The following is a 70,876-nucleotide window of genomic DNA, read 5'->3' on the forward strand; positions in this document are numbered from 1 at the left end:
CTATCCTGAAGGATGACCCAACACTCTCACAAATCTTGGGAGACAGGCCAGTCCTCTCTTACAGACAGCCGCCCAACCTGAAGGAAATACTCACCAGCAACCACATACCACACAACAGAACCACTAACCCAGGAACCTATCCTTGCAACAAAGCCCGTTGCCAACTGTGCCCACATATCTATTTAGGGGACACCATCACAGGGCCTAATAACATCAGCCACACTATCAGAGGCTCGTTCACCTGCACATCCACCAATGTGATATATGCCATCATGTGCCAGCAATGCCCCTCTGCCATGTACATTGGTCAAACTGGACAGTCTCTACGTAAAAGAATAAATGGACACAAATCAGATGTCAAGAATTATAACATTCATAAACCAGTCGGAGAACACTTCAATCTCTCTGGTCATGCGATTACAGACATGAAAGTTGCGATATTACAACAAAAAAACTTCAAATCCAGACTCCAGCAAGAGACTGCTGAATTGGAATTCATTTGCAAATTGGATACAATTAACTTAGGCTTGAATAGAGACTGGGAGTGGCTAAGTCATTATGCAAGGTAACCTATTTCCCCTTGTTTTTTCCTACCCCCCCCCCAGACGTTCTTGTTAAACCCTGGATTTGTGCTGGAAATGGCCCACCTCGATTATCATACACATTGTAAGGAGAGTGGTCACTTTAGATAAGCTATTACCAACAGGAGAGTGGGTTTGTCTGTGTGGGCGGGGGGGTTGGGGGAGAGAGAGAACCTGGATTTGTGCTGGAAATGGCCCAACTTGATTATCATACACATTCTAAGGAGAGTGATCACTTTAGATAAGCTATTACCAGCAGGAGCATGGGGTGGGGGTAGGTATTTTTTCATGCTTTGTGTGTATAAAAAGATCTTCTACACTTTCCACAGTATGCATCCGATGAAGTGAGCTGTAGCTCATGAAAGCTTATGCTCAAATAAATTGGTTAGTCTCTAAGGTGCCACAAGTACTCCTTTTCTGTTTGTTCTGTGATACTTCTTTCAGCATGAAAGCCAGCCTGTTCTTCAGCAGTGATATTCTCTGCTTGTGGTTTCAATCTGTTCAATATGACTTTCAACATCACTTTGCTGGGATGGCTAATTAAGCTTATGGTCCAGTAATTTTGACACAATTGCAGGTTGCCTTTCTTTGGCAGAGTGATGATTAGTGATTGTGTCCACATGGAGGGCCACTCACCGGTCTGCCAGATCTTGTTGCAGATCTTGGTGAGTACATCTATTGCTATTTCTACTCTGAACGTCATCAATTCGGCTGGGAAGTTGTCAATACCTATAGCCTTTCTGTTCTTGAGTGATTTCACAGCTGTCTCCACTTCTTCATGTAGTATTGGAAAGTCATCCTTCTCTGTTGAATCTGTGCTGTCTAAAACACTAGGATCTCCATTTGTCTGGTGGTTGTATAGATCAGCGCAGTATTTTGTCCACCTATTGATGATGTCCTTTCTTCTGTAAGACGGTTCCCTTCTTTGTCTTGAATTGTGTTAACTTTGGTCCATCTTTCCTTCATCAGATCTTTTACAACCTGGAAGGATCATTTGCTATTTCTATTATTGATACACTCTTCAATTGTAGAGCATTGTTTTTCAGTCCATATCTCCTTGTCCACCTTCATTCCTTTCTTGATCTTTCTGCCAGTCGCTCTGTATTTATCAGCTTCCTCAGTGCTGTTCTTTTCTCTCTTAAGTTCTCTTCTAATGTCACACATTTGTAGTATTGCATTTGTGAACCATGGTTTTGTCATCTTACGATGTTTCCCAAGGATTTCCATTGCTGCCTCATTCACTACAGCATTGCAATTATTGGTCATTGGTTCTAAATCTTCCTCTAGAGCAAGCAGCAGGGCAAATTTTCGGCCTATCATTGCTTGGAATGACTCTGCAATGTATCGGTCTCTGAATCTTTCTAAGTCAAACTTGGTTCTGGTGAACTTTGGCCTGATTATTTTCCTTAGCCGCAGCCAAAAATTTAGCATCACAAGGTTGTGATCACTTCCAATATCAGCACTGGGGAAGCTCCTTGTTTTAGCTCTGTTAATCCCAGAATGAAATCAGTTTTGCACCATGATGTAGTTGATCTGGCTGTGATGTAGACCAGTGGTTCCCAAACTTATTCCGCTGCTTGTGCAGGGAAAGTCCCTGGCGGGCCGGGCCGGTTTGTTTATGTGCTGCGTCCGCAGGTTCGGCTGATCGCGGCTCCCACTGGCCGTGGTTCACTGCTCCAGGCCAATGGGAGCTGTTGGAAGCGGCGGCCAGTACGTCCCTCGGCCCACGCCGCTTCCAGCAGCTCCCATTGGCCTGGAGCAGCGAACCGCGGCCACTGGGAGCCATGATCCACTGAACCTGCGGACGCAGCAGGTAAACAAAACGGCCTGGTCCACCAGGGGCTTTTTCTGCACAAGCGGAGGAACAAGTTTGGGAACCGCTGATGCAGACCATTACATGCGTGCCATGTTGATCGTCTGGATGCTTTATGTGCTCCTAATGTGTCTGCAAGAACCAGATTGTTATAGCTGGCAAACTCCAAAAGTCTCAATCCTCTCTCATTGGTTACCACATTACAGAAAGGGCCACAATAATCTCGCCAATCTGCCTGTGCATCAGTACCCACTTTAGCATTCCAATCTCATTCCAGTCATTGTATATACTGAGATGAAACAGCTGCCTTTCTCATCCTGATCTGTATCAGCATACTGTGTTTATTTTAAAAAATGAAATAAAAAGCCACAAATAATCCAGAGTAGATAGTATTACATAAAAAATAAACTACATTAAAAGAATGTTATTTAGATTGCAAAGTCAAGCACCTGTAAATTAGGAAATATCAGATTTATGGTTTCTTATGCAACCTTAATTCTGCCCTTTTTTGTGTCCAAGCTGTGCCCTGAATGAGGCAAGAGTCCTGTGGAAAGAATAATATGTGATCATGTAATTAGAGACTGTATCATAATACATACACACAAAGGGACATAATTAAGGTTGCACAGCCAACCATAAACCTCACATTTCCTAACTTTTGAGTGCTTAACTTTGCCACCTAAATGTTTAATTTTTTAACATAATTTTCTAGGATTCTTAATAAAGGAAAAGGGTGTAAAAATGTTGCTCTTTGCACGTGTAACAGTGCGCTCAAGTGTAACTGTGTGTATTAGCAGCAGGAGTGGGACCCTGAGCCTGCAGCCCAGCTTGTTACCACTTCAGCTACAGAACTAATACCATTAAGTGGTAGTAGAAAAAGGTGTTTCCCGGATAGGGAATGGACCACTAGGGATTGGTTGGGGTAGGGAGACCTGATCCCAGCCGCAGCCAGCCTCCTCGCTCTCTCCCTGTTCCCTGGGAATTGGGGATCTGCAGCTGGATGTGGTGCCCCAAGGGGTGAAGGGGATTTATGGTGGAGAGCTCAGCCTGACTGTCTCCCTTGCACCCAGCAGGAGATGTAGAGGTTGTGGAGAGGGGTGTTCTGCCCAATGTGATGCCCCCAAAGTAAGGCATGGGCCACTGGAACTATATGCTGGGTCCAGGATTGTTGGGGAGCTCAGCCTGGCTGTCTTCTCCCATCCCACCCCTACAGCTGCTTGGCAGCTCCCCGGCGTTCCCAATACAGTGTGTTACTGCTGATGCTTTGGGGTAGCATCAGCTCAGCTTTAGAACGTTCACGTTCAGCTATTATTTTGGCAGGCTGAGGAATGAAAGAGAGAGGGTGGTTTTAACGGTTTATATCCCTGAAAAAGCTGGACGGAATGTCAGGGGGCAAAGAAAAGACACTTATGTAATCTGAGGATATTCCCTCTGCTGAATAGCAAAGACCTGTTGCAAATAAAGGATAATGTGAGAGCTTCTCAAAGAAAAGGTTTGAAGACTCTTTTATAATGGAAAGCATTAGGCATTCTAAATATTGGGGTGGCCACCAGCTGCCTCATCTCAAATGTTTGTTTTGCACCCAACCATAACTGTAAAATGCAGCCTCGCATTCATTTCAGTCTGAATACAACAGAAGGGCCTGACTTCTGCCTAGTGCAGAAAAAGACTCGAGTAATAAGGGCCTGATCCTGAGAGATGCTAAGGACCATGAGTTCCCACTGAAGTCAGTGGAACTCAGGATGCTCTGTGCTTTGATGGGTGTACTCAATCCCTTGAAGGAGGATGTTTGCAAATATTATAAAGAAAATGTATTGAAAACCTTGAGGAAGGGAGAGCCACTTAGAAAAATGTACAACTGAAAGGTACCAGACTGTGAAAAGAGAGTTTTCTCTCTCTCTCTCTCTCTCTCTCTCTCTCTCTTTCTCTCTCTCATGCACATGCCACCTAGTGAGGGATAATAGAAAAGCACACCTGGCTTTTTGCCAGTTTTCAGTGCCACTTCCTTCCAGTGCTTCAGACTCCATGAATACACTTTCCTTTTGACAAAATACCTACTTTCAATTAAATCTTTAGACTCTTCTGTTGTTCTTTTGTCTTTTTATTCTGGAAGAGGAAAAATTTCACTTATTCTCAGCTACTCTTTTGCTGCTTTCTCATCCTTTCTAGTTCCAGCCTAGCCATGGTTTACATCAGCAGAGTTAATAGATCCTTTTCCTGTCAATCAAAATTAATTAGTAGCCCTTTCCTTATAAAATATGTTCCATGGACCCTGAAAAATACGCTTCTAAGACATACACAAAGGTTCTTTCAGGAAGGTGTTGAGGGATTCTCTTATGTTAGGATGCACCATTTTTAGGGATCTAGAACACAGCTATAAAGATAACCAGTTGGCATACACTTTTTCAGCCCAAAATAATGTTAACACCCTTTCAAATTAACTTAGGCTAAGGAGGCAAAAATAGAGCTTAAAGAAATTCATTGGGTTTTCTTTTAACTTTAGATTTACAGAATCTGTAAAATAAAATCAACCTAACTTTCCATGTCTCCTATTTTATTTTCTGGGTTTATTTTGTTTGTTTCCATTTTTACCTTTTGTTGTTGGCTCTCTTTAATTTCATTTAAAACTAAAACTGAGCTTATCAGAGTTAGTAAATTTCAGGAGAAATCTCCACACACAATTTTGATTGGCCCCCCCTTTTTTTCAACTACTTCTACTAAGGATTGATTATTTTAAACAGTACAAATTGAGTTTAGTTTTAAAAATATCAGTGAATCTGGCTAGTGTTGTGTGCAGAATCAGAGGGGCTAAAAGTGCTCACTGGGTGAACTCTCCAATAGATAGTCACAGCAAAGCCAAGAGTCATTTATGCAAGTTGTCCCAAAGAAGTGCCAATACAATATTATGCCCCGACCCCTGGTCAGGCCCTGATGCTCTTTCTTTTCCTGAGAAAGATTGTCTATAATTAGGAGTCAGAGTGGTGGAGCCATGGTGCTAGGGATTTCACCACCGAGTCCTTGCCCCTGGAACTCCCACTTAGAATTAATCTGTGCTGGCCTGTTCCACAGGCTGGGAGGGGACGATGGTATGGAAAGCCTCTGTTCCTCCATCCCAATTTGTCCCCTCCATGTCCACTGAGCCCATATCCAGAGGGATTTCCATATGTTTGCAGGGAAGAGACAAATTGCTGCAGAGCTGGCATTCGTCTTCTCCTCTCATAGAATCATAGAATAACAGAGTTGGAAGGGACCTCTGGAGGTCATCTAGTCCATCCCCCTGCCCAGAGCAGGACCAATCCCAACTAAATCATCCCAGCCAGGGCTTTGTCAAGCCTGACCTTAAAAACTTCTAAGGAAGGGGTTCCACCACCTCCCTGGGTAACGCATTCCAGTGTTTCACCACCCACCTAGTGAAAAAGTTTTTCCTAATATCCAACCTAAATCTCCCCCACTGCAACTTGAGACCATTACTCCTTGTCCTGTCATCTGCTATCACTGAGAATAGTCTAGATCCATCCTCTTTGGATCCACCTTTCAGGTAGTTAAAAGCAGCTATCAAATCCCCCCTCATTCTTCTCTTCCGTAGACTAAACAATCCCAGTTCCCTCAGCCTCTCCTCATAAGTCATGTGTTCCAGACCCCTAATTATTTTTGTTGCCCTTCGCTGGACTCTCTCCAATTTCTCCACATCCTTCTTGTAGTGTGGGGCCCAAAACTGGACACAGTACTCCAGATGAGGCCTCACCAATGTCGAATAGACGGGAATGATCACGTCCCTCGATCTGCTGGCAATGCCCCTACTTATACACCCCAAAATGTCATTAGCCTTCTTGGCAACAAGGGCACACTGTTGACTCATATCCAGCTTCTCGTCCACTGTCACCCCTACGTCCTTCTCTGCAGAACTGCTGCCTAGCCATTCGGTCCCTAGTCTGTAGCGGTGCATGGGATTCTTCCGTCCTAAGTGCAGGACTCTGCACTTGTCCTTGTTGAACCTCATCAGATTTCTTTTGGCCCAATCCTCCAAATTGTCTAGGTCCCTCTGTATCCTATCCCTACCCTCCAGCGTATCTACCACTCCTCCCAGTTTAGTGTCATCCGCAAACTTGCTGAGGGTGCAATCCACACATCCTCCAGATCATTAATGAAGATATTGAACAAAACCGGCCCCAGGACCAACCCTTGGGGCACTCCGCTAGATACCGGCTGCCAACTAGACATGGAGCCATTGATCACTACCTGTTGAGCCCGACAAATCTAGCCAACTTTCTACCCACCTTGTAGTGCATCCATCCAGCCCATACTTCTTTAACTTGCTGACAAGAATACTGTGGGAGACCGTGTCAAAAGCTTTGCTAAAGTCGAGGAATAAAACGTCCACTGCTTTCCCTTCATCCACAGAACCAGTTATCTCATCAAAGAAGGCAATTAGATTAGTCAGGTATGACTTTCCCTTGGTGAATCCATGCTGACTGTTCCTGATCACTTTCCTCTCCTCTAAGTGCTTCAGAATTGATTCCTTGAGGACATGCTCCATGATTTTTCCGGGGACTGAGGTGAGGCTGACAGGCCTGTAGTTCCCAGGATCCTCCTTCTTCCCTTTTTTAAAGATTGGCACTACATTAGCCTTTTTCCAGTCTTCCGGGACTTCCCCCGATCGCCATGAGTTTTCAAAGATAATGGCCAATGGCTCTGCAATCACATCCGCCAATTCCTTTAGCACTCGGATGCAACGCATCTGGCCCCATGGACTTGTGCACGTCCAGTTTTTCTAAATAGCCCCGAACCACTTCTTCCTTCACAGAGGGCTGGCCACCTCCTCCCCATGCTGTGCTGCCCAGTGCAGTAGTCTGGGAGCTGACCTTGTTTGTGAAGACAGAGGCAAAAAAAGCATTGAGTACATTAGCTTTTTCCACATCCTCTGTCACTAGGTTGCCTCCCTCATTCAGTAAGGGGCCCACACTTTCCTTGGCTTTCTTCTTATTGCCAACATACCTGAAGAAACCCTTCTTGTTACTCTTAACATCCCTCACTAGCTGCAACTCCAGGTGTGATTTAGCCTTCCTGATTTCATTCCTACATGCCCGAGCAATATTTATATACTCATCCCTGGTCATTTGTCTAATCTTCCACTTCTTGTAAGCCTCTTTTTTGTGTTTAAAATCAGCAAGGATTTCACTGTTAAGCCAAGCTGGTCGCCTGCCATATTTACTATTCTTTCTACACATCGGGATGGTTTGTCACTGTAACCTCAATAAGGATTCTTTAAAATACAGCCAGCTCTCCTGGACTCCTTTCCCCCTCATGTTATTCTCCCAGGGGATCTTGCCCATCAGTTCCCTGAGGGAGTCAAAGTCTGCTTTTCTGAAGTCCAGGGTCCGTATTCTGCTGCTTTCCTTTCTTCCTTGTGTCAGGATCCTGAACTCGACCATCTCATGGTCACTGCCTCCCAGGTTCCCATCCACTTTTGCTTCCCCTCCTTGAATCTTGGACCAGATCTGCAGATTTGTGCTACTCTCTGCTCACATGTAGGTGAAATTTTGGCCTTGAACACCAAGGCAATTCACCACTTTTATGAATAGTCTATTGAGTGATCTTTTATACAAGTAGAAGAGGCAGGACCTCATTTTTTAGCGTCTTATCCTAGATGCCAATTGCAACAAGCCTCATGACATACACTTTATCCACCATGAAAGGTCAAATCTCTTCTGATGGGATTTAATTTTATGGTCTCTGGAAAAGTAGGTATTCCAAACATGGTACTTAGACCACAAAGTACCCCTCCCCAGGCTTTGCTGCAAATATATTTATAGTGAATACCAATTTTCCCTCAGGAAATAGGTCATACCTAGAGGGGGGATACTGTAAAATGGGGGTGACTTTATATGAGACTGACATGAGAGTGAAGAGCTCACCTATCATAGCAAAGATATGCACATTCCAAATGCTCTGTACACAGAATTTGGTTTCGAGAGTTTTACATCTTTCAAAGTGTCCCTTGATTTTAAATCCACTCTTTGTAGCTGTAGTAAATCCCAGTGTTTAATTCCCATCTGTACTGATTCAGCCTTCCTTGATAATTAACATGAGAAAAGAATGTGAGGGGAAGAAAGTAAAAGAGAAATGAAATGCCAAAGAATGGGTGGCAGAGGACATAGCAGGGCTATATGACAGTCAGTGAAATGAGCAAAGGGAGTTATATACATAGTTATTTTTAATTTTATTACTAGCAAAGACGGTGCTGCCTTAAAGTTGGTTTTCCTGCTGTTTTCAGACGAGGTCACAGCTAGGTCATTCCAAAGCAGATGACTTTTTCTGTTTTGTTTCCTCACAAAAGAAGTGATTGTTCCTTTCAAACTGTTTGGGTCATTCAGTTACCCTCTCACTGCTGCATTCCACTTCATTTTCTATGCTCTGTCAGAATGCAGCACGGTACCTGTGAAGTGCTGATGTCCAGACAAGCCTCCTAAATTGCTCAGCAACTGACGTGATTTTTGTCCAGTACACTGCGTATGTTCAGCAGTACCTAAATTAGGGACATTTTTAAAAGTCTAATACTCTACCTACTTTATATCATTATTGGTACTAGCAAAGCACCTTGGAATCCTAGAGGACCCTATTGTGCTAGGTACTGAACAAACACAGGGTAAAAATGGTCCCTGCTCCAAGGATCTTACAATGTAATTATAAGACAGGAAACAAAGATGGATGCAAACAGACAAAGGAGGTCAAGGAAACAATGAGACAACCCCATAGACCAAAAGAGCTCTGCCCTGTGGTTAGATCTGAACTTACTAATAGAGCTGTATGAAATGTGTGCAGCAAAATTAAAAACATTCATAAGATGCTACTCCTTGAGTTGGAGGGGTATTTTTATTTTTATTTTTGAAAGAGTAGGTACTGAGGCCAGGAGGGCCAGCAGAAAGCATTTGGGCTCTGTTTCTTCGAAGCAGAGGTTTTAGTCAGATTGCTCTCTGGGAAGTATAAGAATACATTTTTTGAAAAGGGTCCAGGCTCTGATCCAAGTAATACCAGTGTAGATGGGAGTGAAGCCCATGCAGTTAATTTGATTTACACTGCTATTATGGACATCTGAATAAAGCTCCTTGTCTCAGTGTAGTTTTCCCAATGTTTCCCTTCCAGTGCACCAAATTTCTAATTTATTAAACCTTAGCCTGGAGAACCAAGAAATGGGGGTTAAGGCAGAGGTGTAGGCTGTCCACAGAGGCGATATTGATAACGTAAAATTTTGAGAGCAGGATTTCTTCCATGTGTCAATTCTTGAGAAGTAGATGAGTATACTGCATCCCCCAGGAGCAGTAACAAGAGAGAGGATCAGAAAGGTACTGAGAAGGAGTTAATGACCATGAGGTGGTTATAATGGGGAGGTGGATACAACATTGAAGGACACAGTTTAGGAATGTAACCAATATAACGGAGGGGAACACATTTCATCCGAGTGTGATGTGTCAGGGCAAAGGCCCCAGCTACCGGGAAGACGAGCATTTGCTGTAGCAGCACCATGTGTGCAAGACTGCTACTGCCACAGCTTTGACTCCTGTTATCTCCGTATCATCCCTGTGTGGCGCCCAAAGAGCAGCAGCAAGGGAGGAATGCATGTGATAGTGTGCGTGCAGTGCCCAGGGTAGAATGAGAGAATGAGAAGAAGGGCTGGTTGCTTCTCCATAGTTACAGCTGCAACCAACTTGCATGAGGAACAGTCGCTGTGAGGAGGTGTGTGGAGGCCTGGCCTCTCCAAAGTTTGCCAGTGCCTCCCTTGTCAGCCCTCTGAGCTAGTAGGTGTTCAGCAGAAATGGTGTTGTGAGCTTCCCAGAAGCATTGCCCTGACTGCTCAGCCATTCCACGCTGGCAGCCTCTAGAACAGAGGTGCGCAAACTACGGCCCGTGGGACCGTCCTGCCTGACCCCTGAGCTCCTGGCCCGGGAGGCTCACCCCCCCATGGTCCGTCTCCCCCACCGCGCAGCCTCAGCTCACTGTGCCGCCGGTGCCATGCTCTGGGCGGGGGGGCTGCGAGTTCCTGGGGCAGCGCAGCTGCAGAGCCCGGCCTGACCCGGTGCTCTGTGCTGCGCGGCTGCCTGTCCTGGTGCAGCCGCGCCGCCAGCCACTGGTGCTCCAGGCAGCACGGTAAGGGGGCAGGGAGCAGGGGGGGTTGGATAGAGGGCAGGGGAGTTCAGGGTGGTGGTTAGGGGCCGGGAGTGTGGATAGGGGTCGGGGCGGTCAGAGGGTGGGGAAAAGGGGGATTGAATGGGGGCAGGGGTCCCGGGGCAGGGCAGTCAGGAAGGAGGGGGGGTTGGATGGGACAGTGAGGGGCAGTCAGGGGTAGGTGTTCCAGGGGCAGTCAGGGGACAGGGAGCAGGAGGGGTGGATAGGGTAGGGGTCCCAGGGGGGCAGTCAGGAATGAGAGGATTGGTTGGATGGGGCGGCAGGGGGTAGTTAGGGGTGGGAGGTCCAGGGGTGGTCAGGGAGAAGGTGTGGTTGGATGGGGCAGTTAGGGGCGGGTGGTCCGGGGCGGGTGTCAAGGGACAGAGAGCCAGGGGGGAGGGTGGATGGGGCAGGGGTCTAGGGGCGGGCCATCAGGGGTGAGAAAAAGGGGGGGTCGGATAGGGGGTGGGGGCCGTGCCATGCCTGGCTGTTTAGGGAGGCAAAGCCTCCCCTAACCAGTCCTCCATACAATTTTGGAAACCCGATGCGGCCCTCAGGCCAAAAAGTTTGCCTGCCCCTGCTCTAGAATCTCCTATCCCTCCCTACTGCCCAGAGTTCAGGCTAATCCCCTGCCCTGAGCCACCAGCTCTGCTCTCACCCCTTTCATGTCACTTATTGGAGGACAACTCTCCCTAAACCCAAATGACTTTTTCTCTCCCTACTGCCCACCCAGATTTGATTCCCTCTCTTCTCCTTTCTCAATGGCCACCCCCAGAATCATCCACGTCTCTGCTGCCTCTTCCAGTCATCCCTTCTGTTTATCCTGCTACTGCTGATGTTTCCTGAGGAACAACACTATTGACCTCTGTGCTTACCTAGCCTAAATTGAATCATACCCACCTCACAGCCATCTTGTTTTACGCCAAGTTGACAAAAGTGCTGGCACTTCCTTTACTGGCATTCTCTTTTGCTGACTTGTGAAGGTGCCCGGAAAAGAAAATTCACCTCACAACTGTGGTCAGAACACACAGGTGGGCTATTTGTCAAACCAGTGACATTATGGGCCTTGTTCTGAGCTCAAGTCAGTTGCAAATAGAAGTATCTATCTATGGGTGAGCTTATGACACTTCTTCTCTCAGTGAGTAGACCTTACTCCACAAATGGTCCCATTGACTTCAACAGGACCATATATGAAGTTATCTACTATTCAATGTAAATTAAAGATTCTGGAGTCTAACCCAATGTGAGTAATGGGTTGCTGAATTAAGCTCAATTCTTTAATTTAAATAGTTACTCCTGATCTATACTGTTCTAATTACTCTTGATCAGTAGCCACCCTTTATCTAGCAGCCACCTCTTTCTTATGCAATAATACCATGCAAACTACAGAGGGAAAATAATTAAATTTAAGAGAACCTGCCTTTGTATTAGAAGTCACCCTCAATTTAAATCTTCAGGGTCAAGTAATTGGATTAAATAGAAGCTGCAGCTTCTAAACATTTGATATATTCTATAGGGATGTCTGTTCCCAACAGACCAAGTATGATAGATATTTTTTTAAAGAAAGCTTAAATATGTACATTTTTAAACCTATTAAACCAATAGCTAGGATGGGTAAGAAATTGTCTATCTCATAATAGTTTGCAGAGTAGATTGCAAAGATGTTTATACATAACATGTAACTATAGCCATAGAGAATAAATCACCTCTTAAAGTGAAATGCTTTCAATTTTCATAGCATAATAACCCTATCACTCTTGAGTGACAAAGAGAAACAAAACTGTAAGTCAGTGACAAGACCACTGTCATGACTGAAAAGAAGATGTGTAACTCACCCTAAAAATGATGCATTTTTAATAACTTATTTGTTGACTATGTTTTATAAATGATTGATGAACATTTGATTTTCTTTACAGATGTTCTTGAATTTCTAGATGCTCTGTGCCTGGTAGAAATCCTACGGAGTGTCAAGTGCTGCTGACTCTTTCTTTAAATAGAGGCATTGCTTTGCAATACTGTTTGAAATCAGGCCATAGATGAGATTTCCATGTTTAATATATTGCCTCTCTGAGACCATTTGTTAACGACAAGAGTTTACACTTTTAAAAAAGAGTGTGTATAAATAATGCAGAGAGCATAGCCTCCCTAACCTTGGAGGTCTTGTACGTGCTAAACTAGGCATTATCATTCATATTCTGAGTGAAGATGTAATGCTTTTATATTCCAGGTACGTGTTTATAAATATAAATATGAGTTATTGCACGTTTTATAATTGGATTCAACACAATAAGGCTGAAAGCACTGAAAGACAGATGCATGCTGTGCTATCTGTGTTATTCTTTCTATCTTTCTTTATATTTGTGTAATTCAGTGGTTCAGCAAACATGAGAAAACAATTTTAAACTGGCCTGCTGATATTCTGCAGTCTAGTCATGGGTTCTGCATATATCTGATACTTTATAGGTCTGCACAATACTGCCGTATCTGTTACCAATGAGCACAGAGGACTTGATTCCTGGCACAGGACTGATTTTAATACAGTACTGAGCATCTATAGCTGGAAAGTAGAGTGACCCTTACACCCAAGTCATTATGCTCCAGGGATTTGTGGCCTTTGTGCAAATTATCCTTTTGTTCATTCCAAATCAGCACCTGGTGCTTCCTCCAATAACCGACATCTATCCAACACAGGGCAGCTGCAACATAGGTAACACTTAATAGGCAGATTGGAATTTATAAACTACCAAGTGATATCCCACAAGGTGGCACAGGTATAGGGAAAGTGATAAAGAACCTGCAATTTGGCAGGTTAAGTAATGCATGCCATAAATTAAATAGTAAATGTCTTAAGCAACCTACAGAAACAGCCCTTGCCTGACCATAGTCTGAATCCACAGCACACCCAGGGACGGCTTAGCAGCAGGGGAATTTGCCTTCTTCTTGCTACTGTGTTTTTGAAGCCCAGGAAGATCTTCAGCTCGGACTTCTCTTTGCCATACTGTGGCACAGAATGTCAGCAGTCCCTTCAGACGTGAGTGAGGACTGGTTGTGCCAGTGCACGCATAGTGTGACTTCTCTGTCCAGCTCTGTCTTTCCCATCCAGAAGCTTGTCCTAAGATGGATGCCAAAGAACCACCTCATTGAGCCTGCTTCACATTACTAGGAGCTCCCAAGGGACCTGCACTCTCTGATACACACAGATGCCACTTAAGAGGTTAAGAAAGAGATGTGGGTGGTATGAAGATATATATACTGTTTGTTTAAAACCATAGAAGGAAGCCAGGATGCGGAACAGAAGCTCTACAATGAAGCAGAGAGAGCAAGCGTGCAGTTTTAGGAATAATACTGTTTTTCTTATTCCAACAAAGTTACTTCTTCAGTGTTACAAAAAGGGACTCATTCTGTGAGTCTTTACCATTGTTCCATGACATTGTGTCAGAAGTTGACACATTTTGAACTAGCATCAATAAGGGGAAAAGAAAATGCTAATGTTCATCCTTCCATAAGACTTTCAGTTTTATAAAGCCATGGAGTGACTTGAGTGGAAGAAGTGCTTCACCATATTTCAAAGAAAGCTTACCCCAGAGTGGCGAGGTGCATATCCGCTCATTTAATTTACTGAGTGGTGAGTGAGGCTGAAAATACTTATAAATTGTTTACCTTTGCTGAGGAAGGGGATTAAAAAATACCTTGACATTGTCTTAAAAAGTCTAATGAGCGTTTCATTCCAAACAGGAATGGAAAATACATGAGTGGGAGTGCTTTTACCAAAGGGTCCAGATGGCCGGAGATAGTGTGAAGGCCCTCTTTGAACAAACAAAACCGTGTGACTTTGCATTCAGTCAAGAAGTCCACATATGAGATTGTTTGGTAGGTGAGATTTTAAACAAGGAACTCTGAGAAGCTGAAGTTGACAGCTGAGCTAGCTCTGGAACAGCTATCACAATTACTGTAAATGCACATAGCAGAAGCATGATGCAAGAAGCAGCAAAGAAAAATTTACGAAGAGGAAAAAGAGAAGTGCCATCAAGAAAGCCTCTTAAGAACACTGAGTTCCCTTGGCAGAAATGTGACAAGAGAGAACAGTGCAGATGAAGTCCACCCAGCCAGCGGGAGCATACGCAGAGAATGTAAGTGTAACCCCCGTTTCTTTTTATTATTTCATGGTGGTCAGCCAAAAACACTTACTGCTGTAATTACAGCTGCTGTTTCTACTTGCTCTCAGACAAAGTGGCAGTAAAGAGCCTTGAATGGCTGCAAAGAAGTAGTTGCTATTTCAGCACGCTACAGGGAGTGTGGGAAATTGTTAACCATGCTCAGTAGTTGTTTTGAAGCTGGTGCAGAAGCTTCATTAAGGGCAGGCTTTCCTGCATGTGCACACGTACCCCGAGAGAGAAGCTGGAAGCTCCTGGCCAATCAGTAGTGAGTTATGTCAGGGGTACAAGACCTACAGCCTTGGTGAGCACTGGTCAGATCCAGCCTAGCCCTGCAGGGACAAGCTAGAGTTGCCAGGGATAACCCAGACAGAATCCATGGGTTGGATCTCAATGCAGTTGCCTGTAATTTTAAAGAAGTCAGTGGGATTGAGACTGGGACCACACCATAAAGGAGGATCCCAGACTGGATGCCAAATGTCTTCAGCAGCTGCACTACATCTTTAAACCAAACACCGTGTGTGAGCCTAACAGCTACAGTCATTGTCCATTTGTTTTCTTTCTTATTTGAAGTGTTGTTTGTGCCCAATATTGGGGATGATGAAACAACTGGTTATATAGTACAATCAAATGTTTTATTTAATTGTCAGTGTAATACCCTGGGTGAGCTTACGTTAAAGCAGAAGATCTCCCATTGTCAGAAATCCCTGTATTTATTTAGTGTCTGGGCCCTGTGTTATGTTCTTCATTTTAAAAGAAAATAAATTTCTAGTTAGGGTACCCTGTAACTGCTGTGCTGCAAAAGAGGTGTATTTTTTAGTGTTATTCATAAAAAGGAATTTGAAATTATCAGCTGTGTGCACGCACGTAACTGTCTTGTGATTAAGGCTACGATTTAGTTAGGGGTATTTTTAGTAAAAGTCATGGACAGGTCAGGGGCTGGGACTTTTTTTTTTTTTTATTGCCCCTGACCTGTCCATGACTTTTACTAAAAATACCCCTAACTGTATCCTAGGCACTGAGGGTGGGGGGATGCTCCAGCAGATGCTGCTGCTGCTGGTGGGGCTCAGGGGCCCCGCTGCTCCTCCTCAGGGCAGGGGGAGATGGCACCCTGGGCCCCCACCATGGCTCCAGGGGGTGGGGGGGACACGGAGCCCTGGGGCACCGCTACCACCACTGCTGCTGCTCTGGGCGGGGGGCGGTGCCCTGGAGCCCCGCTGCGGCTGCTGCTCTGGGCAGGGGGGCATCACCCTGGGGCCCTGTCCTGCCACCACTGCTCCTGTCCCACTGCTGCCCCCCCACTGCTGCTCCTGCTGCTGGGCCGGGCGGGCAGGGCCACGCCCTGGAGCCCCGCCACTGCTGCTGCTGTTCCGGGCGGGGAGGGTGACCCAGGGCCCAGTCGCTGCTGCTGGAGGGTGGGGGGACCCAGGGCACCGCTGCTGCTCCCAGACTGCTGCTCCGGGGCAGCCTGGGACCAGCTGCCTTGGGGCCACCTGAGCAGCAGCCAGTGCCCAGCTGCTCAGGCAGCCCCTGGGGTCAGCCACACAGGCCGCTGCAGAAGTCCCGGAGGTCCCGGAAAGTCATGGAATCTGTGACCTCCGTGAAGGACTCACAGCCTTACTCATGATAAAGACTGGTACTGGATTCCTAAGGAGAGAATGAAAGTGAATCCTGTTATAATTTCCACTTTTGGTATTTGCAGGCTTCCTTTAGAAAATCCAGCTGTAGTCTCTTGCAAAAATAGAAATTCATGTTCTATGCAAAGACTTTGTCAGCTAGAGGAGTCCGGTAGCACAGAATTGATAAGTAAATTGACCTACCTGCCCTCTACATAGGTTACAGAAGAATGAAGGCTATTGAGAGTGTGTCAGCTGAAGTAAAAATGACGGCCCATGCAAGGGTGGGTGGTGCCTATTTCTTCTCCTGTCTTGTGACAGTAATCCCAGACAGACTTGGCCTGTTAATCTCAAGGTTTAGAGAACTGTGGTTGACTTAAAGTTGATTCAGGGTAGAGGCAATTGTGATTTGTAAATACACTTTTAAGGAAAGGAGCCCTAGCTTTTAGTTGGAGCAGCCCAGGTAGGACAGATAAATTGCAATCCTGTACTATGACAAAAGCAAGGTGTATGCGGCAGATCTAGCGCCTTGCCTGACATAACTTGAGGGTTGTAGAGTGGGGTGTCTATTAGCCACTTTTTGCAGCTTTCTGATCCTCGGGGTACCAGTTCAGTCCTGAAGAGCAACTCAGGGCATGTCTACACTCCTTATGGTGGCGTGTCAAGTACATTCACTGCACTCACCCCCTAGCATGGGTATAAATAGCAGTGTAGATGGAGAGGCACTACTTAGGCAAGTAAAGCCATGCCAGAACCTTAGAGTATGTCCCCTACATGGCTCTCTATGTGCCCAAGCAGTGCCTACCACCTATTTTTAGCAGTGTAGTGTCCTGCTCTTTACTGCAGTGTATAGCTACATGTAACCTACATGCCGCTATTAGTGTGGGCAAGACCCTAGCGTAGTCTCAAGATTGTTCTGAGTTGTTGTAGCCCTCAAGGGGCTGTTCAGTATCTGGGGAATCACTGGACAGCAGCAATACCCCTTTCTCCCAGCCATGCCCTCCTATGATGAGCAGATCATCAGCTGGCCACTCAAGTCGTTTTCATCTGTTTTGCTCTGCTAGAGCAATACAAAGCCTGTAGAACAGGCCCTTGCTGGCATACATCACAGTGAAATGAATGTGGGGGTGTCAATCACATTTTAGTGCCAGTCTACAGCAGTCTTAGCCTTAAACGATAATACAATTAAACAGAGACTGTCTGTCGTGCTATGGATACACCCAAAGCCAGTATTTGAATAGCAGCACTGTTGCTGATCAGAGTGGAGAGGCAGAGCTCTGCAAAAAGGTTGCATTCCACCTGCCTGCCTCCGCTGGCTCTTTACAATACTGTCAATTTATCAGTTTAATCAGCATCACATTTACTAAATGTAAAATATCTGTACATATCCAAAGGCACATGATCTGCTGGTTTGCCTGTACTTAGTCAAAAGACAGTAGTCATTCAGTACTTGATGCTCTTTGTATTTGAATCTTCTATGGAATAAAAGGTTTCAGAGTAACAGCCGTGTTAGTCTGTATTCGTAAAAAGAAAAAAGAAAAGGAGTACTTGTGGCACCTTAGAGACTAACCAGTTTATTTGAGCATGAGCTTTCGTGAGCTACAGCTCACTTCATCGGATGCATAGCATATTGTGGCACCTTAGAGACTAACCAGTTTATTTGAGCATGATCACTTTAGATAAGCTGTTACGAGCAGGACAGTGGGGTGGGAGGAAGTTTTGTTTCATGGTCTCTGTGTGTATATAATGTCTTCTGCAGTTTCCACAATATGCTATGCATCCGATGAAGTGAGCTGTAGCTCACGAAAGCTCATGCTCAAATAAACTGGTTAGTCTCTAAGGTGCCACAAGTACTCCTTTTCTTTTTTCTTTTTATGGAATAAAAGTTTATGTACCCCCCAAACTGATGCTGATCCATAACAAAGCTAGCACACAACTTGCCAATTTTGTGCTGCTAATTGCTATCTGTCTGTAACAACCTTTTGTCAATGTTGTCAATGTATAAATATATAGTTACACACATACATACAGTTGGAGTAAGAATAAAAAGGGAGAACAGGATACACTGTCAGTTTCATGTTTTATAAAGGGCTTTTGCAGCTTTCCCCCTCTCTGTGCTCAGACTACAGAAAACATAGTAAGAATAAAAGCAGCTCTCCAGCTTGTGATGCACAGCTGTGGAGCAGCCCTGGGCTTTCAGGGATGACATTTATGGCTGACATCAGGTCTGAGTATTTGCATTGGATTTTAGTGTCAGCATTGGAGGTGGGGCTTAGCAAGGACTCTGTTTTGTGTTTCTGATCTAGCTAAGAGGCAGCTCTGCCTGGAAAGATACTAATTTCCCCCCTTTCTGCTATCCTGCTTGGATCTGACTCCTCCCTCCTGCAGCTCTGAACAGCGCAGGCTGAATCAAAGAGCCTCTCATTCTCTACTATGTTTCTCCCTGAACCAGTTGGGCTTGAGCATACCTGACATTCTGCCTTCATTTCAACTGAACTCTTGAGTAAGGCACATTGTCTGCTATCTGTCAAAAGTGAATGGTATTTTATTTCCGCAAGAACCCAATTTAATCATCCTCTTGCACTTGGAAGGATTATAAAGAACCAGCTCAACCCCCAAAGTCTGTTTTAAGGAGGAATTGCTTTTTTGTCAGCATCGTGCGCTCTTTGGTACATGTGTTAATGTTTCCTTTGATTTGATGGAGCCTGCTTTTTGGGTGTGAGTTATCCTGGATGTAGAGGACACACACACCTGAATGTATCCTGATCAATTGTCAAAAAGGAGAGTCTATGAAAACAAAGAAGAAACTTGTGATGTGGAGCAGTTCTGATTCATCTGACGAAAACTTGCGGAGTCGGTGAGAAGGCAAAATAAAATCCCTAACAACCATGTCGGTAACACCTAGTCATTTCCCACTGAATGGGACAAGCCTCTTTACTGAAAATCATGGCATTATGGATATAACCAATGGACAAAGAACTTTGAATATCTTTCTTTTTTGCTTGATGTTTATAATTACGCTCACTACCCTGCTGGGCAGCATTTATTCACTAGTGTCCTTACTGAAAATTCAAAACAAAACCACACTTTCAATGATTGTGACTTCCTTGTCTGTGGATGATTTGATAAGTGTGGTGCCAGTGACTATCTTTATGCTCATGCAGTGGTCAAGCGAGGCGCTCCCCCAGCCTCTGTGTACCACATCAGCGCTGCTTTATTTATTTCAGGGCATTTCTAGCAATCTGAAAGGTACTCTTATAGTTTCTTACAACTTCTACACGATCAACAAAACTGTGATGTGGAGTCAGTGGACCTCCAAACAGCCAGTGAGCATGATATGGGCCATTCTCACTATCTGGACTGTCAGCTTGCTGGTGTGCATTTTGCCTCTCTGTGGTTGGGGCACCTATGTCCCCACCTCTTGGGGTTGCCTCACAGATTGCACCAGTTCCTATGTCCTGTTTTTATTCATTGTCTATTCGCTGTGCTTCTGCCTTCTCACCGTGCTTTCTGTCCCTCTAACTTACCAACTGTTGTGCTCAGATGAGCAACAGCGTCTTTATGTCAATTACCAGGAAATCACCCGAGGCTATTTCACCCCTGGGACGCCCCCAGTCTGTAGCACCGCCCCATCCCTTTCTCTGGAGGACCCCGTGGATAAAACCCTGAAGCATTTCCGAAATGCCTGCCCCAGCTCGGAGATAGTATTCAGGCAAAGCCCAGCTGAGCGCTGTGGGCTGGACTCCCATTGCACAAACAGTGTGCAGAGCAGGAGCTACACTGTGGAGTTTGCTCAGAAACGATTCTCGCTGATTCTTGCGTTGACAAAAGTCATTCTCTGGCTTCCAACAATGGTAAAAAGTCAGACTTCTTTGCATATTTGTAATGATTTATTTACACAGGGAGAGAGTTTGTGTGATATTAATTGAAACAGTCATCCAGCAATTATGAACAGCATAAATCACATCCATAGAAGTCATTTCAACTAGAGCTGTGTTTGTCTGGCTTTCATCAGGATTGATACATTCATACAAAATCAGTGCATTTCAAAAATGAAAAGCCAGAGTCATCATTGTTTTTCCAGTTTTACATCAGTGTAACGCCACTGAACCCTGCACAGAGCTAGGCTAATGGTAGGGGTGAATCAGGTTTTGTGTTTCAAGCAGTCTGGCAGGCATTAGGTTGACTCTCTGAGATCTGTGAGTTTTACTAAGGCAGATTGTTTTTCCTCCATCCTCACAGTTCTGAGTCACGCCCTTTGCCAGTCATCTCTGGGTAAGAAACTGAAGCTTGTCTGAGAAGTGATGAAGAATGTTTGTATCTTTGTAATTATTGAAGCATTACAACATTTTGATGCAATGTATGGAAAGGATAAATATAACAAAGGATACTTACAAGTGAGTCCTTTGCTGGGCATGTGAACATGTTGGGAATTGTTCAGTGTCATCCTTGTCCTATGGATGTGTATGGAGTCAGCCTCTCAGCTCCTTTCCATAAAGAATGAGAATTATCATGCACGTGAAGCCCAATCCTGCCTGGCACCGAGTGCCCTCAAACCCCATTGACTTTGGGAGTGGAGGATGCTCAGCGCCTCACTGGATTGGCTCAGTCATCCCTAAGAATTGCTTGGAATCTGAGCTGCTTCTTTGGCAGACCTCAGGCATCAATATTTATCATTTCATTTGCAGCATAAGGCATTCTGAGAAATAGAGAGAGAGGGAGAGGGACTGTATGAGGACATTTGTCTTCTAGCATCTGTCAAAGTCACAAAGCCTAGCAGGAAATCAATGAAAATCTGTGACCTCTATTTTTGTCACATTAACAATGTGATGTTTTTGTTATTCCTGGAAATACAGTATGTGACTGAAGTGATTTAATTTCTTAATGTTCTGCCTTTCAGATACAGATGGCTGTCCAGCACATAGTTGGTTTTCAAAGCCTTTCCTTTGAGACATTCAGTTTTCTGCTGACTTTACTAGCTGCCACGGTCACCCCTGTGTTTGTTTTGTCAGAACGCTGGATCCACCTGCCCTGTGGCTGCATCATTAACTGCAGGAGGAATGCATATGCCATTTCTTCAGAAGAAAGGAAAAGTAAGTGTGGGAGGTTGAAGGATGGGATATTGGTTTAAGTGATGTTCCATATGGCAACAGACTGTTAGAGTAAATTTTATAGTAGATTGCATAGAAAGTTGTCTGCAACAGTAACAATACTCTGCACTCCTGTAGCATATTTCATCTGAGGATCTGAAAGGTTTTCATGGACATTAATCAAATATGCCTAACAACATACCTATAAGATGGCTAGAGAGCATTATTATGCCATTTTACAGGCAGGGAAATTCAGGCACAGAGAAGTTAAGTGACTTGCCCAAAACCACACAGCGAGTCATTGTCAAACCTTCTAATGGAAACTATGAGTTCAAACTCTGACTCCTCCCCTAGCCTCCTCCCCACCCCTAGAAAAACCCATCTGCCAAAATATGACATGCATTAAGAAAATACATTGACTGTGTTAAACACATTTTAAAAACAGGCAAAAACACCTCTGAATTCTGGGTGACTTCATGCCCCGGAATTACAGGAATTTTGTCAATGAGAGAAAAGGCCCTTCGGATCCTACTGCTCACACATCCATCATGCAGCCACTGAGAGGCCTTCGATGTTGACAGGACCTCAAAGCCACAGCAATGTGTTGCAATTACTTTCACATGTAATAATTATAATAGTTTTCTGTATTAGCCATTCAGCAGTGAGAGCTACTTGCAGATGTAGCGCCTGACTATCTTCTCGCTATAAGGGCCTGATCCATAGAAAATTGAAATCGGTAGAAAAATTCTCATTGACATCAACTGGTTTTGGATTAAACTCTTGTTTCCTGTTTATACCGGTGTAACTCCATTGACTTGAGTGGGTTTACTCCTGATTCTCATGGGAGTAAATGAGAGGAGAACAAGGTTCATGATCTTCAGAAAAGCACCTTTTGGTTCAAGTCATTTGTTCTCTCTGAATTGGATTCTTCTTTCAAATCCAGACCATGAACTTTTAACCACTATCCCAAGGAGAGTGACTGCAGTTTGTCAAGAAAACTATTAGTTCCAGATACAGCTTTGCTCTGAATCTAATCTAATACTTACAGAGGTAAACTTATGATGATGGTAAAAAAACAATTATATAATAATGTAAATAGTAGGGCTGTCAAGCAATTAAAAAAATTAATCATGATTAATCGCACTGTTAATAATAGAATATCATTGATTTAAATATTTTTGAATGTTTTCTATGTTTTCAAATATATTGATTTCAATTACAACACAGAATACAAAGTGTACAGTGCTCACTTTATATTTATTTTTGATTACAAGTATTTGCACTGTAAAAAAACGAAAGAAATAGTATTTTTCAGTTCACCTCATACAAGTACTGTAGTGCAATCTCTTTATCATGAAAGTTGAATTTACAAATGTAGACTTGTGTACAATAAATAACTGCACTCAAAAATAAAACAATGTAAAACATTAGAGCCTACGAGTCCACTCAGTCCTGCTTCTTGTTCAGCCAATCGCTCAGACAAACAAGTTTATTTACATTTGCAGGAGATAATGCTGCCCGCTTCTTGTTTACAATGTCACCTGGAAGTGAGAACAGGCACTCGCTTGGCACTGTTGTAGCCGGCGTCACAAGATATTTACATGCCAGATGCACTAAAGATTCATATGTCCCTTCATGCTTCAGCCACCATTCCAAGGGACATGTGTTCATGCTGATGACGGGTTCTGCTTGATAATAAACCAAAGCAGTGCGCATGTTCATTTTCATTATCTGAATCAGATGCCAACAGCAGAAGGCTGATTTTTTTTTTTTGGTGGTTTGGGTTCTGTAGTTTCTGCATCAGAGTGTTGCTCTTTTAAGACTTCTGAAAACAAGTTCCACACCTCATCCCTCTCAGATTTTGGAAGACACTTCAGATTCTTAAACCTAAATCTCACATTGGTACCTTCTTTGTGTTTTGTCAAATCTGCAGTGAACGTGTTCTTAAAATGAACAACATGTGCTGGGTCATCATCCAAGACTGCTATAACATGAAATATATGGCAGAATGTGGGTAAAACAGAGCTGGGGACATACAGTTCTCCCCCAGGGAGTTCAGTCAGAAATTTAATTAACACATTTTTTTAACAAGCATCATCAGCATGGAAGCATGCCTCTGAAATGGTGGCCAAAGCATGAAGGGGCATACAAATGTTTAGCATATCTGGCACATAAATACTTTGCAATGCCGGCTATAAAAGTACCATGTAAATGCCTGTTCTCACTTTCTGGTGACATTGTAAATAAAAAGAGGGCAGCATTATCGCCTGTAAATGTAAACAAACTTGTTTGTCTTAGCGATTGGCTGAACAAGAAGTAGGACTGAGTGGACTTGTAGGCTCTGAAGTTTTACATTGTTTTGGTTTGAGTTCAGTTATGTAACAAAAAAATCTGCATTTGTAAGTTGCATTTTCACTACAGAGATTGCACTACAGTACTTAAATGAGGTGAATTGAAAAATACTATTTCTTTTGTTGATCATTTTTACAGTGCAAATATTTGTAATAAAAAATAATATACACTTTGATTTCAATTACAACACAGAATACAATATATATGAAAATGTAGAAAAACATCCAAAATATTTAATACATTTCAATTGGTATGCTATTGTTTAACAGTGCAATTAAAACTGTGATTAATCACAATTAATTTTTTTAATCGCAATTAATTTTTCTGAATTAATTGTGAGTTAACTGTGATTAATCAACAGCCCTAGTAAATAGAAATGCTTTGTTTTTAGGATGTTCGAGCTAAAAGCTATTCTGGATTTTTAACAGAATAATGGTTGAGTTTGTGATTTCACACTTAATACTATCTTTTGAGAAATAGACTCTATATGCTGAATAAAGACACTATTTTATAAATGGTTCTCTGTACTTTGTGTCTTAAAATGTTTTTAGGTAGATTTGTGAGGAAAATGCTTTCATGATTTGATAAGAGACATACCTTTTAATTACTGTATCTAGTACTATGAAAATGGGAATGCAGGGTGAAGAAATGGAGGGAATTTATGGTAGAGGAGAGAAGTAATTAAGGGGATATGTGGAGGTAGAGCACTCTTACCTTAATTCCTGAACTACTATATCAACTAAAATAATTAGTCAGAGTCCTGATGTTAGAATATAATTTTATATGTGGAATGTATATATTGTCTCTGTATGAAGGTAAACTGATTATGGAATTAGTTCACCTACATGATTGTTTTCTAATGTAGAAATGTATTTTTCTTATTTGCCTCTTGGCACTGAAGTACAGTTCTGATTGATTCTCAGAAGTAGAACGTAGGGAGGCTGTGGAATCACTGGAGGTTTTTAAGAACAGGTTAGACAAACACCTGTCAGGGATTGTCTAGATAATACTTAGTACTGCCTCAGTGTGGGGGACCAGACTAGATAACCTAATGAGGTCCCTTCCAGTCCTATATTTCTATTATTCTAAGTGTATTTTTCTGAAAGCATGCTATGTTATCTTTTTGGGGTTTGGGGAATTTCTCATTAGCTGAAACTGAGATACACTGCGAAATGAACCATAATTTGGTTATTTACTTCTAGTATAACTTTTATAAGACTTTGCAAATCCTGTTCTTTAAAAAATGATGGGTGAAACTATTCCTATTTTCTGGCAAAGAACCACCTTCAGAACATAGAAATTCTATCATGCTTTGACAAAGGAATAAATAAGCTAATTACCAGAGTGTCTATAATGCTATGGTTAGTATTTAATTTTCCATAATAATTCATACATTATGGATACCAAAAAGTCTGTTGTTAAAAGTAACCAACTTGTATTTTAGTTTTAAATTTACAGATAAAATTAGGCATTTTTTAAAATACATTTTCTAACGGTGTTTCTTGTATGTAACTTTTTTATGCTTTAACTAGAGCTTTTCTCTTTCTGTTTAGCAAAAAGGAGGGGTTTTGAATTCAATCTGTCATTCCAACAAGGTTATGGAATCTACAAGATATCCCATGAAAACCACCACCATGATGATGATGATGATGGTGATGATAACTCTATATCCTATCATAACCTGATGAACTATGACTGTGAAAACACACAAGAATCTCAGAAAGATAGCAGCAAAATCCTTAAATCCGCCAAAATTGAGTTCAGCACCATACCCATCGAGGATAGCTCCATGTTTAAAGATTTCAGCAAGGGCAAAAGTACGGAGACTAAACAAGAACTTGCCAAGGACAAAAGCATGGACCGTCTTCTTTCTGACAAAGTAGGAGCCTTTAAAAGAGAGGAGGTCAGAAACTTTGACAAATCAACATTTTTTGAAGCGCAGGAAAGAAGGCTGTCTCATGAGGAGAGCCGTAAACCAGAACTCACAGATTGGGAGTGGTGCAGGAGCAAATCTGAAAGGACTCCCCGTCAGGTAGAGCATGGTTTTGTTCTTCATTCTTTTTTTCTTCTTTTGAAGAGTTTTAAAGAGTTCTTGTATAAAAGCATCTTAAAATACATTTCTAATTTTGTTGAAAAATTCCCTTCAGCTAAACAGGTTCTAATTCCAAATATTTAAAGCCATATATTTTGGCAGCCTCTTCTCACTTCCCATCTATTTTCTAATTCTGCTCTTGGAATTGTGTCCCATTTGAACCAGTAGTTTATGGATTTTCCTAAAGTGCTACATGTGTTGAGGTGGTACACTATAATAAAAAGTTCAGTGTGAAGGGTTTTAAATGATTTTAAGTTTACATTGTGACACAATGCTCCTATTAACCAAAAGATCAAATTTTCAAAAGCAGTTTTTAAATGTGTGCCAACACTTTTTCATGCCTGAATTTTGGATGGGCAAAAATGTGTAAGCATGGAAAAATGAATATGTAGAAATACGGGAGTGAAGAACATGTGTGCAGAAATTGGTTTGCCTAATTTTAGAAGTTCAGTGAAGGCCCCTATAAAAACTGACCCACCAGTTCAAAACAGCTATAATATATATCAGTGATCTTAGTTGATTCACCTCTGATGTGTTAGTTCTCTAGAAAGGAAAACAAAATCAAACATATTTGAAATGTCTAAAATGAGCATTAATACATTCTGCAATTCATAATTAAACAATATATAGACCCTTTAATTTTTGCACTTTTGCACGTGTACTTTTCCTATGAGACTCTTCTGTGTGTAAGAATGGATGCATTAACCACACAGGGCAAGATTATGGCCCTTGCTGTATGCTTGTACAGGAGAGTAAAGGACATAAAGAACCCTCTTCTTCTCCTGCCTGCAGCTGCCGTCAGTCTCCTCCCACTCAGATGGGAAGGGAGTGCATAGAGCCTTGGATTTCCCTCCCTTAACATGCCAGCCAGTGCATCTGAGCTGGCACAGAGGGGGAAATAAGCTGTACCAGGAAAAGGGCTGGCACTTTTCTTCCCCCATGAAGCAAGAGAGGAAAGGGGCTGAACTGTGACTCTGACACTAGTTGTTCTTACTCAGGGCAGACTGTCAGATGGGAATCTATCTCATGGTAGGCGTTTTAGCAGAAGACCCAAATGAAATGTGACATGTCCTTTGGATGACATGCCAGGCATTTATTTATTCATACAACTGAGTGAAATGCAGTTGACTGTGGATTTCAATATGGGTATCAAGATTACCGTTCTTTTGGACCCACAACATTGCAAGTCTTAGTATGATTATCCCTTTGATTGCTTTATAACTTGGATAGTTACTAACAATGAGCAGTGCTCAGGAGCTGGTTAGTCTTCTAGTGCACTGTGGAATAACTGGTTCAAGATAAACTCCTTATATATGTCATTTTAGTTTAATGATCTACTTAGGCGTCGATAAACTGGTCTCTTATTGTCCTGTAGATAAAGGACCTAATTCTGCTCTCACACTCAATTTATGGTGGTTTAATTTCATTGGCTTGAATGCAGTTAATTATGGCTTAGACTAGAGTAAGAGGAGCATCAAGGACATAAGATGTATGTCATGTAAAACTGGGCTGGTCCTGATCCTGCAATCTGGTCTGACTCATATGCCTGCAGAGATTCCCACTGAAGTCATTCTAGTTTCTGCATGATGGCTGGGACCTTCCCATGTGGATCAGTTTGCATGATTGGGGCCAACATGCTTCCTCTTCCACGTTCCCAGCACTCATTCGTGTACTCTCTACCATGCTGATGACATATCAAGAACTGTTGAGACATAAAATGTATACTGATCTCCTTAACATGGTGATATTTTGCTCTGAGAGCTCCATTCCTAATGCCATTGCACCTTCATGGGTGTTAGGGACACAGGAATTTTTGCATTGATTTCTGAATATAATTGAGTTCTGCACCTAAAAGAATTCCTGTTACTGGTGACTACTTAAAGCTGTCATTTGTAACCGTGGCACTGATCATTTGAAATGGGATCCAAAAAAATAAACACGGGTATAGAACAAACCTACGCCACATTAATGTCTTGTATACTGTATCAAAGACACAGGAGGACTCAGAAATGGGTACGACTATTTGATTTTCCATAATTAATGTGTTTGTTTTAGGAGGGCGGAAAGGCCTAGCAAGAAGTGATGCTGAAGAAAATCATGTTGTGCCTAACAGAAGGGAGAAAATATTTGTTAGCTAGCTCATCTGTATTGAATGCAAAGATCGTTGGTATTGTAATGCAGTCAATGGACACTTGGGTTTCCTGCCTCCTTAAAAGTTCATGATTATGAACTAAAGGCCAAATACTGGCTTCAGGATACATACAACCCTCAACAGCTATATCTATAATGGCACCTATAGTGAGCAAGTGTTGTGCCTCAATCCTGTCTCCCCCAGGACTGTTGAGTTTACAGTCCAAAGACTCTTTACATGTTGAGCTGTGGAAAACATTCCAGGGCAGGTTTTAGGAGTGATAAAGGGTAAAGCATGTGTTGTTATTGCACAGCCCCATGATCTGCCCCTAGCTTGTATACACCTTCTCTAGCTCGATGTGGTCATGCTTCTGCACAGCGATTTTTGGCCAGCCTTAAATAATGCCAATAATGATATTTTAATAACCATGAATGTGGCTCATTTTCAAGTTAAACCCCATGGAGGCTCTTTGAGGGGAGGGTTGCCTACCCTGTTTTGTGTCTGATAGTCTAATCACTGCTGTGAATCGGTTCTGAGACACTTTTAAATATCGGTCTTGCCTACTCACTTTCAGATGTCACCAGGCTCCTTCGGTTAAATCCTGAAGGATGTGATCTGACGATGAGATGTCCAAGAACAAACATGGAGCATAGGCAAAAGAATGTAATGCAAAAGACAATACAGAGCTTTCTTCATTACTGAATTACTGGTCAATTTGATCCTTCGTTTTATTTGATTGAAACCTCAGGAATCAGGTCACTTGTTTTGTAAATAACAAAATTTCAGACCTTTATTCTGATTGCATTTGACACTAAGGAGTGCTTAATTAGTTCATTGGTCATAGGAAAAACACCATTTAATCAATAAGGTAGTCTCCTACTGGCTTTTATACAGGGTTGTAATGCTGAAGAAAAACAAGAATCTCTCTCCTTAAATGAATGAGCAAAATATTACACGTAAAATGAAAGACTAGAATGCTCAAGAAAGATGGTTAAAATTGAAAAAGCTGCATTACTGCATCAGTGACATTTTAGGACACTACTGGGCTGTGTGAATTATTGTAGGTCCACTGCCCTCCAGTGGTCACACATATAAAACGACCAGCTGCCTATCCAAGTGATAGATTCATAGATATTTAGGTCAGAAGGGACCATTATGATCATCTAGTCTGACCTCCTGCACAACGCAGGCCACAGAATTTCACCCACCACTCCTACAAAAAAAACCTCACACCTATATCTGTGCTATTGAAGTCCTCAAATCGTAGTTTAAAGACTTCAAGGAGCAGAGAATCCTCCAGCAAGTGACCCCTGCCCCATGCTACAGGGGAAGGCGAAAAACCTCCAGGGCCTCTTCCAATCTGCCCTGGAGGAAAATTCCTTCCCGACCCCAAATATGGCGATCAGCTAAACCCTGAGCATATGGGCAAGATTCATCAGCCAGATACTACAGAAATTTCTTTCCTGGGTAACTCAGGTCTTACAGGAATAAGTGGAAGACTCTGTAAGCTCCTGGAACACATTTCCGGGGTAGGTGATAGGGTTTAATTATCCCACTTGCCAGAAAGCAGGAAAAAAGGGTTAATAAGATTCTTGGGAAAAGAGGAAAAGTACCTGCCATACCCCGAGGGGAATATCTAACTGCCTAGGTTTGGAGGGAGGAGATGACAACTGGGTCTGATTAAGAAAGTAGGCTTTTTAAAAAGGCAGGATTAGGTCATGGGTGTGGTCTTGGCTCCCCGGGAGGAATTTGCCTTTCCTATGAGAACCCTGCCTACCGGAGCCAAAGCTCAACAGCATGGTGAGTGGGACACTGATCTTGGACTGTTTGGGATTCCTGGTCCTGTTTGTGTAGCATTCCCTGCAGAATGGGGAATGTGGTGTGAGTTAACTTTTCCAAAGGGTTGGGGTCTAACTGAGAGCTACATTGGGGATCAGGAAGGAATTTCCCCTCAAGTCAGATTGGCAGAGACCTTGGGGGTTTTCGCCTTCCTCTGCAATATGTGGCACGGGTCACTTGCGGGTTTGAATGAGAGTAAATGGTGGATTCTCTGTAACATGAAGTTTTTAAACCAAGATTTGAGGACTTCATTAACTCAGCCAGACATTATGGGTGTATTACAGGAGTACATGGGTGAAGCTCTGTGGCTTGCAATGTGCAAGAGGTCAGACTAGATAATCATGATAGTCCCTTCTGGCCTTAAAGTCTATGGGTCTGAAAGGCTTTCATTAGGACCTACAAATGGAGGGGTGTGCCATTGTTTGTTTGAATCCTGAAGTCACCTGAAACCCTGCTGGAGCTGCCATAGTGGGCTCAAGTTAAATCAATAGGGGCAGGTATTTGGGGCTGGATGGCTCCTACCTGTTCATAAAATAAAGAGACCATTTGAATATGTTGGATTTACTCTCCCTTTTTTTAAAATGCAAGTGTTTGGTCACTTACAGCCTGCAGAGATGAACAGTTGTGCTCTTTGCAAAAAGTAAATGACCATTCAGCAGTTTTAATGCATTGGCCTTTGCTCACGTATCCTGTATAATCTAGTTGACGAAGTCAGATTATGCTGTAATAGGTTTATCACTAACTGTGACTGTCCTTGCGGTAGCCTCCAGTCACTTTTTCAACCAGAACTCCTCTACCATTTTCTTTGGCTGTCCTTTCAAATTGCTCGTCCTGTTGTGACTTCTGCTTATAGCTAATGCCAGCATCTCTCTGTGAAGCAGCTAGCAGTGACTGCATGTGGCTGGCTTCCTTTGCCCTGGAGACTGTGTTTGTCACTTCTTGGACAGACTACTTCACCACTTGCCATTGCCCAGAATCCCAATTTGTGCTTTACTGACATTTTCCAAATTCTAACAGAGTGTGTGGTTGTCAGGCTATTATGCTTCGAAGGTCTAAAGTTCAAGATGCTAGTTACAGGATCTCTTTGTTTCTGACATTCAACTCGAACTTGCAGATCTCCACAATGCTGACATTTGCCCCGTTGGCGAGAAGAGCAAGACAAGGAGATTCCCACCAGGATTAAAAGCAGAATTAAACTACTGGGATCTTGGGCTGACTTGGGAGAAAGGATTGTACATGATTAATAAAACAATCATGTAGGTTAATTAATGTTTGCAAAGTGTTTTGAAAAAGCAAGGTACGGTGTAAGTGCTAAGCAATATTGGGCCAGGTCCTCAGCTAGTATAAATCTGCATATCTCCATTGACTTCAATGGGGTGGGATCAGCTCTCAGATCTGTAAAGAGGAATTTTAATAACTTAGTACAAGGCACATAAGGTTAAAAGTGAACTTTAAATATTGTTGCAACCAACTAAGTGGACATACATTTTTATGTGTTGAATGTCCAAATAGCAAAGGACATGGGACACTCAGCTTAAAAACTAGCTTTGGTCTAACTCGTCAAAAACTAAATATCCAGTATTCTGCGGGTTATACTCGTTGGAGCAATGGATCTGAACCATAAGGACGTGGGCAGGTGTTACCTAGTTTTAAAGGTTTTTTTTTTCAATAGCTGTTTCCAAAGATTCTGAAAAACAATAACTGTAGAACTTTCAAAATCATGTAATGTTATTTGGCGAGGGGAAAGGAAACCACTTATTTGAGCATCTGCTGACTGGCTCTGTCGTACCAATTAGTTCCTAGTAACAGTGATGTCTGAGTAATGGATTTTTGGAGCATTCTAGTGATAAGGTATGGACAGAAAATCCATGGATGTGGTTGGCTTTATTTTCCTCTTACAGAAGGGTAGTTGCAAATTTAAAATTAGAGCGAACAAACTACCAGGAAATATACTGAAGGGAACCAATAATTTAAGATAAATGCTATGTTTATATATTATATACAATGTTTTAATAATCTGGAGATGTAAGTACAGTACATTGTGATCAGCAGAGATCAACTCTCATTTAGCTTTATACTGGCTATCTTACATTCAGGAGGTGCATTGCAACTGGTTTTCATGCTTTCGTGCTAGGGAGGAGCATGGTTTGCCATGTTGCTTCCTGTCTGCGAGTGGAAAGCATCACATTTCCGCCAGTGTAAGTGCACATTATCAGACAAGAATGCTATCAGTTCTGTCATATTGTTTTCCTTATGGCCAGGTCAGTGCTGTGCACCAGTTTCAAGGTCTGGATACAAGGTAAGAGAAAAGCAACATGGGGGAGAGAAGGAAGGGGGAGTACACTCAGTCACATACCCATGTTACTTTAGAGCAAAATAGCTGTAAGTCCACTTTGTTAAACGGCAACTCCCAGGAGCCTTTAAAAAAGCACTATTTAAATGCAGCATAGAAATCAAGAATGCACTTCTCTAACCCAGGTAACCTCCTTTTTCGAGTCTACCTTTTAGGGAGACCATTAACTAATTTACCACCCTCATTCTCCCTCACCCAACTAATTGCAGTCAGCCAGTTCCAGTGATTACATAACTGCTCTTTAACAGCACAGAAAGAAATGGTTACTACAAAGGAGCAGGGTATAAAATGGTTACTACAAAGGAGCAGTTTTTATACCCAGAAACTGGGCCATATATACAGAATATCCTTCCCCTTTATTTAAAAAAAATGATGGTTTCCTATAATAAAGGTTCAAAACTCTGTGGTCACTCTATTGTAACCTCTAATGTTTCGGGCTATCCCTGCTGATTATGTATTGCAGTACATTTTATATGGGCTCCCATCAAAATGAACATGGAGTAGATTTGACTGGGTCCTTTCACAGACTGTTGTCTCACTCTATCTTTGAGAGTTGACCTACACCTACTGTACCAGTTTGGGGTCTAGTACAGGGGTGGGCAAACTTTTTGGCCCGAGGGCCACATCTGGGGAAACTGTACGCAGGGCCATGAATGTAGGGCTGGGGCAGGGAGTTGGGGTACAGGACGGGGTGGGGGGGGAGTGGTGTGCAGGAAGGGGCTCAGGGCAAGGAGTTAGGGTGCAGGAGGAGTGTGGGGTGCGGCAGGGGGCTCAGGGCAGGTGGTGCAGAGTGTGGAAGGGGGCTCAGGGCAGGGGGGTTGGGGTGCAGGAGGGATGCAGCAGGAGGCTCAAGGCAGGAAGTTAGGGGGCTGAGGATAGGGGGTTGGGATTTGGGGTGCAGGAGGGGTCCAGTGTGCGGGCTCTGCCCCAGCACTGCTTACCTCGAGCGGCTCCAGGGTGGCAGCGGCGCACAGAGGGGCTAAGACCTGTCCGGCAGTAACTCCTGGGGGTGGGGTGGGGCAGGCATCTCTGCCACGCGCTGCCCTCACCTGCGGGTACTACTCCTGAAGCTCCCATTGGCTGTGGTTCCCCATTCCCGGCCAATGGGAGCTGCAGGGGGCGGTGTCTGCAGGCGAGGGCAGCGCATGGAGCCCTCTGCCCTTCCCCCTCTCAGGGGCCACAGGCACATGGTGCCAGCCGCTTCCAGGAGCAGCGCAGGGCCACGGTAGGCAAACAGCCTGCCTGAGCTCCACTGTGCCATGGGGCTGGCAATCCTGCGGGCTGGATTGAAAGCCCTGACGGGCCGTAGTTTGCCCTCCCCTGGTCTAATATATAATATTCTAGTCGTACCCTACTCCAGATGTTAGACCAAACTCCTCTCTGGTGTAACTCATTTTCTCTTCAGTGCAATTACCTCAGGGATTCATTTGATGGGTCCATATCACCAGTGCATTGCAACAGCTTTATATTGCTGTAACTCCACTTATTTCTTTTTGTCACAGCTATGTTTGCTGCATGCATTTTCTATGCCATTTTGTGTGAGGATTATTCTTCTTTGAGCAACGTTAACAGAATTATAGAATCATCATAATGCCACTAGAACTATGGGTTGAGCTTCAACAATTCTCTTTACTGCGTGTGCAGGCTATTAGCCCTTTGGGCCCTATCCTGTGATATTTTTTACGAGCAGTCATGACACCAATAGACCTAGTGAAGTCAAGTAGTCAGTGCTAGTATTCATGTAAGATGGCAGGTTTGGGCCCCTTACTTAGCTTAACACTACTTGCTGGGTGCAAGGAAGCAAGTCTGAGAGAGCAGGGAATGAAAATGTCTGACAGAACACAAAAAGTTTCTTCTTCCACTTCTAAGCCTTCCAGAACAGATAGTTTCAACTAGAAGTAAACTCATCATTGCTTTTTTTATAAAAAGTATAATAGGCTCCCATTTTTCAGTCTAACCTCTTTATGGGATTTAGCTCAGGTATATTGGGAATTCGATTTGCAGGCTGTCTGAATTACTGTGGATTTTTGTTACTTTAAATCTAATCATGAAGGTTGAGATTTCAAAGCTGAAGAAGTGTTTTTTTTCTACCCACGAAAGCTTATGCCCAAATAAATCTGTTAGTCTTGAAGGTGCCACCGGACTCCCTGTTGGTTTTGTGTATACAGACTAACACGGCTGCCCCCCTGACGCTATGGGAGGTAGATGCACGGTTTCTATTGACTCTGATGGGAATTGACCACCTAAATCCATGGGCAGATTTGAAAATCTCAGTGGAATTGTGTTTTCTCTGATAGATGGTTCTTTAAAAACAATATTTAGAAATGTTCCCCAAAGTGTTTATTTTGATCATGTCCATGTTTGTTTGCACAAACGTTCGGAGAATGGCTGTTTTCCCTCCAAATACTTGGATACATATGTGAACAAGGCTCTTCACTGTTTGTTACTCATCACTCATTATTTTCTCGCTTTGAAAGTTTCCTGTGACCAATCAAGGAGCAGAAATAATCCCATATTAAAAGAGCCTATATTGTCAATAACTTAGTCACGATTAAGAACCAGACCAGATCTGGCTCTGTATTGGAATTCATAAATGGTTACTTTAGAAATAAAATTTGGAAATTAAGGTAGGAAGCAGTATGTATTCCTATTTACTTGCCATTTTGTTTAGTAACCGCTTGATAAAGTTTGTGAAACAATGCAATGTCAGAATCGTTGGGCGGCTGAATACAAGGTCCGGCAAACACGAGGTCAGCTCCTCAGCTGGTGTAAATGGAGCTATTAACAAGAAGACTTCCCCACTCGGTGTGGCAGCCTTGATAGCTATAGGCTGAGAATGAAGTAGTTAGTTATGCTTCTGCCAGGCAAAATACAGGTGTTGGAAAGCTAAGGATCTCCAGCCGTACAAAAATGTAAGATATAGGACACAAACACTTAGAGTTGGAGATCCAGATCCAAGTAGCTGTGATGGGAAGGGAGAAAGAGCTTTAGCCTTAGCCTGGAGGGGGGGATTCCTGAAGCTGTAGTGGCTATAATGTGCCCTCTCTCTGCAAAGGGAAGCGGAGCGGAGCTATGTAGCGGCAGATACTTTGGAGCCTCTGCGTTGCCATAATCCCAGTCTGACCCATATCCTGCATGCTGGCAAGTAGGGAGCCACCCTGGTTCTCAGTTCCATACTGCACAGGAGATGTGCACCCACTGCATTTCCTTGCCCCCCACTTGCACATCAGAACTGAACCACTTTTGGAGCTGTGGAGGAGGAGGAGCAAAATTTGTCCCTAAGATGCAATTCATCAAAATAATCTTTAAAAACCTTCATATTTTCAATAAATTAGGGTAAAATAGACTTAGGGCAGCAAGCTTCTCCTGCTCTGGAGCACCTAAATCCTGTAGGAATGCAATGTTTTACGAGCTATAGATAGCACCTGCTCCTGTCCTTTTTCTGTATTGTGTCTGTTTAGCATGTGCAACAGGATAGTCTCATCTGTTTGTAAAGGATCCAGCACCCTGCTGGTGCCATTAAATAACAGTAATACAATATTCACTTGCTCCTTTTTGGTCAAATCAGCCCCCGGTGACATAGCTGGTCCCCTGAGAGGCAAGCAGAGGAGGACTCAAAATTAAATCTACTGCATGGCTCAGGCTCAGAGACCTGTGGGCAGCTGTATTCACAGATTTCCCTGTCAGGAAATTTAACCACAAATTAACCTTTTTCAAAATTAATTTTCTATTCAGTCACAATAGAGAGAAATAGAACAATTTCCTTGGTTATTCTTCTGGTTTCTTTAAATGCCATATTTATATAGAGCTCCATTTCTGGAAACACCCTACTCTGCCTGGCCCATTGACCTCAGTGGGACTTCTTGTGGAGCAAGGAACTATACAGGATGAGTGAGGGGATTAGAATGTGGCTCACTGTGATCAAGGAACAAGTGGAAGTTATCAGCATGGTAAACTAAATGCTAATCTGATTAATGAGAACATACATATCTTGTAACACTAGTTCATATTTTATCTATCTTTAGATTGGCATGTGCTCCTATTTGTCACTTCTCATCTATTTATAGGTTTCAGAGTAGCAACCGTGTTAGTCTGTATTCGCAAAAATACTCTGACACCTCTCTATCCTCTTCTCCCTTCCTTCTCAAGTTCCTTCCTTGCTCCTCTGTCACCTTCTAGTAGATTTGCCTGACTATCTTGTTGCCCCAAGAGCTATGTTTCTGCCTCTGTTTTAACTATGGTAAAATACTAACACAAAAATAAAGCTTCTGTAATTTTTTTTTCTGCAGAGCAAGCAAGGTCTCTGCTGAAAAGATGTGGATAGAGGCAGAATTAACAGATGCAGTGTTTTGTACTAAATCAGAGTGTAGATGAATCAAAGCTATTGAGGGATATCTTGCTTCTCCCACTAATGTTAATGGAAGTCAAGTGGCTAAATCCATACACAGTACATTGAAAATGTACCCCTTTCTGTCTTATAAAACTGTCTAGTACATTTTCTTCCAGGTCTGTTCCAATGCAATGTGTGTTCAAAGCTTATGCTGGTGGGTATATGCAGTATTCCCTAAGTCACCAGGTAACTCCAGTCTCATACATTCTAAAATCTTCCTTTTTGACTGGAAAATAATTCATTTTAAGAGACAGTGTACCTTTCCCTCATCATCAAACTTACAGATGTTGGGAAAGGTGTTCTTCCACGCTGCCAGATTTTCTATCTAAAAACCCTGTAGGGAAAGTGCACTGAGTTCTGATCTCACCTCGGTGTCACTTCAGGCACAGCTGGGAATAGCACCTGGGTCACTGATGTGACAGAACCAAGTTTTATCCATTCAGCTACACTGCATCTCAGAATGAATGTGCAAAATCTACGGGGTTGGATATACTGTCTCTAGCCATTGTGCTACCCATTAGACACACTCCCTCCCAAAGACAGAAGTAAAACCCGGGATTCCTGATCTCCAGTAGACTACTATTGTCTAGCAAATAGTTTTGTAATCCACTAGTCAAGTTTGTGTTAAATCCATCTCTACAGAGTGGTCCACCTAGGGGATAACAATTCCTCCTTTAGCTTAGCTAGTAAAGATCTGTGCTGGAGATCTCAGAATATGGAATTCAAACTCAGCTGATAACCCATGTGAGGGAATTCTTATTTCTGCAGATGATGGAATTTGTCTTTCTAGTGTTTTAAAAAAGCTAATTCACACAGTGAGATGGCATCCTTAAAAATGGATTTTATAGTTGCACACCATTATCTATCATTACGTATGGTACAGATGTTAAGAACATTTCAGTCCTTTCGTCACATTTTGTGTCATACAGGTTTGAAGGTTGAGAGTCAGACTGTCTGACCTTGCTCTAAAAACACTGGGGGAAAGAAGAGAGGGGAAGCGGAACTGAAAAATAAATAGTGCTAAAAAGTAAAACTGGCTCAAGGGAACAAATGCCTTAATCCAGTAGCTGAGGATATGTATTTTGGGGTAGTGGCGGGGGTTTGAAGGTCAGAGATTTCCAGGGGTGTTGGAACAATTTGTGTATTGGGGGTGCTGAGAGCCACTGAACCAAACAGTAAATCCTGTATATGATGGATACCACTTCAAGCCAGGGGGTGCGGCAGCACCCCTAGTTCTAGCACCTATGGAGATTTCTGATCTGTTTAGGTAGCTCTGAACAATGCAAACTTTTTCAAAATTAGAAAAACTATTTTACTGAAGCTGGTGAATAATGACAGTCTGACCAAAAAACAACAAAGGTCCAAATTTAGCAGTTCTTTGCCAGGCAAAACACCCATGTTATGTAACAGTAATTTTGTCTCAGTAAAGGATTCATCCCAAAACTTTCACAATTAGAACTGTCATTGCTTACTTTATTCTTGGTCAGAGTTTGGCAAAAATTCTGGTACTACTTCATGTGGACATAACTTGTAAAGAGACTGAACGTTCTTCAGGGTACTTTACTGCTCCCCAAGGTAGATAACTCAGGAAGAGGAGCAGGGTAGCGTCTCAGACTGTGTGTAATGCTCACTTACCTGAACTAATTCAAGGACATAAGAAAGGCATGAATAATCCTTTTTTAAAGCTGCCTCCTCACCTTGCTTGCTGACTCACTCTTCATTATCCAGCGATGCATGTGTAAGGATACCCATTTTAATTTGCATCTTAGAAAGCAGCATTGTCCTTTTTTTGTTATTTTAAGACCCTTAAAGAAAAACAGTTTAAAGGGCACCAATCATTTTCATTTAATGTTTTCAAGAAATAGGTTCCAAGAGACTGTATGTTGTACCCCCTAGACAGCATGTTGGAGACTTGCATATGTAGGAGTCTGTTGCCTGATTGTCTTCTCCCTTTTGAAAGTAATGAATCAAAAATCACTCCACTGATGTCAATGAGAGTTACACCACTATAAAACTGGTGTCATAGGGTAATGAGGCCTTCTGTCTTATATATCCACACACTAGCTCATATAGATGGGTATTGGAAAAGAGAAGTGCTCAAAACAAAAAAGACTTAGAAAGTTCCCTCTATCGATAGAATCCGTGGAATTGCACTAGTGGTAGTAACAATGAAAAATTTGAGAGGGCTGGGAAGCTGAGTGTAGCCGAGGCTCTAGAGAAACTCTATCTAGGTCAGGGCTCAGTCACATTGACACAATAGAGTGAGGAAGCCTGTCTTGCATTGTGGCTGCTTATTCTGTAGTTCTTTGGTGAATAAATAAGTGTTCAGAGCTGACACTCAAGAAGCATCTTTTTATGAATACTAAACCCCCACAAAAAAGCACAGAAAAGCATAAGAATACCAAGCTATCGTCAAAATCAAAGTAGGCATTTCATCCTTCCACATCTGTATTTGAAGAACTATATTTGTATACATGAGAGCGAATCTTGCTCCAAGCCACTACTGATATCAGACAGCCTGTTCTGAGTAAACAGACAATACCATGAACGAGATTGATATCACTCTGATGAAATGACCTAGGCTCCTTCTACACTATGGGTATGTCTAAACTTTGAGGGGGGTGTGATTCCCAGCTCAAGGAGACATACTCAGGCTAGCTCTCGTCTAGCTAGCGCACTAAAAAATAGAGGATAGCTGTGGCAACAGGAGCACTGGGAGGGGCTAGCCGCTCCAAGTACTTACCTGTGATCTCGGATAGGTACACACTCAGAGCAGCCGCACACTAATGATTTTACACACTCTTTATTGGGGCGTGATAAATGGTTTATTATATGATTTACCATAAATGCCTAACAGCATTATGAAAGCAGATGCCCAAAAGAAGTGAAAAATGATCAAATTCTCAATTGCTCACCTGAAAAAAATTATGCACGCAGATCGAAATGAGCAGTCCTATGTTCCCGATTATTTTCCACTGTAACTGTAGCATGTAAAACGGGTGTTCAGAGTGAAAGTAAATGTCTGTCAAAAACCAGACCCAACACCAAGTCCTGCTGGGCGAGTCTGTTTCTTTACTCAGTGGATTCGGTACTGATGTCATGCACACGATTTTGCACCCCTGAACCATCAGGTATTCAGCCAGCAGAAGACCTATTTAAATGCAATCTATTTGAGCGACAAAGATCCTTTTTTGTAGCACCATATTGATTGTTTATAATAATGTTAGCATAAGCAGTGTGTAGTGATAGAGCATCTTGTATTCTGCAGGATATCAGCAATTATAAAATGTAAAGAAACTGAGACCCATGATGAATGGCTCTCGTAAAATTTCACAGCAGGAAAAAAAACATGTAGTCATTTGAATAATATGAAGGTGATCAAGTAATGGTATCTTGCTTAGTTGAAGAGAATGAAAGAAAACTTTTTGAATGGTGTTTCTTTATCTTCAGTTAAAACTTTCTGTATACAAAATATATCTAAATATAAGTCTGAATAAACATGGTCTTGTATTTTGTATAAAACTTTAATTAAAATTTAGACCTGTAGAATGCTGTTGATGAATTGCAAGAGTAATATCTTGCACTAATATCTATTTAGCACATAGCTGCTCTAGACCTGGTTTAACTAGAACCTGGAGAACTCCCTATGTATATGGAGATCCAGTTGTGCAGCATCTGTGCTGTGCTTCCACATGGTTGGTGGTTTAGGGTGGTTCCTGAGCTTGACTGTTCCCTGGGTGCTGTAGTTGCTGTTGGCAGCTAGTGTACATTACAGCAGTGGCTCTCAACCTTTCCAGACTACTGTACCCCTTTCAGGAGTCTGATTTGTGTTGTGTACCCATTTCCCCTCACTTAAAAAGTACTTGCTTATAAAATCAGACATAAAAATACAAAAGTGTCACAGCACATTACTGAACAATTGCTGTCTTTCTCATTTTTACCATGTAATTATAAAATAAATCAATTTGAATATACATGTTGTACTTACATTTCAGTGTACAGCATATAGAGCAGTATAAAAAAGTCCTTGACTGTATGAAATTTTAGTTTGTACTGACTTCACTAGTGCGTTTTATAAACTTTGTAAAACAAGGCAAATATCTAAATGAGTTGATAGGCCCCCTGGGAAGACCTTTGCGTACCTCCAGGGGTACGTATACCCATGGTTGAGAATCACTGCATTACAGTACCCTTTGTCTTATTCTGGTTTCTACTAGGGACCAGGCTGGAACCCAGCTAATGTCAGTGTTAGGAGAGACACAAAGGCTCTGAGATGCATTTTGCCCTTCCCAGCTATGCTTCCCCAATGCAGGGCATGACTAAATACCCCCACGTAGCACTATCTAATTGCTGACTATTAAGGAGTGCTGGCTGCTGAGCTCATTCCCTTCTCTTGCAGACAACAGACTACAAAAAGCACAGATGCCAACTTATATTTGTATAGCTCTTATTTTGAAAAAAGAAAAGGAGTACTTGTGGCACCTTAGAGACCTACAAATTTATTTGAGCATAAGCTTTCGTGAGCTACAGCTCACTTCATCGGATGCATTCAGTGGAATTTTCCGATGCAGTGAGCTGTAGCTCATGAAAGCTTATGCTCAAATAAATTTGTTAGTCTCTAAGTTGCCACAAGTACTCCTTTTCTTTTTGCGAATACAGACTAACCCGGCTGCTACTCTGAAACCTGTCTTATTTTGAACAGTATCTGTTGCTCCTTTTTATATGAATTTGCTCCAAGTACAGATCTGGACAGATTGCCATTGTCCTACCCAATGACTGGTTTCCAAGTCACTTGGGGTGACCTCATCTCTTCCTTTAGCTACCAGCCTCTAAATTTACTGCAGTCAGCCTTCCAAGGCCAAATTACTGCAGTAATAAATGTTACTGCAGTTAATTTTTATTTTAGGGGATTTGAAGAGAGTCTATTTTAAAGTAAACAGAAAAAACATTGTCCATGAAAAGCAACAGTGAAGGCATCCGTGGAAACATTCTAAAAATATAGTTCAGCTATAGTCTGCATTCCTTAAAAGTTATTAGGTGCACAAACCCCTTAGAGGTTTACTCAGTTTTATTTTGCCATTAGGGGAAGCAGACAGGGCACTGGCCTAGGAGATCAGGGTTCTATTCCTGGCTTTGCTGCTGGGTGACCTTGGGAGTGTCGCTTCGCCTTTGTGTGCCTCCGTTTTTCCATCTGTAAAATGGGGATAAGACTGACCTCCTTTATAAAGTATTCTGACAGCTAGGAATGAAAAGCACTACATAGCTTATATTATTGAGTAGTAGATTCTTTGGGTTTTGCTATGGACTTCAATAGGGCAACGATTTCACCCTCTGTGTTTAAGTTTATAACTAGCTTTTTGTTACAAACCTATTTTTAACCCTCTGACAGGGTATAGTACCCGTCTAGGTCCCAAGGGGGGCAAGTGTGACAGGGTCAGAAAGCCCTGGTGCTCCAGACCGGCAAAGCAAGGATTAACCAGCAGAGCTAGGAAACAGCTGTATGCAAGGGGTACAAGTCAACAACAGCTGTTGAAAGTGAGGAAGCAATTTGTGATGACAGGCCAAGCCAAGCTCTACTTCTCACAAGGTTACTGCTTCTAGGGACTTGTCTACACAGGGTTACTCAGAAAATTAATCCAAATAAATTAAGGGTGTGAATTTAAAATGGATTACTTAAATTGCATTAAGTGTCTGTGTGGTTGTTCTTATTCAGAATTAAAGTGGCATTAAATTCAATTAATCCTAATTTACTTCCACAGTTAAAAGATTTTGAGTTTGATGTAGCATGCCTCAGATATTTTCTTGAAGGAGGAGAAGGAACACCAAAGAAGTGTTCCTAACAAGTGTGCTTCCAGTCTGGCTTTATTTTTTGTTTTGAGGAATAAAGGAGCTCTACAAGGCTGTTTTCTAACATTTTGCTATTCCCAATTACTTAATGCTGGTCATAGGTGAAAATCTCCCTACATTATTTTGACTGTGGCTATCTGCAGGCTAGCTACAACCTTTACTCTGTTCATGTGGCTTTGAAGAGGGAGAGGAAGTGGTCTAGGGGGAAACAAACCCCAGGGGCTATTTAGGTATGAGACTAGGATGTCAAAGAACAGGGTAGATCACAAGAAAAGGCTCATATGTGGCCTTCTCGAGAGGAGACTGTTGGTTTGTAATGTGATAAAGTATTGATGAGAAAGTATTCTAACTTAGCTGATGTCAGTGCAGTTACTGTAGATTTGCATTTGTGTAACTGAGATCTTAGTCTAGTTCTATATGAACTAGTGATGAAGCCACTTCTAAAGAGTCCCTGTTCAGTATCATCCGGGTCTCATTGGATGATTCTCCAGTCTGAAACAGGTATTCACACCCAGTGTTTATAGTTGTGTGAATAAATATTTATGGCAGCCAGGCCTTATCCCCTCCTATTGTGCGTAGATGTGCAAAGGTCCTCAGAATGAGGATGATAAATACAGACCATAGATGCACAGTACGTAATGAGGATAAAACAATTTCATTCTTAATGCTGAATAATTTTTGCCTTTAATATTTTTAATGTCTTCTTCTATTTTTAAAGAAATTGCCGTTTCTAGCCCTTATGGTTGTAGAGAAAAAGCTTGAAAACATGAACCTAAAGGCTCCAAAACCAGAAGGAAAATTAAAAAGAATCCAGAATGTATTTTTCGTAATCTCCGATTCTTATGCAAACATCGTGATTGGGGGAAGGGCATAATTCATGATTTTTTGAATGCTTGGGGCTGGCAATATATAGCTGCAGTCATTTTTGTCTCACTAATTCACTCTGTCGGAAATTACTTGAGCCATCGTTCAACCTCTGTTTTGTTGCAGAGCACTTTTTCTCTGCTTTTAGCACAAGGCTAACACAAGTATTATCTGGCGGAAGACACTCTTGGAGCAGATTTGACTTTATTCTCTGGATAGAGTGTATTAATAATCAATAAGGACATTCAGAGAATGGAGCTGGATTTTTTCCTTTGCCACTATGTAGTTCCTGCTAACAAATCTTTCCTAAAATGCTTCTTAGTAGGAGTTAAGCATGTGCTTAAATGACTGCACAGGGTGCAAGGCAGTGGAGACTCATACCCGCTGAGTTCAAGTTCCACATGTGTGAATAGAATAAGGTCAGTTGTGTTCAGTACAAAATGTCAAATATGCATAGAAAAGTTTCCCTGGTGAAACTGAGGTATATTAATAAATCATCCTCAAACAACACTTTTTGCCTCATTTTCTAGGCTCCCTCTAGCGAAATAAATACTTCATCTCCTCCCAACCCACACTTCTAACCAAAAGTATTTTGCACATGAAGTATAATTCCCACAGGAAGCAGAATACATAATTGATTATAGTGAGATCTAGCTGAGGAGCACAACATTAATGGCCTCACCATGAGGGCCCAAGGTGCTCAGCAACACTTATTTAAATCAATGGAAGTTAAAGGCATATGGTACCTTTTTAGGTGGTGTCTGACACTTTGCAGGAGCAAGCTCTATTTCAGCAGGTGATGATGTTACGACTTCCCTTAACTATGTACTTGCAAGTTAAAATCACTTTATTACTCTTTCATGGGTGCATAACCAACATTTCTTGCAGAAGTGGATTGAGTAGTAGTTTTTTGCCAGTTTGCAAAGGGAAATACAGCAGAAGATTCTAAAACTTTTTTTTCCTCACGGAACACCTTTATTATGGGTCAGATCCATCAGTTTCTACCCAGGCAACATTTCTAGTGAGTTCGGGCTGCAGAGAGACTAGGCTCCATAAATAGAGCTTTGTTATAACAAGAATTGCAGTTTACGTGTCCGGATGCATTCAAACAATCTAAGACTCTGGGGTTTATATTGCAGCCCTTTCTCTTGTGATTTCAGTCAAGTTACTCATGAGTCAGGGTGTAGAATTTGCCATTTTACTTTAGCTTCACTGGAAACAAGCTATACGCTGCACACACCCAGCATTCTTTCTATCTTGGCTTCCTTTGGGTATGAAATCTTATGGATAAGGCACGGCCCTGGACTCTTTCCTGCACTGTGATCAGCTCTGCACAGGAGCAAGAGGAAGCCATCAGAGAGCGAGCTATGCCTCCACGTTTCTTATGGTGAATCTGAACCAGTCCTAGACTATTGGTGGTAGAGATGCTCTAACTTACACCAACAGCTTGGCCATGTGCCAGTTGGCTGTATTGGTAGACCACAGCTGCCCCCCTTGTTCACTGCCTCTGCCATGGCTCCTTGGCCAGGTGGGCGTAGGAGCTGGCTATGCCTCTCACCAGCTGAGAGCTCTACAACATGGGGGAATTCTCAGCTGGTGAGCTAGGCTCAGATTCTGCCTGAGCAGCACAAAGTAGCCAGAAAAGGAGGGAGAATCTAACTCACTCTGTATGTGTCAGTGGGGGGAGGGTCATACCTGCCTCATAAAGGGAGGAGTATTTTCGATTCTCCACAATCATAATAGGCTACAGTGTGTGACTTACATGAACAAAAAAAGGATTTGCTGCAGGGATTGTGCAGAGATTACTTTGCTCGGAATGACTTCCATTGAGGTATGAATGATGTATGTGAGGTATGAATACATCTGTTATTTATTCCACTGTAACTTTTCGTTTCTTCGTGTTAAAAAATGAATGTACTGGTATATGTAGTCCTCCAGTGAAAACAACATCCTAGATTCTAACAGACAAGATTGCCTTCAGCTATTCCAGACAGGAATTCATACAGATATGGTAAGACATGATGGAAGTACACACTGTTCACACAGTAAAAATAGAAAATAAAGGGCTTGATTGTGCATACACACTGAGTGCAAGGAACTCCTAGGGAAGTTAGTGTGACTTGTGCACATGGAATTGGGGCCCAAATCTTTATTTTTTACTAAATCGTATGTTTCTGGCGTGGCATCACAGATGCAGAAATAACATGTTTAAACATCTTTAAAAATATTAACAATTTTTTTATTTTTCTCAGATCGAAGCACTTACATTTTAATGGAAAACAAACTTGACTGATATAAGGTGCACTGTACATACTGCTAGTCAAATTGTTCTTTGTGAAGCAAGGGCCAGATCCTAGGCCCCATTCTACAGCTCTAGTGAGACACTATGCTGTATGTGTCTGATCCTCAAAGGCCTGAGCATCCTTTGTTCCCATCAGTGACAGTGGGAGTTGAAGGTGATGAGAAGCTCTTGAAAGAGCTACTCGTTACCACACAGGGACTAGCTCTTCTGAAATGAATTCAAGTGTCCATTTGGCCTGAAGAGTTACAATAAAAAAAGACTGGTAGTGGCAGCATTTGTTAAGAACACATGCAGATCAGGCTGCTGTGGCCTGCCTCCATGAAACTATAACAAGTCATCATAGAACCAACACAGTGTTAGACTTAAAGAATTTGGAAGCAATATTCTAAATCTTACTCTAGCAGACTATGCTACTTTAATATGCAAATCTAATATGCTGCTAGACTGCCTAGGCTATCATGGATACTAAAAAGCATTTTCACTAGAAAGAGAGAGCTTTTTTTATTTCTAATAGCTGTTCACCCCTATGCAAATGCATAATTCCCTGATGCATTCAAATGGATGATGCATTAAGTCAAGACATCTTCAAAATTCTCGCTCTCTGAAGGTGATCAAGAGAATCAGACTATCAGTAGACTTCCTATTCCTCAGTTAAAGAACCTTTATAATTATGCTTTTAAAAGAGGAGCTGTAGTATATACTGTGTGGGAGCAGTCTGAATTTTAAATTTATTTTAGAAATCATACTCTTTTTGTTGTTGTTGTTTTTTAAGTGTACCATTGTAATATAAGGCGCAAGGAGGGAGGAATGTTGAAAGAGACGAAAGGATGGAGTCTTCCTCCAAAAACATTTTGGGCTTGTGAAGAGTGCCCTTGTAGATTATTCAAAAAGAGAACAGCTGATTGCTTTCAAATTTAATTGTATTAAGAATGAATCCTATCCCTGCTACATCTGCAGATACCATTGTTTCACTCAGATAACACTGCGGGTGGTAAATGAACCTGACTAGAATAAATGGGAGTCCATCACTGAATTACTCAGACAGCTTCCTGCTCTTAATGTTTTTAAATTCAAATTGCATTCAAAGATTTATAATCAAAACATAAAATCAGGTTTACGAAGATACAGAAGGCAAAATTCTGCCTCATGGAATGTACCAGAATCAGGCTTGTTTTGGACAGAAGTCATACTCCAAATGCTATACTTAATATTGGATTAGTTAGAGGTGCTGAAGTAGAAATAGTAGACCCATAATGGACATCTTTAGAGAAATAAAAAGAACAGCCAGCTCTGATGTAGACAAACAATGACAAGACACACTATTTATTATTATATCCTTGTAGGTAAACAATACCTTATTTTATAAAGATAATCAAGCTTAATAGAATCCAAGGTCACACTTTGCTCTTATTCATATCAGTTTACATCCAAAGTAACTCCACAGAAGTCAATGGAGTTACTCCAGGTTTACATGGGTGTAGAAAAGACCTGTATCTGGTCTGCTCTCTTGCAGAACGAACAAAGTTCTTCCTGTTCCAAGTCCATTCTCCCTTATATTAAATATGATATGTCAGATACAGTTTCTACTTAGGCTATTTCATTCATGCATGAGATTTGCAACACAAGCAAACCAGCCTAGGTAAGAGATGTGAATCCACAATAGACCTTAACCTTTGGCTCACATTGTTCAGTGCATTTTCAGTTACAAACTCTACATGAAGGAGTGTCAGATCTTGTTTGCATTACTGAGATCTAAATAGAGGACTAATGGCCTTGTGCTAACTCAGTAGGTTAATAGGGTACTAGATTCCGCAAGTGTTCAAAGAAGGTCAGCTGCTTAGAGGGTTTTCATCTCTGGCTAGCCAGGAGGCTGAAACCACTCCAGGGGACCCATTTTCCTTCATGGCCCTGTCACTTCCAGGGAAGACTATAGTAATACATTCAAATTAGAGCTGACCAAGTTTCACTAGAGTAGAGCGCAGAAGCACTACTTTTTAATGTGGTAGGCCAGTATGAACATGGAATATCAATACTCAAATCTCTGTCCTAGCTCTCACTTCATCTCCTAGTGCAGTAACAGGTATTGCTTTTATATGTATATTATAGAGAGGGAGAGAGAGCCCAGAATGCTCTGGGATGCAGTTAGTAACCAGAGCTGGCTGAGAATTTTTTTCTGTTTTGTTGAAAAAAAATTACAATTTGTCAAAACTGAAACTTCATGAGAAAGGATCAGTTCTGAAAAAATTGGGAAAAATGTTTTGAAACTGACAGCACATCCCACTTCAACATTTCAAAATAAATTCTGGATTTTGGTTCACAATGGCTTTTCATTTTGAAATGTGAGTGAATTATAGAGATAGTTTTAAAGTCAACATCAAAATTAAACATTTCAAAATTATCAAAATGAAATATTTTCAATTGATCCAAATCCAACTTATTTTAAAGTTTTTTCACTTCACAACATTTTTTGAGATTTCAATATTTCATCCCAATTTGGGAAAGGGAAAAAAGATTGAAATCTCAAAAATGTTCCTGGGATGGGAGAGCCATTTTCTCCCCAGCTCTATTAGTAAACACCATGGGACAATATAAGGCCTATTAACTTTATTTAGTACTAGGTTGATTTGGAGTTTTGTCATAATATTTTGCATTTTTAACATGTTTGTTTCAATAACATTTGCTCTGTTAAAGCATGCAGGGGATAGATTACTGGCCATTTAAGTGGCAGTTTGTGAGTTTATGCTTTAAATTCTGTGTCTGCTACAGCTGTAATGGCTATAACGATTAATAATATTTATTGGCCATTAATACACAGATAAATTATGATGTAACTATTGAAATTATATAGTTCATTGAACACTGGAAAAACATAAATTTGGCATGAACATTTGGCTACTTAAGATGGATGTTGATCTCTTACTTAAAAATAAACTATGCAGAAAGAGCAGCGAGAACTATGGCAGTGACAATTACTCATTCTGTTCAAGAAAGAATTCACTCTGAAGGCCTCGCATTTACTCTGTCTTTAAGACATCCAATTTTACAAATTAGTAATATCTTAAACGAGAATCTAACCTTACACTTAATAGGTGCTAGCATGTTCAGTCCTTATTGATCTTGTTTTTTCATACACTCCAGATGTCCTTCACAACCTAAGTGTGTTTTTTAGAAAGTACTCCAGACTCTGAACCAGATTAGCTGCCAGAAATGCAGACACTAATAGACCCTTGAACAGAGAACTTCAAATGGTGCGGACTAAGAGCCTGCACAGCACAAAGAAAGTAGCTAGAGCCAGGGCTGAGAATTGAGTCCTAGGTCTTATCAGTTATTTGGAAATTAATTTCTGAACTACTTCACTCTCTGTCCTACTATCCTCCACTGCTGCAAGGCAAACCGTTTCTGCCCTCCCTATGAATTCAGTTTTACACTGTGAATTGAATCTGGCTTTCACACACTTATAGACAGAACTAAAAGTTGGACCCAGACACAGAACATCAGTTGCCTCTGTTACTTAATGTAAACTGGAAGAATTCTTGACAAATTCTTTCTCTGACAAATCTATAAAGAAGGCAAATATTATTTTTATTTCCTTCCAGCAGGGCAGGCCAATTTCTGGCAGGGCAAATCAACTTCTTTTCAGGCTAGTTGCTTTGTCCAAGCACCAGACGAGGCCTGAGTCTAATAAGATTCTCTTGCACAATAGGATCCCATTTTTCTTTGCAAGTGCAGCCTTTTCATATCTGTGTTAAGGATTCATACAACTTGATTATCAGCATGGCAGCCCTGTAAAACTCCTGACTCATTCTACCAGGTTGCATCACAATATCTTTTCCTTAATAACCAGCAAATAATTGCCTTCCTTGCCCTCTCAAGAGCCAATTTACCTTTCATGTCAATGGGCTAAGCTGCTTTGATACTAAAGATTTGCTCAGCTTGACTGTGAAAGAAGATGAAAATCAAGGCCAGTCAAAATGGAGGAACCCTCTTTCAGTTCCCAGGTAATCCCAATACACATCCCTGCTTCCATTTATTTTACCTGGTTCCCTTCTAGTAGTTAGCCATTAGACAGAATATGGCCCCTCTACTAGCATTAGCTGAGAGAGTGTCCCTTTGACTCAAGCAGTGAAGGCCTGTGGTTTTTGGAACTGAGGAACTAGGGTTCTACTCTGACCTCTCCACAGTGTAGGATTTATCCAATATTCATGTCTGCCAGCTGTATGTGGCTTCATCACAACAGTAGCACAAATCAGAGGTTGCTGACCTTGGAGCCTTTCCATCCAGTCCCTTTTTAAAGCCCTCCCTTGGGAAGGGTTAGAGGGCTAGTAGGTGCTGCCCCCACTCTGCCTGCCTTATAAACTTTTTCCATGTCTTGACAAATTTGCTGACATCGCTCTTTTTCTGTCCATTTCTTTCTGTCCATTTTCTCCCTCCAGTCCTGGTTGTCTGTCTGTTTGCAGGTTTTTCCCTTCTTGACATCCTTTTTCTTTCTGTTTATTGCCAGTCCCCTTTTGGCTGATTCTTTTCCTCTCCCTTCCTCCTCTGGTTACTTCATTCCCCTCCTCATCCCCCAGTTTACCAAAAAGCTAAGACTACTGCATTGGAATGGCGGGAGGGGAAGGGGTCCAGAGAAGAGAAACTGGTTGCTTCTTGAACCTTCAGCCTTGTGTACAGCAGCTGCTCCTGTAGCCAGCTATGTTGGACCCATAACATGAGCAGGGAGGAAAGCTGGGTGACTCTCAAAGAGCTACCTGAGGCCTTACCTGCAGAGGGGGCAGACCCTTAAGGTCTGTCCTCACTGCAACTGGAAGGTGTAATTTCCAGCACAAGTAGAAATACCCACACTGGTTCTGACTGAGCTAGCATGCTAAAAATAGAAGGGGTAGCCATTGTGGCGAGAGGGACTAGCCACCCCTAGTACAGTCCCATCCGGGACCCTAGATACATACTCAGGGTGACTAGTTCCTCTCACTGCTTGCACTACCAGGGTTATACTTCTGTTTTTAGGGTGCTAGCTCAATCAAAGCTGCTGCAGGTACATTTGCTTGGGCTGGAAATTATACCTTCCAGCTCCAATGTAGACATACCTGAGTGTCTGGGGGAGTGGATTTGCGCTCTGCAGCTTTCCAGAGTCACAGTGATCTTCTCCTCTGCCCTGCATCCCTCCTCTTAACTATTCTGGCACCTCCTCCCAGGGTGGCCCACTGCAAAATTGGCAAGTATTCATCTGCCTGAGACAGTCTGCCTTGGGCAAAGCTCCTCCTGCCTTGGAATAAGGCTAATTAGAGATGCTGACCACTGCCCCTCTGGGGACACTCCAGGCGCAAACTGTAGCAGATCTGCTGGAGAGCAGGAGGTAGAGAAGCCCTGCAGGCAGGGGCAACTCTCCAATCCCTGTGTTCCAGGTAGCTCAGTCATTTGTAGCTTTGCAAGGACTGCAGTTACTACTGTCACAGTTGCCAGCATGCCCAATACCAGGGATTGAACTGGAGACCTCCAGAGTTAAAAGACTGAGTCTTCGCAGTTTGAGCTAAAGTCCCAGGCTCTGAAGCAAGGAGCTGTAATCAATGATCCTTCTCTGTGGATCAGGCACAGAGGGGGACACGAAATATACAGACGAACCCCAGGAGGCTATGCTACTTCAGTCCATATAGAAGTGCTCAATTTCTTCTAGTCCTTTTCATGCAGATTCTTTCAATGACTCTCTTTGTAATGCCTGTACCTTTACTAACATGGTTTTTGGGAGGAATGTAACCTTTGGAGAGACTTTTCTCTGTGTAAACTCAAATGCAAATGCTAAGAATTCCTAGCTGCAGCTTTACACAGGGTACCTCAGGACTGCAATGGAGTTTATTTTCAAATGGTTTTAACATCATGACTGTTCCTCTGTTGCAGGGGGGATTGCAACCCTTTAAAATCCTGTCTTGCTCTGGGAGCAGAACAGTGGTCGTTACTGTACAACCACGTTGAAGCATGGTAGTTGCTAGCAGGGTTCTAACACAATTTATCTGTAACCAAGTTAGTTCTGTTATAAATCTGTGCTATAGATTGGCAAAATTTATCTAGCACCCTTCTGACCATTCCCTCTCCTTCCCTCTCGGCCCCTACTGGCTTGGGAAACTGACAGAACCTCCCATTACCAACTGTGCTTTAAATATGTTCATAACTAGCGCAGTCCTGATCCCCATGTGCACCAGGCTTTGATGAAATTTGAATCCTATAGAAATCTTATAATTAAGACCTTTGTGACCATGCATATAACTGAGTCATAGTCACTTTTATAATAATAATCTTGCCTTTTATATTAAAATGCATCATAAAGAGCCTTGCTCACTTTAAAGCATCTATTGTTTTCACCCTTTAAAAAAGTCATACTGTTGATTTAAATACCAGGCTTCTAATGTTCATAGAGAAAATGTACAGTAGTGAAAGCAAGCTAATAAACTAGGCATAATTGGCTTGTTTATCATGATTTTGACTTCAGAAATGAACATTAAATAATGGCAATTCTGTTTCTTTCCAGCGCTCAGGTGGGGCCTTAGCTATTCCTTTATGTGCATTTCAAGGGACTGTATCTCTCCATGCACCCACGGGAAAAACTCTCTCTTTATCTACCTACGAGGTAAGCACTGAAGGGCAAAAAATAACACCCACATCAAAGAAAATTGAAGTATATCGATCCAAGAGTGTTGGTCATGAGCCAAACCCTGAGGATTCTCCTACTACATTTGCAGACACAAATGTTAAAATTCATTTAGAAGTTCTTGAAATTTGCGACAATGAAGAGGCCATGGATACTGTATCAATCATCAGTAATATCAGCCAGTCCTCTACCCAGGTCAGATCCCCGTCCTTGCGTTATTCACGGAAAGAAAACAGGTTTGTTTCATGCGATTTAGGAGAAACCGCTTCCTACTCTCTCTTTATACCATCAAACAATCCTGACAGCGATATTAACATATCAATTCCAGATACCGTTGAAGCTCATAGGCGGAATAGTAAAAAGCAGCATATGGAGAGAGATGGTTATCAGGAAGAAATACAATTGTTAAATAAAGCATACAGAAAAAGGGAAGAAGATGGCAACAGCAATTAAAAGACACTTAGAGTAGTAAATCTGATTTGACTGACACTCCTCCTCTCATTCAATAGATCTATCAAACACAATGACTTTTCTCTTCTGTAACATGAAATTTTACTTTGTTTGGCTATACCAATGGTTCCCAACCTGCGACCAATGGGCTGCTTGCTCATGTGACATCCTCAGGGCCATACAGATACACTGTATGGATGAGGCCCAAATAACAGAGAGCTGCATACATGGCCCACAATGGTAAATAGGTTGAGAACCACTGGACTGTACCAATAAGTAGGTTTTTTAAAATGTATGGGTGGGAAAACATCAAATAGTTAATTGCTTTTATAATATTGATTAGAGAATTGCAACACTGGTGGTGGTTGTGTTTTAGCTTTTGGGTTTTGTTACTATAATTTCTAAAACCTTTTCTGAATAGAAGCTTAGAAGCTGCTTTGGTTGCTTGTTGGCACTGGGCAATCTACCCATGGAAACCTGTGAAAACTGAATGATCAAACCATTCTCATCCGAGGAAAGATTCTTAACATTTTTTGTCCTTCTGTCACAATTCTGCTATGACTGATGTCTTGTGCCTGAAGTATTTATCAGAAAACAGTAGCTAAAGTCAAAAGCTGAATACAGGATTTGGTTAAATACAGGATTAAAAGAGGCCTACGTGCTTTAAGTTTCCACTGTTATATACACAATTCCAATGTACCACATAAGTAACTAACCATTATAATATCAACTTTTGAATCTGGGTAGCTGAAATGTAAGCATGCACATTCTGTAGATATGGTAACATGTATTTCAATAAGGTTCTAATTGCTCAACATTCCTGTGTACACGTGTATCAATGTTCAGTTTACTTATCCCACGGAATCTAAGGAACCCGCTTCCTGCCCCCACCTTCTCTTCCCATGTAAGAAAAAGAAGCTTTCCAATCTTACAGGGTGTCCATACTTGATCCAAACAAGGGTCATGTTGGCAACATGCCAGGAGCCACCCCATCATGCTTAATTTGCATAAAATGCAGCTGCCTTCATCTTTAAAGGTTATCAAGCCCAGAGTCATCCCCATGCAAGCGCTAGCATAGAAAGTGTAGGTGACGTGCACTCCACCTCTGCAGAGGCTGCCAGGGATGATGCAACCCATGGCACAACCCTGAGAGTTGCCCTAACTTGCACCTTTGTTGCGATAGTCCCTACATGCCATTGCAGGGTCACAGTATGGCTGAGGTAAAGGTCTGTCCCAGCCACACATCCTCCTTCAAGAGGTCTGTTATCTCTCCCTCCACAGCCCCCAGTGCTACCGGAGGGAGGAGCCTGCTGCAGAGCTGGTAGAGCTAGAAGGGAGGGGTTACACTTGTTCTTTGACCCCTTTGTATCAGTCTAGCAAACGGACTGTAGCAAAATGATGTATCAAGCCCTTTTCTTCCATCTGTTTGTCAGGCATTTCAGTTAAATAGGGATGAACAAAATTAAGAGTTTTAAACAAAAATCACATTCCCTCTCAATCAGCTTTCATTTTCATGGTATATGTGATGCCCTAATCCCTTGTAGAGCTAGAATGATCCCAAATTTTCCAGGAGAGAAGTCTAGAAAAGGCCTGAATTTCTAAGGGATGGGGGGGAAATAAGCAGAAACCCTTTCAGATCTTCTTTAGAGACCACAAAGAAGCAAAACAAAACATGGGCTGACTTTATTTTTCTTTGCAGTTAACCCTCAATATTGAGGTGTGAACACAAATGACCTGATTCCCCTCTCAGTTACACCAGTGTAAGTTAGAAATAATTCAATTGAAATCACTGGGTTTACACTGGTGTACATCTGAGGAGAATGAGGCCCAAAGACTGGAGGTTGCTAAGATAGAGATGGATCACGCTGTGCTATGAGTCGTGGTTTAATGTGCTGCCCTTCTACCCTGAAATTGAGGGTGGTAACACTATAGCTGCTTCTTCATTTCAGATTTAACTAGAAACTATATTGTTAAGAAAAATCCATTCTAAGATCTATTCAACTATATTTTTTCTACAAATTGTGAATAGGCACCCTGCTATTTCTGAAATTACTGCTTTCTGCTGTCTTCTACGGAAAGCAGGTAGAAGGCAGTGTAGGAGCACAGCTTGATCTGATAAGCCCTTCTCAATTGAATTCCAGTCTAAAGCACCAGATCAAAGGCTTGTAAACATCTTGCTAGACGCAAGTCTTGGGGCCCAACAAGAAGACGTGGCATTCTTTAAAACTGGAATGCTTGGCTCAAAAATGAGATGGCAACTTTTCTCACAGCCTTGTTCAGCGCAGGAAAAAAATCCCAACTAAGTTTAAGCAAGTGCTTTCCTCAGAGCAGCCATTTATTAATCTATGGGCCACATTACCCCAAGCCCAGGACAACAGGAATGAAGGGTGAAATCCAGTAGCCAAGATTGAAAAGCAATACACAGATGAAGTTCTCTTAACGTGGCTCCACTTTCCTTTTGCTTTGACTTGTTGGTATGTTTTGCTCTTGCCCACTGGATGCCATCTGATTACTTGAACATGTGTCCAATGTGTTCCTGGATATATTTTAAAGATTTATTTATTTGCTAAATTCAGCACCGATATCCTAGGTAGTGTCCCAATTGGGGCAACATACCCATAGGGACAGTGGGCTAGAGGGGCAACATTTTCCCCCCAGGGCACCAAAAAGGGTTAATCCATCATTACCTTGGAGTCTTCTTTGTTGATTGGTTCTTTTTACCACCTCCTCCCCCTCCCCAAGAGAGATTAGTATTGTGTATAGGAAAAATATTAACTGATGGTGTGTTAACATCTGATTGTATTTAGGAGGGATTCAAATGCAATCTAGATGCAGCCCTCAACTTGACCTAACTGTAAAGTACTGTCTTACTGGTCTATAATAAATACATTTTCTTCAGTGACGATTCTGTAAATAATTTGGTAATGTATTAAACATCTATTTTATGTTTTGTTTTAAAATGGTTGATACAATTAAACATTTGAAACAGTGTGAACACCCGTGTCTTAATTATTCAACAGACACGAGCCATTTGCAAAGTGCTCCAGAAAACTTGCTTCATTTTCTCCTGGTTCATGTATTAGGACTTGTCTACACTACAAAGTTAGGCTGCTGTAAGCTGCCTTGCATAGACCTAGTTGTGCATGTGTCTACACTTAATTTGTCTCCCACCGATATAGGTTCCCTGTTACAGTGACACAGTAACATCACCTCCCTGAGCAGCACTGAGCCAGGGTTGATGTAGTGAGGTTGACACAGCATAAGTGTAGACACTGTGTTACTTGTGGCAACCCAAAGAGTCTCCAGCAGCTGCCCCACAATGCCCAACACTGACTGCCCTGCTCACAGTTGTGAACTCCATTGCTTAGAAGGTCACAGACACTGAAAGTCCCTCCCTCCCCTTTAAAGCCCAGTGAATTTTTGAAATGCCTTTTGTGATTCTCCATGCTGGCAAGCACACACAGCAGGTCTCCATTGTTCTGCAACTGTCCAGCTGACCACACGCTCCAGATGCGCTCTGGCTTGGAGCAGACAGGAGCTATTGGATCTTCTGGGCCTGTGGAGAGAAGTGGCTGTGCAGGCACAGCTACAGACTAGCTGTAGAAATGTGGACACCTACGAGCAGATTGCTCGGGGGATGCAGGAGAAGGGGTACGACTGGAGCCAGCAGCAGCGCCGCGTGAAAGCAAAGGAACTGTAACAGGCATAGCAGAAGGCCAGGGAGGCGAACAGTTAATCCAGTGGCAAGCTACAGACCTGCTGCTTTTTACAAAGAGTTGCATGCCATACTTGGCGGAGGCCCCACCACCACCTCACAGACCACCGTGGATACCTCTGAGAAGGACAAGTCACAGGCCCCTGGCATGAACAGCAAGGATGAAGTGGAGAAGTAAGAGGAGGAGGATGGGAGACATACGACTAGGAGGTCCCACTCTGCAATGAACCAGGACCTGTTGAGACTTTACTGCAGTCTAGTCAGTCCTGACAGTCAAGCATGGGTGAGCCTGATGCAGGGGAAGGAACGTAAGGTAATTGTGTAATTGTATTTCCCATTACAATGCTGTATGTACTGATGGTACCCCATCTCCCCCAACTCAACAGAACACAGCTGACTTTTCATTAATTTACTCATACTAGAAGAGGTAGCAATGCAACGAGAGGTGGCGTTATCTTCTGTTCATGCCTCTGTAGAGTTAGGCAGGGGAGGTCATGTGGAGCATTTTGTTTATGTGCAGAGATGTCCCTGGAATCCTCCTGAGAGATCACAATGAGCCTTTCATTACTCTGCAATCCTCTCCCTAAGGCTTTTAGGGATGGCAAGCTTATTTCTTCCTCTGTGGTAGGACACTTTCGCATGCCAGTTAGTGATAACTTCAGGTGACACCATTGCAATAAACAGGCTAGCAGCATATGGGCCCGGACGGCTTCGGGATGCGAGCAGCCGCTGTGCTCTCTGTGCTTTTGTTACCCTCAGGAGTGAGATATCAGCTAAAATCACCACCACCTGTGGAAAAAGGTGCCAGTATTCAGTGCCATTTCATGCAGCTGAGCAATTCCCTTGTCATTACCCCAGCCGGAATACTCTCCACGGCTGGTTCTGTGAGTGGTGCTGTGCACAAGCACTCTGAAGCAGAAATGTCAATAGGCATGTCTTGTTTATACTTTAGGGGGGCAAGGGAAGAGAGATCTGAATCTTAACTTTTGCTTTCCAGTGTGACTATACTGACAGTGGTAATTCTGTGTTTTATCTGCAGCCGCTCCCATTGCAGCCTTGAGTGGTACCCCTCCACACTGTGGAACACCTGAGCGAGGTGGGGGGGGGGGGCAGGGCAGGGGGGAAGAGGAGAAAGAAGAGGACTGGGGGTGACGTGTTCAATGAGACTGTGCAAGCCAGTGCTGCATCAGACCGTGAGAAATGAGTCTGGAGGGTGAACACTGCATACACCCTGGAGAGGGAAAGAGTGAACCGGAGAGAGGCCCAGGAGTCCCAGCAGAAAAAGGAGAGGGAGATGCACCAGGGCATAAGGGGGCTTCTCTGGCAGCAAATATAGATGCTGCAGACACTTGTGGATCTGCAAGTTCTACAATCATGGACTCGCCTCCCTTGGCAATCCATAGAGAACTCCAGCACAGCATCTCCTTACATCCCACCCAACATTCCACATGGCATCAGGGGCCACATCCCTTCCCCTGCCACTCCATCCCAGGGGACATTAAGGACAACCACAGCTTCACATGCACTGACCTGGGAAAGCCACAGTTACAGTATGAGTAGGTAAAATTTTCTTTCTCCTTGTAAATTTCTGTTCCATTAATTTATTACATTTTTAATGTATTTGCTTTTAAATTACACCACTTTTTCTTTGTACTGGTTTTATTATGAATAAAATTCTATTATTTGGAAAATAATTCATCTTTATTAGTTTACAACATATGCTGCAGAGTGCTAAGCAGTTGTGAAAACACCCACTTGTTATTGTACAATGTGACAACTCATAGAATCAGTGAAAAAACAGTGTAGTAATCATAAATGTACAGCAAGCACTACAAAATTAATAGATGTATTGATACTGTTATATTCATAGATGTACATAAAGCACCACACAGTTCCTAACTGGCCCCAAAACAAAAGGGCCAGGTAGAGCACAGACCACAACAATGCAGTACTGTCGCTCACTGTCAAAATGCTCTTTGAAAATCTCCCTGAGCTCCAAGTTGAGCTCTTCTAATAGCACTTGTGTCTGGCCGTTCAATCTCAGACAGCCATTCCAACTCCACCCTCGCAGCAACTTTTCCCCCTTTGCTTCGAATATATTATGCAGGACATAGCAGTCAGCTATAACCATTAGGATGCTTTTTCAGTGAGATCCAATCTTGTGAGTAAACCATGCCAGCGTCCCTTCTATCAATCAAAAGCGCATTCAACTGTCATTCTGCACCTCTGAACCAGTAGATGAATCTTTCCTTGGGGATGTCAAGGTGGTCGGTGTACAGCTTCATGAGCCAGGGGAGCAAGGAGTAGGCAGGTTCCCCCAGGATCGCTATTGGCATTTCAACATCATCAGTGGTAACCTGCCAGTCGGGAAAGAAAGTCCCTGCTTTTAGTTTTCTGAACAGTCCTGTGTTCTTAAAGCTGTGAGAGTCATGCACCTTCCCTGACCAGCCAACACTGATGTCAGTGAAGCGTCCCCAGTGATTCACCAGCACATGCAAAACCAGAGAAAAGGAGCTCATTCTGTTGATATACTCTGTCGCAAGGTTGTCTGATGCCAAAATAGGGATACATGTGCCGTCTATTGCTCCACCGCAGTTCGGGAACCCCATTCCTGCAAATCCATCCAATGTGTCCTGCACATTGCCGAGAGTCACAGTGCTGCATATCAGAAGGCAATTAATGCCCCTGCACACTTGCATGACAGTGATTCCACAGGAGATTTTCCAACTCTAAAAATGATTTCTCGCTGACCAGTAGCAGTTTGGCATTGCAAGTTTCCACACAGTGATCACCACTCACTTGCCCACTGTCATGGCAGCTCTCATTCTGATGTCCCTGCGCTGGAGGGCTGGGATGCGCTCAGCACACAGATCTGGGAACGTGGCAGAAAAGTTTTGCAGCCTCTGCTCATCATCCCAAGCCTGCATTATGATTCTATCCCACCAGTCAGTGCTCGTTTCTTGGGCCCAGAAGTGGTGCTCCACTGTCTGCAGCTGCTCTGTGAATGCCACCAACAACCCTGACTTGGTTCCCCCTATGTCCCACAGAAATCTGTCCTCCAAGAAATGATCACATTACTCACTGAGTCAGTTCTTCTTATGACTCTGCAAATGCTAAAGGATCATGCGTCCTGTGCGTGCAATGCTTATTACAATAGTGCAGAGCTCTGCAGGCACCACGCTTCTGTCAGGGATGGTGGACAACGAGGAAGGCTGTGCAGGTTCGTGGGATTTTTAAAAAAGGTATGAAGGTTATGGGATATAGATGACATAATGGGATAGAGACAGTTGCATGCTGGGAAGTTGACTCCCTTGCTCCCAGTCATCCCAGTACGACTCATGTAGTGCCAAAACTTCCCAAAAGACAGCGTGCTGGACGATGCTGGGTTTCACACTGGGATATCTACCCATGGTGCACCACACTGTGCATTGACACAAGCACTCATAGGGAGTACGCGCAGCACTGACACCAGGAGCCAAATATACATGCACCCAAGGTATATATATTAACTGCAGTGGCTTTATGCCGACGTCACATGCATCGACCAAAGGTTGTAGCGTAGACATGGCCTAGTAAACACTGTACATTGGGCTCACTTATCACTTCTAGAAACCTAGGTGGATTTAATTTTTTAAAACCCTCTTGTAATAACTAGTAAAAAATATTCATATCCCTTTCCAGTTTGAATTTTTTTTCTGGCTGACCTTTCGTGCATCTTTCAACAACAGCTTGACATTTGTGGGCAGAGGGATGGTTGTCAAAGTGACCTTTAGAAGGTGACTTCAAAGAGAAGAGCTCCGTCTCTGTACAGAAACCCAATAAGCTGAAACAGAAAAAAAAATTCCTTGAAAAATATGACGTGTGTCTAGCACCTGAGCACCTGTTTGTAACTTTAACTATTGAATAATGCAAAGCATATTGCATTGGAAGCTGAGGAAAAAATATGCAGGGCAATTTCTGATAAACAGTATATTCATTGGGCCAGGTTCTTCTCCAACAACACCAGCCTAAAACGGGAGTAACTCTAAGTTAACAGCAAAGGTAAAGTTGATGCATGTAAGTCCAGAACCAGGTCCTGTATGACCTAGCTCAGAGGAATATGTTTGTTTTTTTTAAAGGTATCAATCATAATGATGTAAGGTATTTTTACAATTTCACATTATTTTAACATTTATTTCCTGTAAATTGGTAATTAAATGATAACTTCAAATATTTTATGTTTATAGGTTTTGTGTTAATGGGTGACTTATAGAACTGGCGTACAATAGAACTTCCTGACATTTATCAATATAATGAAATCAAAGATGAGGGTACATGTTAATGTATTGTTTCACTGCCATAATGTATTTTATGGCATTAGGCAACTCTTGCAGGCAGACTAAATTTTGCTTTCTCAGACTCAAACAAAAGCTTTTCATATGAATTACAACATCTATGTATAACTCTTGTTGATTTTGAGAAAATCTAATAAGGCCTTCAAATCCTTATAGGGATAATCCTTATACACATAATCTTTATTCACAGAAGTAGTCCCACTGACTACTTGCATTGCTACCTGCATTAGTAAGGATTACTCATTGTAATTGTACAGTTAGGCCGTTTATTGTCATACCTCCTCATTTTCAATTGCATCTGAGCTAGCATCTTCATTGTACTATAGTAGAACCTCAGAGTTACAAACACCAGAGTTCCAGACTGACCAGTGAACCACACACCTCATTTGGAACTGGAAGTACATCATCAGGCAGCAGCAGAGATTAAAAAAAGCAAACATAGTACAGTCCTGTGTTAAACATAAAGTACTAAAAAAAAAAAGGGAAATTAAAAAAAAAAAGATTTGACAAGGCAAGGAAACTGTTTCTGTGCTTGCCTCACTGAAATTAAGATAGTTAAAAGCAGCATTTTTCTTCTGCATAGTAAAGTTTCAAAGCTGTATTAAGTCAATGTTCAGTTGTAAACTTCTGAAAAAACCACCATAACATTTTGTTCGGAGTTATGAATATTTCAAAGTTATGAACAATCTCCATTCCTAAGGTGTTCGTAACTCTGAGGTTCTACTATATAGACTTGTATGTAAAATTATGTCTTTTCACATTATAATGGTTAAGTATTTTTTCATTACAAATGCCACTTTATTCCATTACAAGTGGCACAAACGCCACCTTAAAGTAAGAGGCTCTACCTCTCACTTTAAACTACCGAAAGGAATGTATTATCTTTCATCTTTTTAGAATATGCTATTATGCCAGAATCCATCCTGTTGGGGTTCATTCTTTTACATCAAGATAATGCACTATTGAGTTGGACACAAAATTAATATGAACAGCAACCAAAAAAAGGGGCTGGGAAAAGCATGGCAATTTTTCAACTCACTAAGATTATACTAAGAAATGTCTAATTTTATTCAGATTATAAATGCCACTTATGTGTACATGTTGTTATAATTTGAACCACACTAAAAGTCTTTGCATTTTTATTTCATTACTTTTTTTAAAAAATGTGCATTATCCTACTTTTAAAAAAACCTGATTGAAATGTAACAATTTTCTGTATGAAGCCTTCAGTCTTGCATAATTTCCAGTGTGGGTTTAAATCCCATTGATTTCAAGCATGTGCTTAGATGCTTTGCTGAAGTGGGGCCTATATTCATCTAAAACGTCAGCTAATAATGAAAAATATCTGCCATTCATGTAACAGAAGAATTCAGTGGAAAATCTAGGCTAGTGAATCTGTGGCAGACCAAAGAATATAAACTAGGATTTCCAAATCCACTCCCCTAACCGCTAGACTTCAGTCTTCCTGGGTGGTTCATACTTTGGTAACTTTAGGGTATGTCTACGATGCAAATGAAGATGGGATTGTAGCACTAGTAGGCATGCTACTAGTTTTAATCTAGCTAGCACAAGTAATAGTAGTGGTGTAGATGTGACAGCACAAACTTCAGAGTGAACCAGCCACACCAGAGAAGCCTACTAGGAAGCCTGGGTAAATACTGGGGTTGCTAGCTCATGCTGAAGTCGGTGCTGCCACGTGCACACTGCCATTGTTACCTGCCTTAGCTAAATTAAAGTTAGTGCAGGTATGCCTACCCATGCTATGATCACACCTTTGCTGGCAGTGTAAACATACCCTTAGATACATACAAATTATCACTGAAATGCGTTTGATTAATTGAAATTACAAAAACTACAAAGGGCCTCAATTGGTAGAGAATTTTCTGGTCTTAAGTACTGTCTCTGGAGGTGGAATAAATTAGCGCAAAATAAGAGCTAAGTGGTCTAGGAGCGTAAAGGTAAGCTGAATAGCAGTACCATGCTGATGGAGTGGTATTACAAGTGATCTTATTATAACCAGGACTGGGATATTGCCACTGCAATGCTTAGAAATGCCCGTGTTCTCTCAGTGCATGTTGAAAAGACATGAAACTATTAGACAGATTTTTCTGCTAACAGTACTGATTGATTCCAAATGACCCAGGGTATAATCATGTGGAAATACTGGGCCAAATGGAGCAACTCCAGTGAACTTATATGACCATTCTTCCTGCAAGGTGGTGATGAAATCTGAAAAATCGGATTTTTTAAAATTATTAGCTTTGACTCTTCCCTTGCATCTGCTTACATGGAGAGGTTAAGTATCACATTTGCCTGGCTTGTAAATATAAATCTATGTGGTATTTATTTATATAAATGAATTCAGCTATTAATCAATATTTTCTGTTGTGACATAGTCGGGCCAGATGACTATAGGAGAGTAATAAAAGGCAGATATATTAGCCCTAGGCTAAGTAGGTCCCCTTTCCCTGGGTAAGGTAACAGGGAAGGTTCCAGAACAATCAGGAACCTTCTGGATACCATTAAGACAGGCTGATTAGAACACCGGAAGCCAATCAAGAAGCTGCTAGAATCAATTAAGGCAGGCTAATCAGGGCACCTGGGTTTTAAAAAGGAGCTCACTTCAGTTTGTGGTGTGCGTGTGAGGAACTGGGAGCAAGAGGCACTAGAAGCTGAGAGTGAGAACGCAGACTGTTGTAGGACTGAGGTGTACAAACATTATCAGACACCAAGAGGAAGGTCCTATGGTGAGGATAAAGAAGGCGTTGGGCGGAGGCCATGAGGAAATAGCCCAGGGAGTTGTAGCTGTCGCACAGCTGTTCCAGGAGGCACTCTAGACAGCTGCATTCCAGAGGGCCCTGGGCTGGAACCCGAAGTAGAGGGCAGGCCCGGGTTCCCCCCAAATCCTCCCAACTCCTGGTCAGACACAGGAGGAGTCGACCTGGACTGTGAGTTCAGAAAAACGGCCAAGCTGAGGGCTGCCGTGAAGCTCCAAGGCGAGCAAATCCGCCAATAAGCGCAAGACCCACCAAGGTAGAGCAGGAACTTTGTCACACTGTGTTTTGAGAATAATGAAGTTTGGTTCTATTTTCTGGGCATTCTGATTTGTCATCGTGATATCTATTTCAGAAACAGATGGGGAGATAAGGTAAGTCCTTGTAACCTGGTGGAGTATCCATTCAGCTCCATACAGTCAACATATTCATTGTAAAGAGTCAAAAAGTCCTCCTCTCCTGGATTTAGTTGTATTAATAAAAGTAATTCAAACTAACATGACATAAACCCCAGCCTAGACCTCCTGTCCTGGCTTGGCTACACCTAGGTTTCCTCCCTCTAGACCCTGTTTGTCCCAGCCCTTCACCTCTTTCCAAGAGGGTTAGGTTGTCCTCTCCTGGAGCATGTCTATGCTACAGTGGCACTGCTATGAATCTGTAGCCGTTGTGCCATAGTGTAGACACTTCCCATGTTGACAGAAAGGGCTTTCCCATCAGTGTACCTAACCCTTCTCTCCGAGAGGTGGTGGCTAGGTCAACGGAAGAATTCTTCTGTCGCCCAAGCCATATCTATACCAGACGTCAAACTACAGCACTCAGGGTGCAAAATTTTTCCCAGTCCTGAGCTACGTAGCTAGGTTAATCTAATTTTTAAGTGTAGACCAGGCCTTAGAATCATTGTGAAGTCTAATGAGTCTTTGAGCCAGCAGTAATTAATTGCGCCTTGGAGGCTGCCAACAATTGTTTAAAAACCTGGGAGGAATAGAAGAATCCCCTTATTCAAGCCTTATTTATAGGGTTATGATTAAAAAAATTTGGTATCAGTACCTGAGGACATCACTGGCTGACATCATAAGAGGCCAGATGAATACTTGCATGTGAAAAACAATCTAGTTTTGTTTGCCTCCCATAAACAGAATTACCTTTTTTTCTTAAAATCAAAGGTGATTTCTCTGTTCCTTTTCCTTCAAAAACTGGAACCTGTGACTTCTGATTTAAGCAGATCCTGAGGAACTTTCCTTGAATGATGTGAAAGAAATATAAAAACAAAAACAAATAGGTTTCCAAAGGCTTAAACATGCACATAGATGTTAATGCAAGATGTGGCTATAAGTCAAGCAGCATTCAAGAAACGTATTGTTGCCCCTTTTCAATTGAGCAACTAGTCAAGGTTTGGGGCCCTGAGGATGTTCCTCTTAGAAGCAGAAATTGGTGATAGTCATGTATTTCCCTGATGCAGTTTTCTTTATTTACAAAGAATGTAGCAAGTCCTCTGTCTCTGAATGCAGCAGGACCCAAGAACAAAAGGAGCAATTTCTTCGCTTACAGTCGAAAGTCTCTTTAGCCAACAGGTCCAAATAGGGTTGCCAACTTTCAAATTTCTTAAAACCAGACACTACAGCCCCCAACCCCTGGGTCGCTCACTCACCCCTGTGCCCCGTCGCTTGTCTGCTCCCACTCCCCCAGTTGCTCGATTGTTCCCCCCGCCCCCGGGACTCACCTGCTGCCTGCAGAGCTGGGCTGGGAGCTGACATGGAGCCTGCCTGCCCACGAGAAGCAGGTAGGAGGTGGATTCCGACTGAGAAGGGGCTGGCATGGGTTGATGACCACTCACCCCCAGGCAGGGGGCAGGCTGGCAATGGCATTTCCAGGCAGTGACCCCCGTTTCAGCACCCCTGCAGGCAGTAACCGGACTTTTGGTATCCAGTCAGTTCTGAGCAGACATCCTTCAGGTCCCCTTTTGACCAGACGTTCCAGTCAAAAACCGGGCACCTGGCAACCCTAGGCCCAAAAGCTTTTCCCAGGGTCACACTGTGCTTACAGGCTCCAGCTTGGCTTTTTCTTGTCTCTTTTCTTCTGCCTCTCTCTGTTCTTGTCTGTGACTTCAGTATCTGCTTGTTTTCTCACACTCCGACACACAGTTACCCAACTTAATACTCAGCCCAAAAGCTCCTGGGCAGGTAGACATACACCTTTTTGTTTTAAGGGAGACTCATATTTACGGTTATGTTAACTGAAGGGTGAGTTCACACGTATCAACCTCAATGGGGTTTTAACCCAACCCATAACCCAACCTCAGCTCTTACTAGTATACTGAACTGAACATTGCTACAGGGACAAACAATTTAAGCATCGAATGGTGGTAAGTGCTACAAATGTCCATCGAATTATGATAAATCATTTCCTTTTAGCTCCCCACTGGTTTCAGACTATTGTAGGGCACTTCTCCTGTAGGCTATGTTGATTGATTTAAATCACTGGCTTCTAAATTAGAGATGCACTAATTGTTTTGGTTTATATTCATCAAAAGGCTTAAATCCAGACTAAAAAATCACTTTCACGTCCATCAGCTCACATTAGTTTTAAGAGGATGAGGGTTGGGAAGCAAGACCAACATTACAAGGGCATGAAAATTCTTACTTGATACTGTAGCTACCTGAGGGACTCTCCACTGCCTGAGATCTCAGATTAGCTAAATAGCTGTTGAAAGGTCATAGCTGCACTGTATTAGAAGAAGCAAGAGAACTTCCTCTTTGTCATAGGGTTGGCCCTGCAAACTGTCGCACTGCACAAACAAGCTGAGAAGATGGGGTATACAGATCCTTTTCTCTCTGTCTCATCCCTTCTTTCTCTTCCTCTCAGGAGAATGCAGCTGTGGAATTCTCTCTCACTAAACACATAACCATGTTGGTGGCGTGTTTCACAAATGAGCCCTAAACTTTTTAAAATTCCTTTTAAGAATTCTCAGTGTTTATTTTGTGTGATTTTGTTTGGCTATTTTCTGCATGTCTATTCAGTGTGCCTTTTTAAAAAAAATTGGCAATCTATTCCCTCCAGAATTTGTGGCCAGTTGGGGATTCTTTCAAGAATTCAGGTTTCAGAGTAACAGCCGTGTTAGTCTGTATTCGCAAAAAGAAAAGGAGGACTTGTGCCACCTTAGAGACTAACCAATTTATTTGGTTAATAAATTGGTTAGTCTCTAAGGTGCCACAAGTACTCCTTTTCTTTTTTCAAGAATTCAGTGTATTCATCATAAATTTGCAGTGAGGTGATGAGTGCCTCCTGAATAATGCTGAGCCCCCTCAGCTCCCATTGATTTTAGTGGGAATAGAGGACATTCAACACTCACAGGCTTAATAGATTGAATTTGTACTGAACCACAGAAAAGCCTCACACATGAGCACTTAACAACTATTACATATTCACGCTATAGAACATATTTGCATTTGGCAAATTCATTTGTCCATCTCAGAATGGGAGATAGGGACGCTGTATCATCCCCCTGATAATGATGAACTTGCTCCCTTGTAAAAGCTGCCAAATTACCAGCTATCTCAGTATCTCCAAAGAATGATTTGCTACTTGGATTTTTGTGCATCTAGGTGAAAAAAGAAAATGGCCAATAGGTAAGTGGGAAATTACTTAGTACAATTTGCAAAGCATGATGATGCTCCAAATCATGGACATCACAGTGCTATATTATTTTTGGCACAGTTTCAGCTTTGGGAAAAATTCTATTAGTGCTTGATTGTGTTTGAACATACTTCCTCCTAGGCACCACTTTGAAAATTTCTCTCCCATTAATTATAAGCAGAAAGCTTTGTTGTTTCTATAGCCGATCTTATGATCCTACATTGGAAGAACATGTACAGATTTAAAATAAATCTTTTTCTAATTTTCTCCTCTTATTAAATCCACAAATGTAGTGTTCATGAGGGACACCAGATTGGCAGTGCTGGAAACTATAGTGCAGTGGCTATCAATTGAACAGGGACAGTATGGACTAGACCTGTGTAATCTATGCCAAGATGGACCTAAACTGTGTAGCGTGTCCCCTGTTTCCATGGCACCTCTGTTCTGAATTCTACAGAAAACTGAACATTCTGTCTCAGATTCTTTAGTTTGAGCACTGTACATGTTGGGAAAGGGGCTTTGTGCATCTTTGCATTCCCACAGTCTTGAGGAAAGACTGCTCTACATTGTGCTCTGCTAAACCGGGGATCGGCAACCTTTGGCACATCCGCAGGCTCAGCCGATCACAGCTCCCACTGACCGCGGTTCACCCTTCCAGGCCAATGGGGGCTGCGGGAAGTGGCGCGGGCCGAGGGATGTCTGCTAAATCAACTGCCTATGCATTGATCACTGCAGCGTCTATCCTCCGGTAAGTGTAGACAAGTTCTAACTCTAGTGTGGGAGGAGAGCACAGCACAGTTGAAGATGAAGGTGGCTGAGAGTTGCAGTGTAATGAGCTCCCCATGGTGTTCAGTGATCACACAGTGCTTAAGGTACTTGCAAGAGCTCTGTTTTATTCTGTGTCCAGTTCCAGCTGGCTGTGCATGAGCTTCACAGACTCTCTGTCAGGGAATCTCAGCTCCTAAAGACACATTCCCAATGCCATACCCATTAGCTGGGTTGAAAATGTGTGTGGCTTGAGAGAGGCAGGTGGAATAGGATTTGAAATAAAGTGCTGTTGTGGTGGTGGGTGCTGACTGTTGTCAGCTTTAGGGAAGGAAAATGCTGCAGTGTCAGGGCTCTGGCTATATTAAAATTAGTTGGATTTTTAAATAATGTGCTCTCACTTCCATTCCTTCAACTCCCCCTCCTGTTAGAATATTATCATCTTTCTTCTATCTATGAAGAACACCTCTGTGTTCCGCTATTTTAAAAATTAAGAGCACTTTCTCAAACACGGACAGGTAACGATCTACACTAACAAAGGAAATAGAGAGAAGAAAAGCAGGAGGCTGACATTCAAATTTGCATTAAAACAGGATGTGACCAATTTTAATCCAATATTGCTCACAAGAGATAGAGCTATGCTGTATTGCTAATATTACTGCTACTCATTTACATGAGCTGAATGTTTGTAAAATCAAAATGCCCTAGAAAGAATAATGTCTGGATGTGAATCCAGGGCATCTGAAGTATGCTAAAATATTTTAAATTATTTACCACAAAGAAAACACAGCACACTGCATTAGGTCATGATTCATTTTTATGGAGCTTCAAACAACCACCTACTGCGTTATTTGGTTTCTTCTGCCGTCTTTAATTTTATAAAGTGACAGTCAGATAACTAGCTAAAAAAGTTTTATGAAGCTAAAAATTGATGACTTTATGCCAGATTTAAGCAAAGGTAAATGAAGCATCTTCACAGTGGTTCGTAACAAAATCTAATATTTATTTACTTAATTTGATTTCTCAAACAAAAATGCACTGTCCAAAGTTCTAGGCGCCCTGCAAGCTCCTAAAATGACATTTAAAAAAAATCATACAGTAATACACCTCACTCAGCTTTGCATCTTAACAAAATCCAGCTGTACTAAAACAACCATACCATCTCAGCTCCTGCCCTGTTCTCTATATCCATGAGCCTCTCTCAAGCCCCAGAAAACAAAGGAATCCTGCAACACGCTGTGACATCCTGCTTGGGGTATCCAGAACTGTGAGCCACTATGTTACTGTCCCCACAGTCTCACCAAATGACAGCTTTGCTGCTGCTAAGCTATGTGTCAGCTCCCTGACACACTAGTTCAGGGGTGGGCAAACTTTTTGGCCCAAGGGCCACATCGGGGAATAGAAATTGTATGGAGGGCCATGGATGCTCACAAAATTGGGATTGGGGTGTAGGAGGGGGTGTGGACTCTGGGATGGGGCTGGGGATAAGGAGTTTGGGGTGTAGGAGAGTGCTCTGGGCTGGGACCGATGGGTTCGGAGGGCGGGAGGGGGATCAGGGCTGGGGTAGGGGTGCGGGAAGGGGTTTGGGTTCTGGGTGTGGGCTCTGGGGTGGGGTTGGGGATGAGAGGTTTGGGGTGCAGGAGGGTGCTCCGGGATGGGATCGAGGGGTTTGGAGAGTGGGAGGTGGCTCGGGGCTGGGGCAAAGGGTTAGGGCATGGGGAGAGACTAAGGGGTGTGGCCCCCAACCCACCGCCCCCCGGAGTGGGGCCAAGCCGTGTGGTGTGGCCCCAGACCCAGCACCCCAGTCGGAGCTCCAGAGCAGGGCCAAGCTACACGGTGCAGCCCCAGCCCCAGACCCCCGGCCAGAGCGGGGCCGCACCACTCACTTGGCTCCCGACCCAGCACCCCAGCCAGAGCGCTGGAGCAGAGCCAAGCCGCTTGGTGCAGCTCAGGGGCTGGCTTAAAACGGCTCACAGGCCATAGTTCGCCCACCCCTGCACTAGCCCATCTGTCTTGCCAGCAAACTCTTCAGGACTCTGCCAGTCCAAACCTTGCCTTGCAGTTAACAATCAGTGAATCCCAATAGTGCTAAATAGTGTATGGTGACTCCCAGTGCAATAGAGGATCAATTATGATAACCTGATGGACTAGAATAGATGTCTATTGTTTTCTGCCCAGATAAACTGGCATCTCTCAAGCCACTGCACTAAAGCTGTTAGGCCTGTCCTACATTTTCAGGACATTAAAACAACCCTGAAACCTATCTGGGGATGATGCAAATGATGATGCAACATTACAACATATACATCACAATAGTGTAATGTGATAACTTTGTCTTAATGGACAATGCCCAAGAACAGTGGCAATACTTGATCTAGCTTCCAGTACATAGTCCCTACCAGTTTGTTGTGCTCCTGGATTTAGTGGCTCCTTAACTCAAGGCACTTGACAGTGCAGCACATGGCTTCTACTCTGTAGCAAGGTGCCTGGGTGCTGCAGGACTGTAGTGAAAATTCTTCGGCATCTATGTAACACCAACAGACCCTGGTTGGTGGCGGGCGGGGTCAAACCTGGGACCCATGAAGCTTAATGCATGAGCCAAAAGCCACCTGGCCATTAGCCAGGGCTGTAGCAGACTCATTCATCTTTAAGTAGTCTTGGTACCATTTAGAGGGGACAGAACACCATACCCAGGAGGTGTGTGGGTTACATCTACAGATGTTTTTACATCACACTTTTATTTAAGCGTGACATGACTAGTAAAAGGAGTGCAGTAGCCCCTGCATTTTACACTGTTCCCACATTTCTGGCTGGTAAGGTTGGACACTGATGTTGTCTGTAGGTTTCAGAGTTAACAGGGTGGGCAGAGGTGGATTCTAGGCTTTCCTTCTCAAAGGGAGAAAGGTTCTGAGTCACGGGCTGACTCCTCCCGCTTCACTGCATAGACAGGCACCAACCCAGCCCAGAAAAAGGGCCTG

General features: G+C 42.6%; 1 protein-coding gene across 1 annotated transcript; it reads left to right on the plus strand.

The window, feature by feature from the left end:
* The first annotated feature begins 18,805 nt into the window (after positions 1–18,805).
* GPR149 (G protein-coupled receptor 149) lies at positions 18,806–55,420 on the plus strand. Its single transcript, XM_074962941.1, has 4 exons — positions 18,806–20,181; positions 21,228–21,420; positions 25,323–25,801; positions 52,108–55,420. Exons 1-4 carry the CDS (start codon positions 19,216–19,218, stop codon positions 52,678–52,680), a joined length of 2,211 nt encoding a protein of 736 aa, XP_074819042.1. The 5' UTR covers positions 18,806–19,215; the 3' UTR covers positions 52,681–55,420.
* The last annotated feature ends 15,456 nt before the right edge of the window (positions 55,421–70,876 follow it).

This window comes from Natator depressus, chromosome 9, assembly GCF_965152275.1.
Source record: "Natator depressus isolate rNatDep1 chromosome 9, rNatDep2.hap1, whole genome shotgun sequence".
Lineage (NCBI taxonomy): Eukaryota > Metazoa > Chordata > Testudines > Cheloniidae > Natator > Natator depressus.

Bases quoted from the DNA above. Each gene is read 5' to 3' on its own strand.
- GPR149 (XM_074962941.1), top strand. From the start codon at position 19,216: ATGTCGGTAACACCTAGTCATTTCCCACTGAATGGGACAAGCCTCTTT. The intron at 21,421-25,322 runs GTAAGTGTGGGA...CTTTCTGTTTAG, and splicing joins TTCTTCAGAAGAAAGGAAAA to CAAAAAGGAGGGGTTTTGAA. The intron at 25,802-52,107 runs GTAGAGCATGGT...GTTTCTTTCCAG, and splicing joins CTGAAAGGACTCCCCGTCAG to CGCTCAGGTGGGGCCTTAGC.